Raw genomic sequence first — 72,089 nt, 5'->3', positions numbered from 1 at the left:
TTTCTTCCTAGAAGATACTTGGCATCCATTAGTTGATACCACATAGACTCTTTATATTGTTCAAGTCTCCAGCCAATTTTTGCAATCATAGAGCTGTTGAAGAATTCCATGTTCATGAATCCTAATCCACCCAGTTCCTTTGGTTTGCATAAAGCTGTCCAAGCCTTGGTAGCACCCTTTGGGGTTTTCCAGATTTCCCCCCCAAAAGAAGTCTCTTTGAAGCTTGTTTAAATCTTGACAAGTTTTTTTTGGAATTCTGAAGCAATTCATTTGGTAGATGCTAGATGTTGAAGTAACAGTTTTGATTAGAATTTCCCTTTCAGCAGGATTTAGAGGAACATTTTTCCAGTTGGATAATCTAAGCTTTATCTTATCAACTCCTGGTTTGAAGGACTTGATTTTACTTCTGTGAGTAAAGAGAGGAGATCCTAAGTATTTATCATCCAGAGGAAGAACTTGAACTCCCATAATGTTGTTGATGGTAGGTTTAAGAGATGGATCAGTGTTCTTGCTGAAAAACACTCCAGATTTGTTGAAGTTTATGAGTTGGCCAGATGTGTCACCAAATATGTTAAGAATGTCCATGAGATTCAGAGCTTCCACTATATTTTCTTTGCAGAAGACCGTGCAATCATCAACAAATATCAGATGGTTGATAGAAGGGGCACCTATGCATATCTTAACTCCAGAAATGAGCTTCCATACAGAAAAGAAAAAGGTAAGGGTATAGGGGATCCCCCTGTCTTAGTCCTCTAGAAGGTTTGCAGAAAGAATCAGGAGAGCCATTTATAAGAACAACAGAGGTGGTGGTAGAGACGCATTGAATGATTTTTTGGCACCATTGATTATTGAAACCCATTTTGGACATAATTGTATTGAGAAATTTCCAATAAACTCTATCAAAATCTTTTTCCATGTCAATTTTATACTCGTTCTTTCATTCTCACCTTTGGCACCTCTTTTGGATCTCATAGAGTAAATGAGTTCATGTGCAATGGCAATATTATCAGATATTTGCCTCCCAGGAATGAAAGCAGATTGATAGGGGGATATAATTTTGTTGAGATAGGGTTTCATTCTATGGGTTAAGAGTTTGGATATGATTTTATAAGTTGTGTTGCAGAGTCTTATGGGTCTATGAGGGTAGTTTCAGCAGTAGCCATACTGGAGAAGTGATGAGTGAAGCAGTTCTTCAGCTTTTGATAGTCAGTAATCCAGTTTCCTTTGTTTGTCTTGGATAATATCAATCTTGTTCCTTCTTGTTCTTTGTAGCTCTATAGAAGTAGCTTGTGTTTTGATAACCAAGCTTTATGAATTGATCCCTACTTTTAGTCTTCCAAAACTTTTCTTCAATATCTTGCCAATCTTTGAGATTCTTTCTGGCTAATTTGAAAGCTTGATTTCTGTCAGATTTGAAGTAATTGTTATGTAACCAAGAGAGGTGACGCTTGCATTCTTCAATGTTAGTCTTTATATTACCATAAACTTCCTTGTTCCAAATTCTAAGATGAAGTTTGACATCTTTTAGTTTCCTGGATATGAGAAAGGCACTGGAACCAGTGAGATTCTTTCGCCAACACTCAGCAATGATTTTCCTACAATCCTTATGGTCCATCCAAGTACCATAGTGTTAGAGCATTGCTCGGTCGAACTCGCATGCGTTGCTATCTCAAGCATGTTTGTCAATGTTAGTGATCAAAACTATACGTCTTGATTTCTAGTTATTATAGCTGAGTCTCGGACTAGGATAGAAAGTGTAGTTGAGCTCAAGGACTTCATGGCGATTCATCATACAAGAAGAAGAACTACTCAAGGAACCGGTGGAACTTCTCGACAAAAAGGTATGTGAATACTTGAACTTATCTGTCTCTCAAAAGTCTATCTACTCTATCTCCTACTCTTTGAGACAAGAAATCGTATGTTATATATATAGACTTGGATTATACACATTTGGTATTTCGAGCCGAGTATACCTCGCCTATCTATATCTCGAAATATATGTTGGTAAGATTTTCGCTTTGATCAAGTTTATATTTACCATGTGACGAAAGTCATAATATGTTTCAATCACTTTGAAAATTTCTTTGACGAGAAATGGTGTAACAACTATATAACGTCCTCTAAGAATATGTCAATGATTAAATGAGAGTTTAGATTACATAACCAATGTTGGACATAAACATTGTTGTGGAAACACATTTATGTATAAGTCATATTCCTTGAACCAAAGTTTGCGAACTTTGTTGATCAAGAGAAACCGGAAGAATGGCGTGAGCCAAGTCCGCGAACTGCCGAACTTCTCATCCCGAGAAATTATGCTGGAGTTGACAAACTAGACCAATCCGCGAACCCAGTCCGCGAATCGACGGAAGGTCTCTTGCCGAGATTTTCTGCTGGAGTTTGTAAACTCTTCCTGGTTGCTTAAGTCCGCGAACCTAGTCTGTGAACTTGAGAAGGTTATATATCTGAAAATGATTTCTGAACTTAAACTTATAAAGACTAAGGAATGCAGTTTGCAAACCGTGGCTATAAAAGTTCATGAACCGATTCGAGTGAATCAAATCATCTTTGCTTCAATTGTGTCTTGTGTAGTACATAAGATTTTCTTGCAATTGAATAACTCTCTAACTAGTTCATTTGAGTCATTTGAACTAGTTATGGTGAAGAAGAACATGGTTGATATGAAATGCTCTTATGGATAACCATTTGGTTAACTATTGTTGAACCAACAAGTGCATACGTTTGGGTACGGTTAACAAACCTAGAAACGTGCATTGTCAAGTGTGTATAACAAGCTAAGTTTTCGATCTAACGGTGGAGAAATATTAGCTTGAATCTAAATCAGGTTTTCATCTGACGGTGGATATTTTTTGCTTTTTGACCAAGGCGAAACCCTGATTTGAAAGACTATATAAGAGGACATCTAGCAACTCTGCAGAACTAATCCCCACACCTTACGTGTGTGTTGATGGTGGTTTTTAGCTTAGGGTTAAAACCGTAAAACCGCACATCTGACATGATGTCACTCTGACCGTTAGCACGTTTATTGAATCAATCAGCATGCCTACGTAAGAATTACCAGGGTACCTTTTTTATATATATGCATGTGTCATTTTCCACGGAAGAACCCTTGGCATTGAGCGACATCATCTATGACAATCCCTAATTCTCATGCGACATGTGCCAATGGCAAACCATGCCAACCACATCTCCGCGCCAAGGCATGCCAACCATGCCAGCCACGCCTCTGCGCCAAGGCATGCCAACCATGCCAGCTGCACCACCGCGCCAAGGCATGCCAACCATGCCAGCGACGTCTCCGCGCCAAGGCATGCCAACCATGCCAGCCGCACCACCGCGCAAAGGCATGCCAACCATGCCAGCCGCACCACCGTGCCAATGGAAAACCATGCCAGACACGTCTCCGCTCCAAGGCATGCAACATGCCAACCGCACCATCGTGCCAATGGCAAACCATCCCAGCCACGTCTCCGCACCAAAGGATGCCAACAATGCCAGCCGCACCACCATGCCAATGGAAAAGCATGCCATCCACGTCTCCGCGCCAAGGCATGCAAACCATGCCAGACGCACCTCCGCGCCAAGGAATGCCAACCATGCCAGCCGCACCACCGTGCCAATGGCAAACCATGCCAGTCACGTCTCCGCGCCAGGGCATGCAACACGCCAGCTGCACTACTGTGCCAATGGAAAATTATGCCAACCACGTCTCCGCGCCAAGGCACGCAACACGCCAGCCGCACCACCGTGCCAATGGAAAACCATGCCAGCCACGTCTCCGCGCCAAAGCATGCAACACGCCAGCCGCACCACCGTGCCAATGGCAAACCATGCCAGCCGCACCACATGTGCCAATGTCATGTCGTTCCTGCCGCATCTCCATGCCGAAGCATGCCGACCATGCTAGCCATCCCAACATGACATGTACGACGCTGGCTGCCAAAACGAAGGGTTGCAATAATCAACGGATGCCCTTCCTTCTGAGATGCGAATCTCAGCCACACAAGTTCGCCACCCAACGCTTGGAAACTTGCGTCCCAAAGCCAAACATCACGGTTTGTACCAAACCCTAATTTTGGCCGCGCCTAACACATGTCAAAGCCATGCACGACGCTGGTTGCCAAAACGAAGGGTTGTAATAATCAACGGCTTCCCTTCCTTCTGAGATACAAATCTCAGCCACACAAGTTCGCCACCCAACTCATGGGAACTTGTGTCCCAAATCCAAACATCACGGTTTATATCAAACTGTAATTTTGGCCACGCCTAACACATGCCAAAGCCATGCACGACGCTGGCTGCCAAAACGAAGGGTTGCAATAATCAACGGCTACCCTTCCATATGAGATGCAGATCTCAGTCGTCCAAGTTCGCCCCCAAGGTATGCTAACCATGCTACATGGTCCAATGATATGTCGTGCCAGCCACACCTCCATGCCAAGGCATGCCAACCATGCTACATGTGCCAATGGCATGCCGTGCCAGCCACACCTCCACGTCAAGGCATGCCAACCATGCCACATGTGTCAATGGCATGGCGTACCAGCCACACCTCCACGCCAAGGCACATGCCACATGTGCCAATGGCATGCCGTGCCAGCCACATCTCCGCGACAAGACATGCCAACCATGCCATCCTTTCCTTCACGACGTTGGATGCCAAAACAAAGGGTTGCAACAATCGACGGCCACCTTTCATCAAAGATGCAGATATTAGACGTCCAAGGTTACCAGCTAACGCATGGGAACCTTTAGACCGATGTCAAGCCTAAATTTTGGTCGCGCCCAAACAATGCCAAAACCCTAGTTTTTTGGCCGCGCCTAAACTATGCCAAAATCCTATCTCGGCCATTCCTAACCATGTTAAATCCATGCCGACCATGCTTTCATGCCACTGGTTACCAAAAGAAGGGTTGCAATAATCAACGTCTATCCTTCCTCTCAAGATGCAAAATCTCGACCGTCGAAGGTCACCGCTGAGCCGGCAAGTCTTCCAAGCTCAACTTTCCAAACAGCAGAACATGCTACATGTTTTCCACAAAAAAACTCGAGACATCAACACATGTCACAAACTGGGGGATGCTCATTGGGGTATTGGTTTGGCGGTTTACAGCGTGGCATACACTACGCCCGTTACAAGACAGTGTCATAACGATGAGGCGGTTAGTAAATAAAGGGAGTAATGGTGAAACGCTTTCCTTCATTATGGAACATCAATTCCAGGCGTTACCAGTTACCATCTCCTCCCATTTACTCACCCGTTTTCCATTTCTTACGAGACCAGAGTACGTTTCACTTTGACTTGTATAAATAGGTCTTACCTATTTCCACCAAACAATAAGTTCTGGTCAGGAGCATAGAACACTCAGAAAACATTTGCTAGATTCCCATCTGTTAGCTTTCCACTTTCTAATACAAGTCAAAAAAACTACTCTTCCAGAATCAACTATTCTGGTCTCAACACTCTCTTCGCTTCCCTTCCCAAAAGCAACCCTTCTCCTCCACTTTGTGATCGAACCAAGTCTGGAATGTCCATTTCTTGGTTTAGGACGGACTTGTACAGATTGATCTTTCGAATCTAAAGTACTCCCTTGCAGTACATTGTTTAGGGTTTAGATTTGTTTCTCACCCACATCACACGAAATTACCGAAACCAGCAGAAACTGTTTTCACCCTCAAACAATTGGCGCCCACAGTGGGAGGTTAACCTCTCGGTTGCAATACCAATTTTACAATACGCTTCTCTAACTCAGGAAGATGGTCAGTTTTAGGGTTAAATCCGTGTCCTCAAGTTCCACTCGGGCGAATGGCAATGTTTTATCTCCGAACACAACATCCAACAACGCAATCGACGAACGAATTCCAAGGCTCACTGACTTGGCGTGGATTCAGGAGATCCACACCAGGAACATGGATCTAAAGAAAGAAGCGATTAACATCATATTGGACTTCCTTATCAACTTAACGTCAGAGTTGATGATCCACCTGCCATGGAAACTCCAGGACTGGGGACTAACGTTCCAGACGATCACTCCCAAGTCAACAGCTTCACTATTAATCAGAAACCAGTAGGCCAGGAAGCGAACTCATTGGTGGAAAGTTTATGTGAACTCTTACATCTTTCAAAAGATCAACGGATGGAGACATTCACCGCCATCAATCGAATAACATTGAACACATCCCTGGTTCCTTCACGTTTGGAAACATCAAAAATGCCAGATATGTCCATCAACAATGTCACGTTTACCGACGACGACATGATGACAGAAGAAGGACATAATCGGGCCCTACACGTCACGGCCCGTATCAAGGATGTGGAATTCAAAAGGGCTCTCATCGACATGGGAGCATCCTCCAACGTTGTTACCCTTAGGATACTCAGAACGGACAGGGTACGACCGAACGGAGTCGTGCGACAGTCCACTACAATGACCAAGGCAACCAAACCAGCACGAGATACATCAACCTGAATCTATCAGTAGGACCAGTCCAGTCACCGGTGAGGTTCGAGGTAATCGAAAAGGAGCCAGATTACCACATGATACTGGGAAGACCATGGATCCATGACAACAGAATCATTCCTTCGACATATCACCAGTGCCTGAAAATGATGCTAAACGGAGAAGTCGTCCGCGTCGCTGCATCATTATCTCCCTACGCGCCAATCTGTGGCATGGAGATGTTTGAGCCAATAAAGAGCCCGCAGGCCACAACCAACAAAACTCACCACACTCCACTGCCAAAGTGGCCGTTAATTGAAGAAAGAGATAGGCTTGCACCACTTCGCGGAGAAACCCGATCTCATATCACCCCTTCGGAAGAGAGACACGCCAGCCTCCACCCTCCAAACCGGAGTTTGGCTCGCGCCCATACCAAGCGAGAACAGGCTTTTACCATGAGTCATGATGAAAAAAAGGAAAACCGTGTATCAGCGCCGCTGTTAGCAATTAACAGGAGAGACTACCACACAGTCTCTCCGCCCAATGGAATGCAAACACAGTAACGATCCGCAAGAGTAAGTACCTGATGCGCCAAGACAGCTACAAGACGGAACCGACTCTACCATGGACAAACTTGAGATTGTTAATGTCGAGAGTGAGGAATCTCCGTGACCCATCTCGATCAGCTCTACTTTGTGCTCAGACGAACGAGCAAAGCTGGTAGACCTTCTCAAGGAGTATCAAGACGTATTCGCATGGACATACGAGGAAATGCCTGGCCTGGACGAGAAGCTGGTCAGTCACCATCTTCACGTGATACCCGGATCCAAACCGATCAAGCAACCCCGAGACTATTCCGGCACGATGTGGAAGAACAGATTAAGATAGAGATTTAAAATCTATTGGCGGCTGGTTTCATCAAACGATTCACCACCCTACTTGGTTGGCCAACGTAGTTCCGGTAAAGAAGAAGAACGGCCAGATCAGGTGCTGCGTCGATTTTAGAGATCTGAACAAATGTTTCCCTAAAGATGACTTTCCACTTCCCAAGATTGAAATGCTGAAGACGCCACCAGTGGACATGGTATGTTCTCTTTCATGGATGGATACAACGGATATAATCAAATAAAGATGTCCGAACACGACACAAGTAAGACGGCTTTTCGAACTCCTCTCGGAAACTTTTACTACACTGTGATGCCCTTCGGTTTGAAAAATGCCAGCGCCACATACCAACGCGCCATGACCACCATTTTTCACGACATGATGCACAAGCAAGTCGAAGATTATGCAGATGACATAGTGGTTAAGTCAAAGACTCGGACGGCCCTTGCTGAGATTCTGTAGCAGGTGTTCGAAAGATGTCGCTAGTAAAAACTGAAGATGAACCCATTGAAGTGTGCCTTTGGTGTCTCTTCAGGCGAGTTCCTAGGTTTCCACGTAACCGCCGAGGGAATTAAGGTCGACCCAGTCAAAACCCAAGCCATCTTCACAATGCCACCACCGCAAACTGTGAAAGAACTCCAGAGTTTCATAGGTAAAATAAATTACATTCTCCGCTTTATACCAGGATTGGCTCAACTCGTTGCTTCGTTTACCCCCTTACTTACGAAAGGAGCGAGATTTATCTGGAACGCACTACAACAGGAGGCGTTTCGGAAGATTAAGAAAATATTTTCTTCCCCAGCCATCATGAGGTCTCCCATACAAGGAAAACCGTTGCACCTCTACACTGCTTTTAGTGACATTGCTGTCGGAACTCTCCTTGCCCAGGCAAATGACGAAGGGATTGAGCATCCCATATACTACTTCGGTCGAAATTTAAGAGGTTCCGAGCTCAGATGTCCCAAAGAAGAAAAGGCTTGCTTGGCTCTGATCCACTCCATTCATAAGTTCAGACATTACATGCTTTCCAACAAAGTGGTGCTGATATCTAATTTCGATCCTGTGAAGTTCCTCCTCTTAAAACCGGCCCTGATAGGGAGGCCAGACAAATGGCTCCTCCAAATGTCAGAATTCGTCATAACATACGCTTCCCCGAGAGCTATCAAAGGGCAAGCAGTTGCGGACTTGCTAGCAGCGTTCCCGGGAGAGAATACCACAACACTACACGAGGAGCTCCCTGGAGATTTTCCGAAAATCTCTTTCATTCAAGAAGAAACATGGCTAATATTTTTTGACGGCTCCGCCACCCCTAACAACGGTACCGGGGGAGCAGGTGTAGTTCTAGTATCTCCATCCGGTGAAGTCTCCTCGCACTCCTTCAAGCTATACTTCCCTTTCACCAACAATTCAGCAGAATATGAAGCCTTTCTCATCGGACTATCATTGGATAAACAAGATGTAGCCATGCATTTGGAAATAAGAGGGGACTCTAAATTACTTGTCAACCAGGTGAATGGAGTATACACACTGGAGAACACCGATTATTCAAGAACTTAATAGCTCGCTTTCCCAGGGAAAGGTCAGCCTCAAAACTTTACAAAATTTCTTCATGCTCCGAGGAGTGTTGTACCACCGACACCCAGACGGCTCCTTGTCAATATTCCTCGGAGAGGACGAAGGGAAACAACAACTCAACCGCTTCCATGGAGAATTTTGTGGGCTAACATTAGTGGTAACACTCTATTGCTGTTTGCAACGCCTTGGCTACTACTTGCCAGAAATGGAGGCTCAATCTCGGTTACTTCAAAAAACTTGTTCCAACTGTCAAGCGTCGCCGCATCAATTGGAAATCTTCAATATTGGTCACGTCGGGGAATGGAAGAAGCCATACATCAGTTACCTTCGCGACGGCATACTCCCCACCAACAAGAAATACGCAGACAAGGTAAAACAAAGGTCCAAGAGATTCGTATTCCATGAAGGAATCTTATATCGTAAAATACTTGGAGGAAGTTTTCTGCGGTGTTTGAACGAGATGGGAATCCCAATCATGCTGAAAGAAACGCAAGAAAGGCGAACACCAAGGAAAACGGAAGTTATTTCTTCAGATACACGAGAAATACTACTGGCCGACCATGGAGGATGATGCAACCATTTTTGTTCAGAGGTGCCAGAAATGCCAAATCCACGACAACCTTATTCATGTACCGTCGACTCCTCTGCATTAGATTAGCAGTCCCTGGCCCTTTTACAGCTGGGGATTCGACATCATTGGAAAGATAAACTCGCCGTCCTCAAAGCATCACGAGTACATGATAACGGAAACTGAATATTTCACCAAATGGGTCGAAGCCATACCTCTACGAGGAACTAACGGAGCCAAAATAGCGGCATTTATTAAGGAGTACAGCATCTGCCGATTTGGCGTGCCCAAACATATCATCACCGATAACAGTACTCCTTTCGCGAACAAGCAAGTGCGGGAATTACTTGAATAATATGGGATTAAGAAAGTATTCTCCACCGTATACTATCCCCAAGGAAACGGACAGGCTGAAAGCACTAACAAAACTTTGATCTGAATCCTCAGTCGGACAGTGTACGATAATCCTCGGACATGGCACGAACAATTGCCAATGGCATTCTGGGCGTATCGGACGTCACCGAGGAGTTCCACTGGCGCCTCTCCCTACTTCCTATTCTACGGAGTAGACGCCATCCTCCCAGCAGAGTTTAAAATCCCGTTAGCTAGGATTGCCGAAGCAGGCGGAGTTCGACGGAATGAAGCTGAAGCATTGAGTGTCAGGGTAGCAGAATTGGACACCGTGGATTCCAGAAGATCAAAAGCAGAAGATCATGCACAAGCGTACAAAAATAATGTTTCCAGAGCATATAACAAAACAGTGAAGCCTCGGGTTTTTCAAGTGAGATACTTAGTATTGAAGACTGCCAAACACATCCAGCAAGACGCGTCTGCACCAAAATTCTCCCCAAAGTGGGAAGGGCCTTATATAGTCACGAAAGCGTACAACAGTGGGTACTACAAGGTTATTAAAGAAGACGGAGGAAAACTGGAAGCGGTCATCAACAGAAAGTTGCTCAAGGCATACTACGCCTGACCACCACCTCGCACCTTGCCATATCATAAGAGCAGACATCCTTGCATCATTCCACTTTCTTTCCATATCTCAGTTATCAAGTTCCTTTCCTTTTGTTTAATTGAAGAAAATCAATAAAAATTCTCTTATTCTTTCAAAAAACCGATACAAAAAAAGAGAGGAAAATACACGCTCGAGACCTAGAAAGAAACCAAACACCTCGCAACTACCTAACTCAGAAAAGCCCATACAACAGATTGTAATTCCTCGAAAGCATCATCTTCAACCGATTTTGATACCTTTCGGTTCTACTCTTCAAGTTCCGGATTGACTCTTTCACCTTCTGTGACTCCATGGCCAGAGCCTTCTCCTCTTCCAAAATAACCTTTGTGGCAAGGACCACGTCAGCAAGAATACCGGCTCTGTCGACCTTCAAAATATCAAGAAGATGCCGCAACCAACTCACGTTGAAATTCAGAGATTCACAGGTAGACACCATGTTCTCCCACTTTTGAATAGTTGTTTCCAAGACGGCACGGATGGACATACTTTCCATTTCAGCGACCATGGGAAAGAGACAATTCACTGTAGAAACCAAGGTAGACGGGCAATATTGCACCACACTCCTGGTGGCGATGTGGCCATATCTCCTCCATATCTTTGTGTAAAGAGTCAAGAATTCCTTCCGCACCAGAAACCTACCAACGTTCCGGTAGTTGGAAGATAAGCACTTCATGCGGATTCCGAACGAAAAACCTGCATCGGGATACTCGTAACAAGAAATTCCTAAATCAGTGTTTTCCAGATCTGCAGCGGTTGGCAGGATCAGGCTCAAATAAAGGGGGGGTAACCAAGTCGTCCTCATCAACGACGGTGACACATGCTCCGACAGGATATCTCTTCCCAGAAGAAGAACTTTTATCATCCGTCAGCAAACAATGAAACATCTATTGATCAATGGAAGCATACCAGTATAATCTTCTTGACTCGGATGATCCGGGTAGGGTTATCGTTGCAAGAGTCAGGCCTCACACGCTTGACCGAAGAATCTAGCTGGCTCGAGGATGATTCACTTCTGATTGGCATGATAAAGAGATATGGACTCAAGAAGAGAAAATCTTTGTTTTGAAATGGGAAACACGATGCAGCTTCACCGGCATGAATACTGCGGAAAACCTAAGAGAAGAAAGAGAAACGCGGCCGAGTAGACAAAACATGACTACATCGCGGCCAGAAAATCATCCTTAAACGAAGCCTCTCGCCAAAACCCCAATGGAAGTTAAATAAAGGAAACACGAGGGCATGACGCCTTGGAATTCGAACCAGAAAAGGATTTCTTATCCAAGCTACGCAGGGAAATAGGCAACCGAGCCTTCCATGGCAAGCTTCACAGTATCAACAGTCCACGTCCACGCCAACGCCCAAGCCACGTCGTGCCAATACCCGCGCCAAATCTATGATAACGGCCTCATTCCAAGCCAATACTACACTGGAGGCTCCATTCCAAGCCGCACAATACCTACGGCTCCCATTCCGAGCCGAGCAACACCAGCAACACGCTAAGCCAGCACCTCTGTCTTCCCTAATCCATCCAAGATGACGCGTGACCAAGCCAAGCCGACAGTCTACACCTCGCCACTTCACGATCTGGACATCAACACTATTAGTAGAGTTTATGCAAGGCCGCCAACACGAGAATCACGAACTCTCCTTACCTCTCGAAAAAGGTTAGCCGGGTCTTCTTCACCATTTCTTTCACGACTTGAAATTTTTATTTTGTTCCTGCATGTCACCATCTGATGCTTACCTCGTAACAATGCTCTTGTTCCGAGCTAAGAAGGGGACTTAATGTTGATGGAGGTTTTTATCTTAGGGTTAAGACTGTAAAACCGCACATCTGACATGACATCACTATGACCATTAGCGCATTTATTGAATCAATCAACATGCCTACGTAATAATTATCAGGGTACCTTTTTTTGTATATATACATGTGTCATGTTCCACGGAAGAACCCTTAGCATTGAGCGACATCATCTATGACAAGCCCTAATTCTCATGCTACATGTGCCAATGGAAAACCATGCCAGCCACTTCTCCGCGCCAAGGAATTCCAACCATGCCAGCCGCACCACCGTGCCAATGGAAAACCATGACAGCCATGTCTCCGCGCCAAGGCATGCCAACCATGCCACAGCACCGTGCCAATGGCAAACCATGCCAGCCACGTCTCCGTGCCAAGGCATGCCAACCATGCCAGTCGCACCGCCATGCCAATGGCAAACCATGCCAGCCACGTCTCCGTGCCAAGGCATGTCAACCATGCCAGCCGCACCGTCGTGCCAATGTCAAACCATGCCAGCCACGTCTCCGCGCCAAGGCATCCAACATGCCAGCCGCACCACCGTTCCAATGGCAAAGCATGCCAGCCACGTCTCCGCGCTAAGGCATACCAACCATGCCATCCGCACCACCGTGCCAATGGAAAACCATGCCAGCCATGTCTCCGCGCCAAGGAATGCCAACCATGCCAGCGGCACCACCGTGCCAATGGCAAACCATGTCAGCCGCACTTCCGCGCCAATGCATGCCAACCATGCCAGCCGTACCACCGTTCCAATGGCAAACCATGCCAGTCGCACTTCCGCGCCAAGGCATGCCAACCATGCCAGCCGCACCGCCGTGCCAAGGGCAAACCATGCCAGCCACGTATCCGCGCCAAGGCATGCAACACGCCAGCCGCACCATCGTGCCAATGGAAAACCATTTCATCCACGTCTCCGTGCCAAAGCATGCAACACGCCAGCCGCACCACCGTGCCAATGGCAAACCATGCCAACCACGTCTCCGCGCCAAGGCATGCAACATGCTAGCCAAACTACCGTGCCAATGGAAAACCATGGCAGCCACGTCTTCGCGCCAAGGCATGCCAACCATGCCAGCCGCACCACCGCGCCAATGCATGCCAACCATGCCAGCCGCACCACATGTGCCAATGGCATGTCGTGCCAGTCACATCTCCACGCCGAAGCATGCCGACCATGCCAGCCGTCCCAACATGCCATGCACGAAGATGGCTGCCAAAACAAAGGGTTGCAATAATCAACGTATGCCCTTCCTTCTGAGATTTGTGAATCTCAGCCACACAAGTTCGCCACCGAACGCATGACAACTTGCGGCCCAAATCCAAACATCACGGTTTGTACCAAACCCTAATTTTGGCCGCGCCTAACACATGCCAAAGCCATGCACGACGTTGGCTGCCAAAACGAAGGGTTGCAATAATCAACGACTTCCCTTCCTTTTGAGATACAAATCTCAGCCACACAAGTTCGCCACCCAACGCATGGAAACTTGCGGCCCAAATCCAAACATTACGGTTTATACCAAACCCTAATTTTGGCCGCGCCTAACACATGCCAAAGCCATGCACGACGCTGGCTGCCAAAACGAAGGGTTGCAATAATCAACATCTAACCTTCCATCTGAGATGAAGATCTCAGCCGTCCAAGTTCGCCACCCATTCCACATGTGCCAATAGCATGTCGTTCCAGCCACACCTCCATGCCAAGGCATGCCAACCATGCCATATGTGCCAATGGCATGCCGTCTCAGCCAGACCTCCATGCCGAGGCATGCCAACCATGCCACATGTGCCAATGGCATGCCGTGCCATCCACACCTTCACGCCAAGGCATGCCAACCATGCCACATGTGCCAATGGCATGCCGTGCCAGCCACATTTCCGCGACAAGACATGCCAACCTTTCCTTTACGACGTTGGCTGCCAAAACGAAGGGTTACAACAATCGACGGCCACCTTTCCATCTAAGATGCAGATCTTACCCTTCCAAGGTTACCAGCTAACGCATGTCCACCTTTATACCGACGCCAAGCCTAAATTTTGGTCGCGCCCAAACAATGCCAAAACCTTAGTTTTTTTTCTGCGCCTAAACTATGCCAAAATCCTAGCTCGGCCATGCCTAACCATGTTAAAGCCATGCCAACCATGATTTCATGCCATTGGCTACCAAACGAAGGGTTGCAATAATCAACGGCTACCCTTCCTCTCAAGATGCAAAATCTCGACCGTCGAAGGTCACCACCGAGCCGGCAAGTCTCCCAAGATCAACTTGCCAAATAGAAGAAACATGCTACATGTTTTCCACAAAAACACTCGAGACATCAACATATGTCACAAACTGGGGGGTGCTCATTGGGGTATTGATTTAGCGTTTTACAGAGTGCGGCGTACACTACGACCGTTACAAGAAAGTGTTATAAGGATGAGGCGGTTAGTAAATACAGGGAGTAATGGTGAAACACTTTCCTTCATTATGGAACATCAATTCCAGGTGTTACCAGTTACCACCTCCTCCCATTTACTCACCCGTTTTTCATTTCTTACGAGACCAGAGTACGTTTCACTTTGACTTGTATAAATAAGTCTTACCTATTTCCACCGAACAACAAGTTCTGGTCAGGAGCATACAACACTCAGAAAACATTTGCTAGCTTCTCATCTGTTAGCTTTCCACTTTCTGATACAAGTCAAAACAACTACTCTTCCAGAATCAACTATTCTGGTCTCAACACTCTCTTCACTTACCTCCCCAAAACCAACCCTTCTCCTCCACTTTGTGACCGAAGAAAGTCTGGAATATCTTTTTTTGATTTAGGCCGGACTTGTACAGATTGATCTCTCGAATCTAAAGTACTCCCTTGCCGTACATTGTTTAGGTTTTAGATTTGTTTCTCACCCACATCACACGAAATTACCGAAACCAGCAGAAACTGTTTTCACCCTCAAACAGTGTGATACTAGTTTGCGTGCTAGAGTCGATTCTCCTTTAACCTCTGGTTTTCTTTTCTCAAACCGGGTTAACGACTTAAAGACTTCATTGGGATCGTGAAGCCAGACCGATACTACTTTTATCGTAGTTGTGTGATCTGATCTTGCATCGTCAATCGTACGAGTACAATCAGATTGATTGGCTTGAGATTGATATCTCCGATAGGAAAGATATAAAAAGTAATCACAAACGTCTTCGTCTCATCGTTTGTGATTCCGCAACATCTTTTTTCGCTACCATACGATTAAGATTGTTGTGAGGTGATTGATAACACTAGGCTGTTCTTCGGGAATATAAGACCGGATTATCAATTAGTTCTTGTTCACCTTGATTATTATCAAAAGACGGAACAAAAACTTTAGGGTTTATCTATGGGAAACAGATTGATCCTTTGATAAACTTGTCTGTATGAGACAAAAAAATTTATTGTTAAAGCCTGCTATTTTGGATCGTAGCAACTCTTAGTTGTGGGTGAAATCAGCTAAGGGAATCAAGTACGCGGTATCCTGCTGGGATCAGAGGCGTAGGAGCATAACTGTACCTTGGATCAGTGGGAGATTGATTAGGGTTCAACTACAATCCAGTCTGAAGTTAGCTTGGAGTAGGCTAGAGTCTGTAGCGGCTTAATACAGTATGTGTTCAATATGGACTGGGTCCCGGGCTTTTTCTGCATTTGCGGTTTCCTCGTTAACAAAATTTCTTGTGTCTGTGTTATTTTAATTTCCACATTATATTGTTTTATCTTTATAATTGAAATAATACAGGTTATGCGTTTGAATCAATCAATTGGATATTGGTCTTTGGTACCATCCAAGTTATTCCTTGTGTTTGATTAAAGAATCGTGGATTTCTATTAGCTCGAGTAAATCAAAACAAGAGAGAGATATTAACTCCTCGATATACTTTAATCTAGATTGAGTCTGACTGTCTAGTTGATTCTCTATTAAAGTATATTGGAGTTAGTCCATACAGATTTCTAAGTGAAATATTGGGTGGTGTTGTTAGACCCCCGCTTTTCAATTGGTATCAGAGCAGGCAAACACGTTCAAGACCTTACAAGTCTGTGTTTGTAGCGATCTGACTCTACGGACAGAGGTGCTATCTCTATTAACGTACCACCAGTCTTCGATGACTCTAATTACTTATGGTGGAAAATTGCTATGCGAGCTTTTCTTCAAGCACGTGATTTTCAATCATGGGTATATGTTGTTAATGGCTATGATGCTCCTATTGTGGCAGTTGGAGATGTAAACGTACCCAAGAATATTGGTGAATACAGTCCTGCCGAGATACTTGCTGAAAGCAAAATTTTGACGATTTGTATGCAATCATACATGTCATTACCTGGTGTGCCAATGGAAAACACACAGAAACTTGCAAGTATACAAGGCCAAGTTTATAGAATAGAAGGAAAGCAGGGGAAAGTCCACAGGGAGTGGGAGCACTATAAGAGAAACCTAAGCTAACAATGGAGACAGTGAGCAAGACAAAGCAATATGGCATACAAAGTGGCAGAAGTAAAGAACCAAAGCAGCAAGGAAAACAGCTAAGAACCAAGGCTTGGAAGCCAAGGGCAGAGGTGAGATTGTGCACTGATTTCAGTGCACAACAGCTACAAATTGCAAGGAAAACAGGCAAGAAAAACAGTAAATTTAGCAGGGAACAAAATAGAACTGAAATTAAGTGACTGCAAAGGGATTAGTGGTTAAGCTAAGGCTTAGGATCCACCTTGTGTCCTAATCAAACAACATGTTTCTAGGTTGAGTTAAAATTCCTATGCATACATCTAGAATGGGAGGAAGACTAATTTGCTCACTAGTTTGCCCCTAGCATTGACTGTCTTTTGACAGAACAATCAATCACAGGCACTATGAGCATTAACCTCTTCCCATTGCTCAATCAAAACATACATCAGGATAACTATCCTAGCAACCTGTCAATTGACAGTGCACAAGGCTTCAACTGAGCCTTATCTTAGTGCTACTTAACTCATGCTCAACATGTTACAAACACAAGCATTCATCATGCAAAATAATTCAAACATAACATACACACAACAATCAACTGTTAACTGCATAAGAAGACTGAAATTGGAATTGCATAATATTTTGGTTTAATTCTCTACTGGCTAGTCCAGAGATCATCCCCCTCTACCCCTCCTCACACATCCCCTATTTATACATATAAGAAAAATCCCCAAAAATCAGTGAAGTTAGGGTGTATCCAAAAATCCAAGATTCACTCACCTAACATACTGATTGCAACCCAATCAAACAACCCATGCTTCAATTAGACGTACAATTGATTTCCCCCAAAAAAATTCCCAAATCAGAAAAATTAGGGTTCTTATAAAAATTATTAAAATTTACCTAATCACTGTTGACACTGGTAGATGTCGACCCATGCCTCCAATTCTTCTCCTGATGCTTCTCTTGTTCTTCCCATGCCCTAATTGCTTTTATAGCTTCACTGATTCGTCAACCACTCACCTAGGGTTTCGGCAGGGGAGAAATTGACGAATTAATGGGCTACAAAGATGGGTAATAGTTGTAGGAAGGTAGGGGTGATGATAGTGGAGGTGTGGTGGTTGTGGAAGTGGAATAGGTGGTGGTACGGCAGGGTATGGTGGTTCTGTTGCAGAGAGGGGGAGAGGAAGAAGAAGGTGGAGGTCGATATGGGTTAGGGTAGGGAGCTGTTTGGCTAGGTCATAGGGTTCGAGTATTAGTGTGTTAGGCGGGTGTATCAAGATGTGTGTACCACGAGCTGAAGCCGCTGGATATGGAGATGGTAGGTGGATCGGACGGCTAAGAAAGAAGCAGCTTGTAGCGACTGTAGGATGTAAAATACAACGAAGTCTACGGTGCGAGATTAGGTTAGGTGTTGTAGTGTTTAGCGGAATCATCGGGATTTGATGCACAGGCATAGGAGCGACCGTAGGATGCTGAAATGCTTCGATCTGACGGCTGAAATCCGAGACGGGCTTGGATATAGAAAATGGGTTTGGGTGAGGGTTTTGGGCCTTGGGTATGCCAGGCCATATCTTCTTTAGAACAATTCTTCCTCTTCAGCCCACTTCTAGCCTTTTGGTCTTGTGCACGACATTCTTCGCGGCTTTCCTTGCGTATTCCTCCCTCTTTTCATACTTTTCTGCTCTTTCGCTCCGCAATTCAGAACTTTATTTATTACCTAAAAATGCAAAATTAAGTAAGAAAAATATTTATTCTTGAAAACAATGAAAACAGAATATGGGATAAATGTAGAATTAATGCACAAAAGATGAGTTAAAATGCCAACAAAAAGGGATAAATATATCAATTTGGCACTCATCAAATACCCCCAAACCTGAATTTTACTTGTCCTCAAGTAAAACAAAACTAAGGAAATCCTACTATACCACTGTCGCTGGTCTCTCGAATGCATTTAGCGTATGCACTAAGCCTTTTAAACACTAAGTGTCCCTAGTGGACGAGTTGAAGTCTCGTGAAGGTTTGCTTAGAACGTACCTACAAAGTTCTAGGTCAAAATATAAGCTCAGATTCCATCAAATGTGACATGTGCAAAACAGTTTAAGCTCACAGCAAAATGGAGATGTCAATCTAGCTATCGAAGGCACAATCCTAGCACTGATAACAAAAAGACATGTGATAAGAGTGTAAAGTATATCTACACATGTGTAAAGAAAGATCTGAAGTTATGACTACTAATCACCAAGAGATAGTTTCTCAGGCTAAGAACCAGGTCGAAATCTAGCTAGCTGTCCGGACTTTACGAGAATTGTGAATGAGTTGGAGGTATTTCACAATTACTCGCGTTGTACATCAATGGCATACACCCTCCTTGCTTATTACAATGAAACAACAAAATGACTATTTACATGACTCTTATTTACATTGACTATTCTCTTTTTATTTTTGGAACAAGATGATGGAATTGATAAATACTTGATTTGTTTTTTTTTTTTTTTTTTTTTTTTTTTTTGAATAAGGAACACTTTTGATACATAACAAAAGGAAACAAAAATTACATGACACTTTGCAAGAGGTAGCCCTTTTGATGCACCCAGTTAAATTCGATGGTTGTTTTCTTAATGTACCTCCACCTTCTATCCCAACCAACCAAAGAACAAGCTAGTCAAGTTTCGTTCAGTATTCTAAAGTGATTGGCAATCGTAACTTCCTATCAACACCTTGAAGATCGAGGCCATACATGTATTGGTAGATCGTGCGCGTGCAAATTTCTTATCACTATGTGAATTGTGCTAGAATCAGGGTGCCTAATATCTAGACTAAGACTCCTAATAATTAATATTTGCACAAGAGTCAACATTTCAAGGTAAATGAGCTCCATTTTTGATTTTTTCAATTTTTTTTAATTTTTTTTTTCAATTTTTTTTTTTTTTTTTTTCAAAAAGAAGGGAGTTCGTTTCAATTATGGCAATTATCGTGGTATCTACTCTATACCCCCAAACCTAAACTAAACATTGTCCTCAATGTTTCAAAATATGGAAAGAATTTAAAACAATATATGAAGAGGAACATGCTGAGTAGAGTAAAAGGAGAGAGAATACCCGATTGTACGGTGGCAAGCTCGATTAAACTCCGTTATTCAAGGCAAAATCCATCATATTAGGAGTCACAATGGATGAGCACAAAATATATACAAAAAGGAAATTTAACTAACACATTATCTACAAAAATTTGGTTTTTAATGGGATTGGACTTTTTGGGAAAAATTTGGTTTTGTGGGAAACATTTGGTTTTGAGGAAAACGAAAAATTTTGGTTTTTAGGGAAGATTTGGAAAACTTTTTGGTTATTAGGGAAGAGTGGACCAGTTAGTCCACATAGACTGGGTCCTCCAGGTTGGTTGTTTCAATGTCGGGGAAATGGCTCAAGGAATGGCTTTAATCTCTGCCCGTTGACTTTGAAAACGTTCTTGTTGGACATCCTCCACTCTACAGCTCCATGAGGAAAAACTGTGCGTACTAGGTACGGACCCTTCCATCTGGAACGCAGTTTTCCTGGAAAAAGATGTAATCGGGAGTCATACAGCAAGACTTTCTGACCAGGAGTGAAGGATTTGCGCAGAATACGCTTATCATGAAACATCTTCATCTTCTGCTTATATACTTGGCACTGTCATAAGCCTCATTTCTCAATTCTCCAACTCGTTGAGTTGAAGTTTCCTTGAATTCCAGCTTCGTCCAGAGAGAAAGTTCAGCTCTTTGATTGCCCAGTAGCACGATGTTCTAATCCACAGGTAGATGCACGGCTTTCCATACACTAGACGATAGGGGACATGCCAATTGGTGTCTTATAAGCTGTTCTATAGGCCCACAAAGCATCATTCAATCTCAATGACCAATCTTTCCTACGGGTTACCGTCTTCTCCAGAATGGCTTAATTTCCCTATTAGACACTTCCACTTGTCCACTAGTCTGAGGGTGGTACGGAGTAGCAACCTTGTGAGTTATGCCATACTTGCGTACTAAAGACTCAAAGTACTTGTTACGAAAATGTGAACCGCCGTCACTGATGATAGCTCTAGGGGTACCAAAACGTGCAAAATATGTTCCTTTAGAAATGAAAGTACCACCTTGTGGTCATTTGTTCTGGTTGCTATGGCTTCTACCCACTTAGAAACGTAATCAACTGCGACTAGGATGTACAACTTGCTGTCAGACATGGGAAATGGACCCATGAAGTCTCCCCCAAACATCAAAAATCTCCACAATCAAAATGGGGTTCAATGGCATCATGTTTCTCCTCGAAATGCTTCCTAGCTTTTGACAGCGTTCACAGCAACACAATAATCATGGCAATCCTTGAACAATGATGGCCAATAGAATCCACACTGCAAGATCTTTGCAGCGGTTTTCTTGGCACTGAAATGGCCTCCACATGCTTGGTCATGACAGAAAGATATCACATCTTTCTGTTCAGTGTTGGGGACACATCTCCTAATGATTTGGTCTGGCAGTACTTAAACAAATATGGGTCATCCCAAAGGAAATGTTTACTTCAGCCAGGAATTTAGAGCGGTCTTGTCTCGACCAACGTGAGGGCATCCTACCTGTAGCGAGGTAGTTAACAATATCAGCAAACCAAGGAAGGTCTGAGATAGACATCAGCTGTTCATCTGGGAATGATTCTCTAATCAGCTCAAATTCATCAATAGACTCTAAAGTTAATCTAGACAAATGATCAGCAACCACATTCTCACAACCTTTCTTATCACGGATTTCGAGATCGAATTCCTGTAATAAGAGTATCCATCGAATAAGGCGAGCTTTAGCATCCTTCTTGGAAAGAAGATACTTCAAAGCCGCATGGTCTGTGTATATGATGATCTTAGACCCTATCAGATAAGATCTAAACTTGTCTAATGCGAAACGACGGCAAGCAATTCCTTCTCGGTAGTTGAATAATTGAGTTGGGCATCATTAAGGGTTTTGCTAGCATAGTATATCACATATGGTAGTCTATCAACTCGCTGTCCTAAAACAGCACCAACAGCATAATCAGAGGCATCACACATAAGTTCGAACGGAAGCTTCCAATCGGGTGGTCGGACTATAGGAGCGTGGTGAGAAGGGTTTTTAATTCCCCCATGCCTTCACACAGCAGCATCGAAATTGAAGGCAACATCTTTGGAGAGAAGACTGCACAGAGGTCTGGAGATTTTGCTGAAATCTTTGATGAATCGCCGGTAAAAACCAGCATGACCTAGAATGATCTGATCTCCTTCACAGAGCAAGGTTGTGGTAGATGTTGAATGAGGTCAACTTTAGCTTTATCCACTTCAATTCCTTTTTCTGAGATGATGTGTCCTAGAACTATTCCTGAATTCACCATAAAATGGCATTTTTCCCAATTTAGAACAAGGTTCTTTTCTTTACATCTGGATATCACGAGGGCAAGATGCTTCAAACATTCGTCAAACGAGGAACCAAAACAGAGAAATCATCCATAAAGATCTCGAGAAAACTATCTATCATGTCAAAAAAATGCTCATCATGCAACGCTAAAAGTAGCAGGTGCATTACACAACCCGAAGGGCATACGTCTATAAGCAAACGTCCCAAATGACACGTGAATGTAGTTTTTTCCTGATCTTCTGGAGCAATGTGAATTTGGTTATAACCGGAAAAGCCATCTAGAAAACAGTAGTGACTGTGTCCAGACACACGTTCTAGCATTTGGTCAATGAAAGGGATCGGGAAGTGATCCTTCCTTGTTACTGTGTTCAACTTCCTGTAGTCGATGCATACTCGCCATCCTGTGGTTGTACGAGTAGGGACTAATTCATTCTTGTCGTTCTGAACTACAGTAATGCCTGACTTCTTAGGCACAACTTGAATGGGGCTAACCCATTTGCTATCAGGTATCGGGTATATGATACCCGCATCAAGTAGTTTCAGGATCTCTCCTTTGACTACATCTCTCATGTTAGGATTAAGTCTCCTTTGCATTTCCCTAGATGGTTTGGCATTCTCTTCAAGGTTAATGTGGTGCATGCAAATGGTGGGACTAATTCCTTTGAGATCTGAGATGGTCCATCCTAAGGCCTCTTTGTGTTCCTTGAGTACTTCTAAAAGCTTACTTTCCTGTTCCGTGTCTAAACATGATGAAATAATGACGGGTAAAGTATCAGAAGAACCTAGGAATGCGTACTTCAACGTACTAGGCAATGTTTTCAATTCAAGCTTGGGTGGCTCAACAATGGATGGAATAAGCTTGGAATCAGAGAGTAAGGGTGGTTCCACTTCATATTTCCTTTCAGTGATGTCTATTTGAGGTACAGATTCGAGCAGAGATAGGACGTCACTACAGTATGCATCATCATAGGAATCTGAGTTAAAGTTCTCCATACATGCTTGAAAGGGGTCGACGGATAGAATGTTAGTCAATGAATCTTGCATTAATCCTTCAATCATATTAACTTCATGCACATCATCATCATCAAGATTCACAGGTTGTTGACTAATATCGAACACATTCAATTCTACCGTCATGTTACCAAAAGACAGTTTCAACACTCCATTACGACAATTAATGATCGCGTTGGACGTAGCCAAGATAGGACGTCCTAAGATGACAGGAATGTGACAGTCTGGGTTTTGTACAGGTTGAGTGTCTAAGACAATGAAGTCTACGGGAAAATAGAATTTGTCAACCTTGATCAAAACGTCTTCGACCAATCCACGAGGAATCTTGACAGATCGGTCTGCCAGTTGTAGAGTGATAGATGTTGGTTTCAACTCCCCAAGACCTAACTGCTCATAAACAGAATATGGCAGTAGGTTAACACTTGCACCTAGGTCTAATAACGCTTTATTGACCGTGTGTTCTCCTATAGTGCAAGAAATTGTTGGACATCCTGGATCCCTAAACTTGGGTGGAGTTTTGTTCAGAATGATGGAACTCACCTGTTCAGCTAAGAAAGCACGTTTGTGCACATTGAGCTTGCGCTTTTGAGTACACAAGTCTTTGAGGAATTTCGCATAAGCAGGGATTTGCTTGATTGCTTCAAGAAAAGGAATGTTGATGTTGACTCTCTTGAACAGATCTAACATCTCATTATAATGGGTACTTTTCTGTTGATAGATCAATCTTTGAGGAAATGGGGCAACAGGAGAATGAGTTGGCAAAGGGACATTCACAGCAGTAGAATTGTCGGGCTTTCCAACTTGCTCAGATTCTTTGGTTTTCTGGGGTTGTGGAGACAGCGTGGAATTTGTATCAGATTCATTAGGTTCGCCCACTTTGTTCTCGATGACTTTACCACTTCGGAGGGTGGTAATGGCATGGACTTGATCGGGTGAGGTTTCAGTGCAGGATGTTGTGCCTGTTTGAAATATCCTCTTTGGATTTTGTTGGGGTTGGCTAGGAAGTTTACCCTTTTCTCTCTCACACATTTGATCCATCTTTTGATCTAGATTTTTCTGACTTTGCACCAAACTCTGGAACATTTCCTCTAGGGTGGATAATCTCTTGTCGGTATTGTGTTGAGGATATGATTGTTGTTGAGAGTTTGATTGTTGTTGAGGGTTTCTCGGGTGTTGACAACCTTGATTGTTCTGATATCCCTTATTGTTTTGATAGCTCTGATTGGGTTGAGATGGTCCTCCCTGAGTGGGTCCTTTTGACCATGAAAAGTTAGGGTGGTTTCTCCATCCTGGATTGTAGGTCTACGAATAGGGATTATGTTCTTGTTTTTGAAACATGGCATGTGCCTGTTCAAGCCTAGATTCCTGGACTGCAAGCAAATCGGGACAATTTTGGAATTGATGGTTGGGATCGTTACAAGCGGCACAAACAGACGAAGCGACATGTTCTCGGAGAGTAGTGGTGGAAGGTTTTGAATTTTTATGTAGTTCTAACTCTTCTAATCTCCTAACTATTGATGCCATGTTTGCTCTTCCCTCGAAATCCGCTTCAATCCTAAAAGCCTTTGCTTCGGATGTAGTCTTTCTGCGTTCACGGATGGATTCCCACTGTTGCGTCTTTTCAGCTACTTCAATCAAGAAGTCCCAAGACGCATCAGCAGTTTTGTCTACGAATAGACCATTACACATCGACTCAACCGTTGTTCGGGTGGACATATCTAGACCTTCATACAAAATTTGCACAAGTCTCCATTTTTCAAAACCATGATGGGGACATTGGAGCAATAATTCATTGAATCTCTCCAAGTATCTAGCTAAGGTCTCACCTTCTAATTGCACAAAGCTATTCAGACTTTGACGAATTGTCGCAGTCTTGTGATTCGGGAAAAACTTTTTGAAAAACTCCTTTATGAGGTCATTCCATGTCATGATGGATTGAGGCTGTAAAGCATAAAGCCAGGCCTTTGCTTTATCTTTCAGGGAGAAAGGAAAAAGCCTTAACTTTAGGGTTTCGTCGGACATTTGAGTGAAACGCAGAGTTCCACAAATTTCCTCGAATTCTCTCACGTGGTGGTACGGGTTTTCATTCTCAACACCTCTAAAAATAGGAAGCATCTGTATTGTGCTTGATTTCAGCTCATAATGGCCATTAGCCTCGGGTAGCACAATACAAGAAGGTTGACTGGCTCTAGTTGGGTACATATAATCCTTGAGGGTACGGGGTTCTCCCATTGTTTCTGGTTGATCTGGACTGTCTCCCTCAGAACTTAGAATTTCGATAGGTTCGTCTGGGTTAATTCTAACAAGTCTGTTTGTTTGGTCTCTGTAGGTCACAATCATGTCCTAGTAGGTACCTTAACTAACATGTTGGTCAGACAGAGCAATCGGAAACAATTGGCCCACAAGGGTTATGAAGATTTGGTTTTGAATGGGTGTTGAACTAACAAGGGATTTTGGTTTTTGGTTTAAAATTGGGCTTTGGAAAAATTTTTGAACTAAACCTAGCATAAATTAGCACAACTCATAAAAGAAAATAAAAACAATAATAATAATTAAGACAAGCCCATAAAAGAAAAAAAAAAAAAAAAACAAAACAAAAAAAAAAAAAAAAAAAAAATTAATTACAGTCCCAAATATAAAAAAAAGAAAAAGAAAATAAATAAAAATTATTACAATCCCAAATAAATAATTAAATTAATTATTACAAGCCCGATTTGAATTTAAATGAGGCCCAAGTGGGTTAACTCATGGGTTAGGCTTACTTGGTTTTTGGAGGGAAGCCCAAAAATAGGCTTTAGTCCCCTTTTAGTTGCACAGCCCAGTTGGGCTTTAGGATCGTCCTAAGCAGCACGTTCAAGCCCAGCAGCAATTGAAGTGACTCAGCAACACAGGCCCAGCAGAATCTGCAGCGAAGCCCAGCAGAAAACACACAGAAACTTGGTGTGCCAAAAACTTGGTGTGCCAATGGAAAACACACAGAAACTTGCAAGTATACAAGGCCAAGTTTATAGAATAGAAGGAAAGCAGGGAAAGTCCACAGGGAGTGGGAGCACTATAAGAGAAACCTAAGCTAACAATGGAGACAGTGAGCAAGACAAAGCAATATGGCATACAAAGTGGCAGAAGTAAAGAACCAAAGCAGCAAGGAAAACAGCTAAGAACCAAGGCTTGGAAGCCAAGGGCAGAGGTGAGATTGTGCACTGATTTCAGTGCACAACAGCTACAAATTTCAAGGAAAACAGGCAAAAAAACAGTAAATTTAGCAGGGAACAAATAGAACTGAAATTAAGTGACTGCAAAGGGATTAGTGGTTAAGCTAAGGCTTAGGATCCACCTTGTGTCCTAATCAAACAACATGTTTCTAGGTTGAGTTAAAATTCCTATGCATACATCTAGAATGGGAGGAAGACTAATTTGCTCACTAGTTTGCCCCTAGCATTGACTGTCTTTTGACAGAACAATCAATCACAGGCACTATGAGCATTAACCTCTTCCCATTGCTCAATCAAAACATACATCAGGATAACTCCTAGCAACCTGTCAATTGACAGTGCACAAGGCTTCAACTGAGCCTTAGCTTAGTGCTACTTAGCTCATGCTCAACATGTTACAAACACAAGCATTCATCATGCAAAATAATTCAAACATAACACACCAACAATCAACTGTTAACTGCATAAGAAGACTGAAATTGGAATTGCATAATATTTTGGTTTAATTCTCTACTGGCTAGTCCAGAGATCATCCCCCTCTACCCCTCCTCACACATCCCCTATTTATACATATAAGAAAATCCCCAAAAATCAGTGAAGTTAGGGTGTATCCAAAAATCCAAGATTCACTCACCTAACATACTGATTGCAACCCAATCAAACAACCCATGCTTCAATTAGACGTACAATTGATTTCCCCCAAAAAAATTCCCAAATCAGAAAAATTAGGGTTCTTATAAAAATTATTAAAATTTACCTAATCACTGTTGACACTGGTAGATGTCGACCCATGCCTCCAATTCTTCTCCTGATGCTTCTCTTGTTCTTCCCATGCCCTAATTGCTTTTATAGCTTCACTGATTCGTCAACCACTCACCTAGGGTTTCGGCAGGGGAGAAATTGACGAATTAATGGGCTACAAAGATGGGTAATAGCTGTAGGAAGGGGGGTGATGATAGTGGAGGTTGGTGGTTGTGGAAGTGGAATAGGTGGTGGTACGGCAGGGTATGGTGGTTCTGTTGCAGAGAGGGGGAGAGGAAGAAGAAGGTGGAGGTCGATATGGGTTAGGGTAGGGAGCTGTTTGGCTAGGTCATAGGGTTCGAGTATTAGTGTGTTAGGCGGGTGTATCAAGATGTGTGTACCACGAGCTGAAGCCGCTGGATATGGAGATGGTAGGTGGATCGGACGGCTAAGAAAGAAGCAGCTTGTAGCGACTAGGATGTAAAATACAACGAAGTCTACGGTGCGAGATTAGGTTAGGTGTTGTAGTGTTTAGCGGAATCATCGGGATTTGATGCACAGGCATAGGAGCGACCGTAGGATGCTGAAATGCTTCGATCTGACGGCTGAAATCCGAGACGGGCTTGGATATAGAAAATGGGTTTGGGTGAGGGTTTTGGGCCTTGGGTATGCCAGCCCATATCTTCTTTAAGAACAATTCTTCCTCTTCAAGCCCACTTCTAGCCTTTTGGTCTTGTGCACGACATTCTTCGCGGCTTCCTTGTGTAATTCCTCCCGTCTTTTCATACTTTTCTGCTCTTTCCTCTCCGCAATTCATCCAAACTTTATTTATTACCTAAAAATGCAATTAAGTAAGAAAAATATTTATTCTTGAAAACAATGAAAATACAGAATATGGGATAAAATGTAGAATTAATGCACAAAATGAGTTAAATGCCAACAAAAAGGGATAAATATATACAATATTTGGCACTCATCAAATACCCCCAAACCTGAATTTTACTTGTCCTCAAGTAAAACAAAACTAAGGAAATCCTACTATACCACTGTCGCTGGTCTCTCGAATGCATTTAGCGTATGCACTAAGCCTTTTAAACCACTAAGTGTCCCTAGTGGACGAGTTGAAGTCTCGTGAAGGTTTGCTTAGAACGTACCTACAAAGTTCTAGGTCAAAATATAAGCTCAGATTCCATCAAATGTGACATGTGCAAAACAGTTTAAGCTCACAGCAAAATGGAGATGTCAATCTAGCTATCGAAGGCACAATCCTAGCACTGATAACAAAAAAGACATGTGATAAGAGTGTAAAGTGTATCTACACATGTGTAAAGAAAGATCTGAAGTTATGACTACTAATCACCAAGAGATAGTTTCTCAGGCTAAGAACCAAGGTCGAAATCTAGCTAGCTGTCCGGACTTTACGAGAATTGTGAATGTTGGAGGTATTTCACAATTACTCGCGTTGTACATCAATGGCATACACCCTCCTTGCTTATTACAATGAAACAACAAAATGACTATTTACATGACTCTTATTTACATTGACTATCTCTTTTTTTTTGGAACAAGAGATGATGGAATTGATAAATACTTGATTTTTTTTTTTTTTATTTCTGATATATACATCGTTTTTTTTTTTTTTTTTTTTTTTTTTTTTTTTTTTTTTTTTTTTTTGAAGAAACACTTTTGATACATAACAAAAGGAAACAAAAGATTACATGACACTTTGCAAGAGGTAGCCCTTTTTGATGCACCCAGTTAAATTCGATGGTTGTCTTTCTTAATGTAACCTCCACCTTCTATCCCAACCAACCAAAGAACAAGCTAGTCAAGTTTCGTTCAGTATTCTAAAGTGATTGGCAATCGTAACTTCCTATCAAACACCTTGAAGATCGAGGCCATACATGTATTGGTAGATCGTGCGCGTGCAAATTTCTTATCACTATGTGAATTGTGCTAGAATCAGGGTGCCTAAATATCTAGACTAAGACTCCTAATAATTACATATTTGCACAAGAGTCAACATTTCAAGGTAAATGAGCTCCATTTTTATGATTTTTCATTTTTTAATTTTTTTTTAATTTTTTTTTTTTTTTTTCAAAAAAGAAGGAGTTCGTTTTCAATTATGGCATATTATCGTATCTACTCTATACCCCCAAACCTAAACTAAACATTGTCCTCAATGTTTCAAAATATGGAAAGAATTATAAAACAATATATGAAGAGGAACATGCTGAGTAGAGTAAAAGGAGAGAGAATACCCGATTGTACGGCGAAGCTCGATTAAAACTCCGTTATTCAAGGCAAAAATCCATCATATTAGGAGTCACAATGGATGAGCACAAAATATACAAAAGGAAATTTAACTAACACATTATCTACAAGAAAATTTGGTTTTTAATGGGATTGGACTTTTTGGAAAAATTTGGTTTTGTGGGAAACATTTGGTTTTGATGGGAAAACGAAAATTTTGGTTTTTAGGGAAAGATTTGGAAAACTTTTTGGTTATTTAGGGAAAGAGTGGACCAGTTTAGTCCACATAGACTGGGTCCTCCAGGTTGGTTGTTTCAATGTCGGGTGGAAATGGCTCAAGGAATGGCTTTAATCTCTGCCCGTTGACTTTGAAAACGTTCTTGTTGGAGACATCCTCCAGCTCTACAGCTCCATGAGGAAAAACTGTGCGTACTAGGTACGGACCCTTCCATCTGGAACGCAGTTTTCCTGGAAAAAGATGTAATCGGGAGTCATACAGCAAGACTTTCTGACCAGGAGTGAAGGATTTGCGTAGAATACGCTTGTCATGAAACATCTTCATCTTCTGCTTATATAACTTGGCACTGTCATAAGCCTCATTTCTCAATTCTTCCAACTCGTTGAGTTGAAGTTTCCTTTGAATTCCAGCTTCGTCCAGAGAGAAGTTCAGCTCTTTGATTGCCCAGTAGGCACGATGTTCTAATTCCACAGGTAGATGGCACGGCTTTCCATACACTAGACGATAGGGGGACATGCCAATTGGTGTCTTATAAGCTGTTCTATAGGCCCACAAAGCATCATTCAATCTCAATGACCAATCTTTCCTGACGGGTTACCGTCTTCTCTAGAATGTGCTTAATTTCCCTATTAGACACTTCCACTTGTCCACTAGTCTGAGGGTGGTACGGAGTAGCAACCTTGTGAGTTATGCCATACTTGCGTACTAAAGACTCAAAGTACTTGTTACGAAAATGTGAACCGCCGTCACTGATGATAGCTCTAGGGGTACCAAAACGTGCAAATATGTTTTCCTTTAGAAATGAAAGTACCACCTTGTGGTCATTTGTTCTGGTTGCTATGGCTTCTACCCACTTAGAAACGTAATCAACTGCGACTAGGATGTACAACTTGCTGTCAGACATGGGAAATGGACCCATGAAGTCTATCCCCCAAACATCAAAAATCTCCACAATCAAAATGGGGTTCAATGGCATCATGTTTCTCCTCGAAATGCTTCCTAGCTTTTGACAGCGTTCACAAGCAACACAATAATCATGGCAATCCTTGAACAATGATGGCCAATAGAATCCACACTGCAAGATCTTTGCAGCGGTTTCTTGGCACTGAAATGGCCTCCACATGCTTGGTCATGACAGAAAGATATCACATCTTTCTGTTCAGTGTTGGGGACACATCTCCTAATGATTTGGTCTGGGCAGTACTTAAACAAATATGGGTCATCCCAAAGGAAATGTTTAACTTCAGCCAGAATTTAGAGCGGTCTTGTCTCGACCAACGTGAGGGCATCCTACCTGTAGCGAGGTAGTTAACAATATCAGCAAACCAAGGAAGGTCTGAGATAGACATCAGCTGTTCATCTGGGAATGATTCTCTAATCAGCTCAATTCATCAATAGACTCTAAAGTTAATCTAGACAAATGATCAGCAACCACATTCTCACAACCTTTCTTATCACGGATTTCGAGATCGAATTCCTGTAATAAGAGTATCCATCGAATAAGGCGAGCTTTAGCATCCTTCTTGGAAAGAAGATACTTCAAAGCCGCATGGTCTGTGTATATGATGATCTTAGACCCTATCAGATAAGATCTAAACTTGTCTAATGCGAAAACGACGGCAAGCAATTCCTTCTCGGTAGTTGAATAATTGAGTTGGGCATCATTAAGGGTTTTGCTAGCATAGTATATCACATATGGTAGTCTATCAACTCGCTGTCCTAAAACAGCACCAACAGCATAATCAGAGGCATCACACATAAGTTCGAACGGAAGCTTCCAATCGGGTGGTCGGACTATAGGAGCGGTGGTGAGAAGGGTTTTTAATTCCTCCCATGCCTTCACACAAGCAGCATCGAAATTGAAGGCAACATCTTTGGAGAGAAGACTGCACAGAGGTCTGGAGATTTTGCTGAAATCTTTGATGAATCGCCGGTAAAAACCAGCATGACCTAGAAATGATCTGATCTCCTTCACAGAGCAGGTTGTGGTAGATGTTGAATGAGGTCAACTTTAGCTTTATCCACTTCAATTCCTTTTTCTGAGATGATGTGTCCTAGAACTATTCCTGAATTCACCATAAAATGGCATTTTTCCCAATTTAGAACAAGGTTCTTTTCTTTACATCTGGATATCACGAGGGCAAGATGCTTCAAACATTCGTCAAACGAGGAACCAAAAACAGAGAAATCATCCATAAAGATCTCGAGAAAACTATCTATCATGTCAGAAAAAATGCTCATCATGCAACGCTGAAAAGTAGCAGGTGCATTACACAACCCGAAGGGCATACGTCTATAAGCAAACGTCCCAAATGGACACGTGAATGTAGTTTTTTCCTGATCTTCTGGAGCAATGTGAATTTGGTTATAACCGGAAAAGCCATCTAGAAAACAGTAGTGACTGTGTCCAGACACACGTTCTAGCATTTGGTCAATGAAAGGGAGCGGGAAGTGATCCTTCCTTGTTACTGTGTTCAACTTCCTGTAGTCGATGCATACTCGCCATCCTGTGGTTGTACGAGTAGGGACTAATTCATTCTTGTCGTTCTGAACTACAGTAATGCCTGACTTCTTAGGCACAACTTGAATGGGACTAACCCATTTGCTATCGGGAATTGGGTATATGATACCCGCATCAAGTAGTTTCAGGATCTCTCCTTTGACTACATCTCTCATGTTAGGATTAAGTCTCCTTTGCATTTCCCTATGGTTTGGCATTCTCTTCAAGGTTAATGTGGTGCATGCAAATGGTGGGACTAATTCCTTTGAGATCTGAGATGGTCCATCCTAAGGCCTCTTTGTTTCCTTGAGTACTTCTAAAAGCTTACTTTCCTGTTCCGTGTCTAAACATGATGAAATAATGACGGGTAAAGTATCAGAAGAACCTAGGAATGCGTACTTCAACGTACTAGGCAATGTTTTCAATTCAAGCTTGGGTGGCTCAACAATGGATGGAATAAGCTTGGAATCAGAGAGTAAGGGTGGTTCCACTTCATATTTCCTTTCAGTGATGTCCATTTGAGGTACAGATTCGAGCAGAGATAGGACGTCACTACAGTATGCATCATCATAGGAATCTGAGTTAAAGTTCTCCATACATGCTTGAAAGGGGTCGACGGATAGAATGTTAGTCAAAATCTTGCATTAATCCTTCAATCATATTAACTTCATGCACATCATCATCATCAAGATTCACAGGTTGTTGACTAATATCGAACACATTCAATTCTACCGTCATGTTACCAAAAGACAGTTTCAACACTCCATTACGACAATTAATGATCGCGTTGGACGTAGCCAAGAAAGGACGTCCTAAGATGACAGGAATGTGACAGTCTGGGTTTTGTACAGGTTGAGTGTCTAAGACAATGAAGTCTACGGGAAAATAGAATTTGTCAACCTTGATCAAAACGTCTTCGACCACTCCACGAGGAATCTTGACAGATCGGTCTGCCAGTTGTAGAGTGATAGATGTTGGTTTCAACTCCCCAAGACCTAACTGCTCATAAACAGAATATGGCAGTAGGTTAACACTTGCACCTAGGTCTAATAACGCTTTATTGACCGTGTGTTCTCCTATAGTGCAAGAAATTGTTGGACATCCTGGATCCCTAAACTTGGGTGGAGTTTTGTTCAGAATGATGGAACTCACCTGTCAGCTAAGAAAGCACGTTTTGCACATTGAGCTTGCGCTTTTGAGTACACAAGTCTTTGAGGAATTTGGCATAAGCAGGGATTTGCTTGATTGCTTCAAGAAAAGGAATGTTGATGTTGACTCTCTTGAACAGATCTAACATCTCATTATAATGGGTACTTTTCTGTTGATAGATCAATCTTTGAGGAAATGGGGCAACAGGAGAATGAGTTGGCAAAGGGACATTCACAGCAGTAGAATTGTCAGATTTCCAACTTGCTCAGATTCTTTGGTTTTCTGGGGTTGTGGAGACAGCGTGGAATTTGTATCAGATTCATTAGGTTCGCCCACGTTGTTCTCGATGACTTTACCACTTCGGAGGGTGGTAATGGCATGGACTTGATCGGGTGAGGTTTCAGTGCAGGATGTTGTGCCTGTTTGAAATATCCTCTTTGGATTTTGTTGGGGTTGGCTAGGAAGTTTACCCTTTTCTCTCTCACACATTTGATCCATCTTTTGATCTAGATTTTTCTGACTTTGCATCAAACTCTGGAACATTTCCTCTAGGGTGGATAATCTCTTGTCGGTATTGTGTTGAGGATATGATTGTTGTTGAGAGTTTGATTGTTGTTGAGGGTTTCTCGGGTGTTGATAACCTTGATTGTTCTGATATCCCTGATTGTTTTGATAGCTCTGATTGGGTTGAGATGGTCCTCCCTGAGTGGGTCCTTTTGACCATGAAAAGTTAGGGTGGTTTCTCCATCCTGGATTGTAGGTCTGTGAATAGGGTTATGTCTGGTTTTTGAAACATGGCATGTGCCTGTTCAAGCCTAGATTCCTGGACTGCAAGCAAATCGGGACAATTTTGGAATTGATGGTTGGGATCGTTACAAGCGGCACAAACAGACGAAGCGACATGTTCTCGGAGAGTAGTGGTGGAAGGTTTTGAATTTTTATGTAGTTCTAACTCTTCTAATCTCCTAACTATTGATGCCATGTTTGCTCTTCCCTCGAAATCCGCTTCAATCCTAAAAGCCTTTGCTTCGGATGTAGTCTTTCTGGTTCACGGATGGATTCCCACTGTTGCGTCTTTTCAGCTACTTCAATCAAGAAGTCCCAAGACGCATCAGCAGTTTTGTCTACGAATAGACCATTACACATCGACTCAACCGTTGTTCGGGTGGACATCTAGACCTTCATACAAAATTTGCACAAGTCTCCATTTTTCAAAACCATGATGGGGACATTGGAGCAATAATTCATTGAATCTCTCCAAGTATCTAGCTAAGGTCTCACCTTCTAATTGCACAAAGCTATTCAGACTTTGACGAATTGTCGCAGTCTTGTGGTTCGGGAAAAACTTTTTGAAAAACTCCTTTATGAGGTCATCCCATGTCATGATGGATTGAGGCTGTAAAGCATAAGCCAGGCCTTTGCCTTATCTTTCAGGGAGAAAGGAAAAAGCCTTAACTTTAGGGTTTCGTCGGACATTTGAGTGAAACGCAGAGTTCCACAAATTTCCTCGAATTCTCTCACGTGGTGGTACGGGTTTTCATTCTCAACACCTCTAAAAATAGGAAGCATCTGTATTGTGCTTGATTTCAGCTCATAATGGCCATTAGCCTCGGGTAGCACAATACAAGAAGGTTGACTGGCTCTAGTTGGGTACATATAATCCTTGAGGGTACGGGGTTCTCCCATTGTTTCTGGTTGATCTGGACTGTCTCCCTCAGAACTTAGAATTTCGATAGGTTCGTCTGGGTTAATTCTAACAAGTCTGTTTGTTTGGTCTCTGTAGGTCACAATCATGTCCTAGTAGGTACCTTAACTAACATGTTGGTCAGACAGAGCAATCGGAAACAATTTGGCCCACAAGGGTTATGAAGATTTGGTTTTGAATGGGTGTTGGACTAACAAGGGATTTTGGTTTTTGGTTTAAAATTGGGCTTTGGAAAATTTTTGAACTAAACCTAGCATAAATTAGCACAACTCATAAAAGAAAATAAAAAATAATAATAATTAAGACAAGCCCATAAAAGAAAAAAGAAAAATAAAAAAAAAAAAAAAAAAAAAAAAAAAATTAATTACAGTCCCAAATATAAAAAAAAAAAGAAAAAGAAAATAAATAAAAATTATTACAATCCCAAATAAATAATTAAATTAATTATTACAAGCCCGAATTTGAATTTAAATGAGGCCCAAGTGGGTTAACTCATGGGTTAGGCTTACTTGGTTTTTGGAGGGAAGCCCAAAAATAGGCTTTTAGTCCCCTTTTAGTTGCACAGCCCAGTTGGGCTTTAGGATCGTCCTAAGCAGCTCACGTTCAAGCCCAGCAGCAATTGAAGTGACTCAGCAACACAGGCCCAGGAGAATCTGCAGCGAAGCCCAGCAGAAAACACACAGAAACTTGGTGTGCCAAAAACTTGGTGTGCCAATGGAAAACACACAGAAACTTGCAAGTATACAAGGCCAAGTTTATAGAATAGAAGGAAAGCAGGGGAAAGTCCACAGGGAGTGGGAGCACTATAAGAGAAACCTAAGCTAACAATGGAGACAGTAAGCAAGACAAAGCAATATGGCATACAAAGTGGCAGAAGTAAAGAACCAAAGCAGCAAGGAAAACAGCTAAGAACCAAGGCTTGGAAGCCAAGGGCAGAGGTGAGATTGTGCACTGATTTCAGTGCACAACAGCTACAAATTGCAAGGAAAACAGGCAAGAAAAACAGTAAATTTAGCAGGGAAGAAAATAGAACTGAAATTAAGTGACTGCAAAGGGATTAGTGGTTAAGATAAGGCTTAGGATCCACCTTGTGTCCTAATCAAACAACATGTTTCTAGGTTGAGTTAAAATTCCTATGCATACATCTAGAATGGGAGGAAGACTAATTTGCTCACTAGTTTGCCCCTAGCATTGACTGTCTTTTGACAGAACAATCAATCACAGGCACTATGAGCATTAACCTCTTCCCATTGCTCAATCAAAACATACATCAGGATAACTATCCTAGCAACCTGTCAATTGACAGTGCACAAGGCTTCAACTGAGCCTTAGCTTAGTGCTACTTAGCTCATGCTCAACATGTTACAAACACAAGCATTCATCATGCAAAATAATTCAAACATAACATACACACAACAATCAACTGTTAACTGCATAAGAAGACTGAAATTGGAATTGCATAATATTTTGGTTTAATTCTCTACTGGCTAGTCCAGAGATCATCCCCCTCTACCCCTCCTCACACATCCCCTATTTATACATATAAGAAAAATCCCCAAAAATCAGTGAAGTTAGGGTGTATCCAAAAATCCAAGATTCACTCACCTGACATACTGATTGCAACCCAATCAAACAACCCATGCTTCAATTAGACGTACAATTGATTTCCCCCAAAAAAATTCCCAAATCAGAAAAATTAGGTTTCTTATAAAAATTATTAAAATTTACCTAATCACTGTTGACACTGGTAGATGTCGACCCATGCCTCCAATTCTTCTCCTGATGCTTCTCTTGTTCTTCCCATCCCCTAATTGCTTTTATAGCTTCACTGATTCGTCAACCACTCACCTAGGGTTTCGGCAGGGGAGAAATTGACGAATTAATGGGCTACAAAGATGGGTAATAGCTGTAGGAAGGTAGGGGTGATGATAGTGGAGGTGTGGTGGTTGTGGAAGTGGAATAGGTGGTGGTACGGCAGGGTATGGTGGTTCTGTTGCAGAGAGGGGGAGAGGAAGAAGAAGGTGGAGGTCGATATGGGTTAGGGTAGGGAGCTGTTTGGCTAGGTCATAGGGTTCGAGTATTAGTGTGTTAGGCGGGTGTATCAAGATGTGTGTACCACGAGCTGAAGCCGCTGGATATGGAGATGGTAGGTGGATCGGACGGCTAAGAAAGAAGCAGCTTGTAGCGACTGTAGGATGTAAAATACAACGAAGTCTACGGTGCGAGATTAGGTTAGGTGTTGTAGTGTTTAGCGGAATCATCGGGATTTGATGCACAGGCATAGGAGCGACCGTAGGATGCTGAAATGCTTCGATCTGACGGCTGAAATCCGAGACGGGCTTGGATATAGAAAATGGGTTTGGGTGAGGGTTTTGGGCCTTGGGTATGCCAGACCCATATCTTCTTTAAGAACAATTCTTCCTCTTAAAGCCCACTTCTAGCCTTTTGGTCTTGTGCACGACATTCTTCGCGGCTTCCTTGTGTAATTCCTCCCGACTTTTCATTACTTTTCTGCTCTATTCCGCTCCGCAATTCATCCAAACTTTATTTATTACCTAAAAATATAAAATTAAGTAAGAAAAATATTTATTCTTGAAAACAATGAAAATACAGAATATGGGATAAAATGTAGAATTAATGCACAAAAGATGAGTTAAATGCCAACAAAAAGGGATAAATATATGCAATATTTGGCACTCATCATTACCCCACACCTTCTGTACCATGTGTAAAATTATACTAGGTCTAAAGATGCGTGGGATATATTAGAAAACGTATTCGAAGGAAATACCAGTGAAAGGGAAGCCAGACTTCGAAATCTGAATTCCAAATGGGAAAATCTTCGGATGGCAGATAATGAATCAATTGATGACTTTTACCACAAAGTGTCTGAAATTGTTAATGTATCATTTGCATTGGGTAAGACCATTCCTGAAAAGGACATTGTGATGAAAATCCTCAGATCGCTGCCGTCAAAATACGATTCTAAGAAGCATGCCATCATTGTGGGAAATAACCCTAATACACTTTCCAAGACTTCACTTATTGGAAAGTTAAGGATTCTTGATCAAGAGACAGGCAGGACGTTCGCACTCAACGCTGTGAACAAAACTGAGATGTCTTCCTCTCACCTGCCATGGGATGATGAACGTGATCATTCACTAATAGTCAAAGAGGTCAAGAATCTAATGAAAAGGAAGAATAGATTTGCAGGCTTTCCATCCTCTCTGTGTGTTGAAGATAATTCAACTAAAGACATTCCTTCTCAAAGCAACTCAAAAGAGTCTAACTGGTGCAATGGATTTACTGCCCTTACTTCAGATTCTATTTCAACTTCAACCTTTGATTCGGAACTTGAAGTTGACACTGAGTTGGTTGATCTCCTGAATAAAGAGATTCTTCAAGAGAACCTTCATCTTAAAGCCTCCTTGAGAAATGTTGAATCATCACTACAGACAAGAAATATTGAGATAGAGCATCTTAATATCAAATTTGTCAAAACCATGTCTCTAAAGGAAGAAGAGATTAATTCTCTCAGAGATGACCTGCAAAGGCTGTCTGGAAGCTTTGACAAAATTGCAGCAATTTGTTTGGACAGAGATCCTTTGGAAACAACCATGGTTTAGGGTTCAAAAGCAAAAAAGCAAAAGTGATGAACTCTGCAAGTCAGGAAACGTTGGTTGGGTGCTGTGTCAAACAGGAAAAATTACATGGAGAAGAAAAATCCACATTGATCTGCTCCTTCTGTGGACACTCAAGGCATGATAAAGATAACTGTTGGAGATTCAAGAAAAGCAACAAAAGAGTCACCAAACTTCAAAGGAACATGCAAAGAGTGAGTCTGGATAAAGATAATAAAGGTAAATACTCCAGAAGAAGTAAGACGTCTATTAGCACAACCAACAGTGACACACCACGAAAAAACAAGGGAAGTGGGCGTTTGGCCTGTCCGGTCACCAACTGAAGGGTGACGTTTGCCTTCTCATCTTTAACTTGGGAAATATGAGAAGTGTCTTAGAAGTGTCTCAAGTCAATGTTCGTAAAATTCCTTCTACTTGCAGGTTCTACCAAAAGAGATGCAGTAGAAGGAGTCAGTATACACCTGTGCAAAGAAATCACTTCCTCGAGAATGATAAAGAAGAAGTCAACAATCAATGGAGAAGGTTTTCCTCTAACTATCTCTTTTCTGTTTGTCGTGATGATAATCATTTTAGAGATATGGTGAAAGGTTTCATCAACAAGCGAAATGATTTAAAATCTCAAATCGTTTCCTCTTTGGAAGAGATAACTCACTATGAACAAATGTTGTCTCTGACCAAGAATACCTTGAGTGATCTAAAAAGAGAACTTGGTGAGTTAACTGATATTTCTGAAGATCTAGAGGAATTGAACGATCCCATAATCAATGGGTTTTTCAATAATAAGAAGGAATTTTTGGAAGATGCTCTGAGAAAGATCTACTATGCCTAGTAAGTCTTCTTTTTGATTTAGTTGGAAGAATAACTAGTGCTTGAATAGCAATGATTTTGACTACACATAGCTATTATGTTTCATCTTCTTGTTCTTTTTTTTAGGTTTATTTGGTTTAAATTCTAAAAATATTTGGAGGATGATGGGTTGCAGTATTTAATATTTTTGGTTTGATATATTGCAATGTGTTATGGGATATGTATGTTTGCGTCCGTGAACTTGAAGGTCCCATATATTTTCAACAGTAAAGTCGTTCATGATCGGTATTCATGTATTGATTTAAGGATGAATAGACTTTTGACAATTACAAAAGTTAAGCCTATATTGTCAAACATTTGATGGAAGATAGATTAAAATCTTTTGTTTTCAAGGATTATGTCTATTAATGTCGTTATGCAAATAGTGATTGAAGATATAATGAATCCTTTTGTATTCCGTAATATTGATCATCCCTGATCCATATTCTTATGTATTACTGTGAGGCTCCGTAATGTGTCTTATGTTGAGCACGATACAACCAAGTTGATTAATTTTTGATTATCTTTGTTGGTTGTTCTGTAAGGTACTTTATGTTGAGCATTTTGAACTAAATTAATCATCTTGTTTGGTTATTTAGTTATTTCTCCGTAAGATTTCTTATTTCGAGCAAAACAAATGACAATTAAATTGATTAATTTTGTGATTAGTTTGGTTGTGTATTCCAATTAGATTAACTATGGGTTCTCTTGTAATTAATATAGTTGAGTATTTTTGTGTCTCCATAAGTTCTCTTATGTTAAGCACAATCAATTAAATTGATTACCTCATGTGTTTAATTTGATTGCCTTTCCAATTAAATTAATCATGAGTTTACTTGTGATTAATTTTATTGAGTTTTTTGGATATAGAAAATCATTCTCATGGTTTTTGGTGTCCAATAGAATCCTTCTTTTCTTTTGAAATTAAGGTCGCTCTTGTTGTTATTTCGGGAATGACATCAAATAGGGGAAAGTTCTTTTGAACTTGTGCTTAATGGTAATATCTTGAGGGGATTGCGGCTGTGGAATATTAGAGGGGTTATCTTGTATCTTTAAACACCTTGATGAATGCATTTAGCTTCGGCTTTATGATTGCATCTAAATTAGTTGGTATATATTTTTTCTTTTGGTCATGAAATGTCTCTTTCGGAAATTTCATTATGATCCCGTTCTTGTACCTTTGCCAATTTTATTGACAAAAAGGGGGATAATTAATATATAGTTAATACTACATATACATATGGTTTACGGATCATTATGTAAGGGGGAGTGGTTTCCATGTGAGATGGAGTATTGACTAAGGGGGAGTGATACATATCACCATATCATTATTGTTGAAGTTGTGATACAATTGAACTTTGACGCTGTGTAATAATATTATGACACTGTATAACAATGATCGAGACCGATGCTTTCTCATTGTTATAGCTACGGATCTTCAACAACGGTGATGCTAAACTTACAACCTTTGGGATCATTGGAGTACTTGGAAGTGACAAAGATTTCGAGGAATGTTGAAGATTAGACATGTGGAATAGGAGCTACTAAAGTTTCTTTATCTTTTTTGTATTCCATATATATTGACAATTTTGTCACTAAAATTGACAAAGGGGGAGATTGTTAGAGCATTGCTCGGTCGAACTCGCATGCGTTGCTATCTCAAGCATGTTTGTCAATGTTAGTGATCAAAACTATAAGTCTTGATTTCTAGTCTATTATAGCTAAGTATCGGACTAGGATAGAAAGTGTAGTTGAGCTCAAGGACTTCATGGTGATTCATCATGCAAGAAGAAGAACTACTCAAGGAACCGGTGGAACTTCTCGACAAAAAGGTATGTGAAGGCTTGAACTTATCTATCACTCAAAAGTCTATCTACTCTATCTCATACTCTTTGAGACAAGAAGTCGTGTGCTATATATATAGTCTTGGATTATACACATTTGGTATTTCGAACCGAGTATACCTCGCCTATCTATATCTCGAAATATGTGTTGGTAAACTTTTCGCTTCGATCAAGTTTATCTTTACAATGTGACGAAAGTCACAATATGTTTCAATCACTTTAAAAAAAATTTTGACGAGAAATGGTGTAACAACTATATAACGTCCTCTAAGAATGTTTCAATGATTGAAATGAGAGTTTAGATTACATAACCAATGGTGGACATAAACATTGTTGTGGAAACACATTTATGTATAAGTCTTATTTCTTGAACCAAAGTTTGCGAACTTTGTTGATCAAGAGAAACCGGAAGAATGGCGTGAGCCAAGTCCGCGAACTGCCGAACTTCTCATCCCGAGAAATTTTGCTGGAGTTGACAAACTAGACCAGTCCGCGAACCGGCGGAAGGTCTCTTGCCGAAATTTTCTGCTGGAGTTTGTAAACTCTGCCCGGTTGCTTAAGTCCGCGAACCTAGTCTGCGAACTTGAGAAAGTTATATATTTGAAGATGATTTCTGAACTTAAACTTATAAAGACTAAGGAATGCAGTTTGCAAACCGTGGTTATAAAAGTTCATGAACTGATTCGAGTGAATCAACTCATCTTTGCTTCAATTGTGTTTTGTGTAGTACATAAGATTTCCTTGCAATTGAAAAACTCTCTAACTAGTTCATTTGAGTCATTTGAACTAGTTATGGTGAAGAAGAACATGGTTGATATGAAATGCTCATATGGCTAACCATTTGGTTAACTATTGTTGAACCAACAAGTGCATACGTTTGGGTACGGTTAACAAACCTAGAAACGAGCATTGTCAAGTGTGTATAACAAGCTAAGTTTTCGATCTAACGGTTGAGAAATATTAGCTTGAATCTAAATCAGGTTTTCATATAACTGTGGATATTGTTTGCTTTGTGACCAAGGCGAAACCCTGATTTGAAAGACTATATAAGGGGACATCTAGCAACCCTGCAAAACTAATCCCCACACCTTACATGTGATACTAGTTTGCGTGCTAGAGTCGATTCTCCTTTAACCTCTGGTTTTATTTTCTCGAACCGGGTTAACGACTTAAAGACTTCATTGGGATTGTGAAGCCAGACCGATACTACTTTTATCGTAGTTGTATGATCCGATTTTGCATCCTCTATCGTACGACTACAATCAGATTGATTGGATTGATATTGATATCACTGATAGGCAAGATATAAAAAGTAATCACAAACGTCTTCGTCTCATCGTTTGTTATTCCGCAACATCTTGTTTCACTACCATACGATTAAGATTGTTGTGAGGTGATTGATAACTCTAGGTTGTTCTTCGGGAATATAAGACCGGATTATAAATTGGTTCATGTTCACCTTGATTATTATCAAAAGACGGAACAAAACCTTTAAGTTTTATCTGTGGGAGACAGATTGATCTTTTGATAGACTTGTCTATGTGAGACAGATTTTTTTATTGTTAAAGCCTGCGATTTTGGATCTTAGCAACTTTTAGTTGTGGGTGAGATCATATAAGGGAATCAAGTGCGCAGTACCCTACTGGGATCAGAGGCGTAGGAGCATAACTGTACCTTGCATCAGTGGGAGATTGATTTGGGTTCAACTACAGTCCAGTCCAAAGTTAGCTTGGAGTAGGCTAGAGTCTGTAGCGACTTTGTACAGTGTGTGTTCAATCTGGACTAGGTCCCGGGGTTTTCTGCATTTGCGGTTTCCTCGTTAACAAAATTTCTGGTGTCTGTGTTATTTCAATTTCTGCATTATATTGTTTTATCTTTATAATTGAAATAATACAGGTTGTGCGTTTGAATCAATCAATTGGAAATCCGACCTTTGGTTGGCGATTGATATTGATTGATCCTTGGATATTGGTCTTTGGTACCATCCAAGTTATTCCTTGCATTTGATTAAAGACTCGCTGATTTATATTAGCTTGAGTAAATCAAAACAAGAGAGAGATATTAACTCCTCGATATACTTTAATCCAGATTGAGTCTGACTTTCTAGTTGATTCTCTATTAAAGTATATTGTAGTTAGTCCATACAGATTGCTAAGCAAAATATTGGGTGGTGTTGTTATACCCCTGCTTTTTCACAAAGAATTTAAATGCAATGTTACCAGTTTTCCAAGAAGGGTTAGAGGTAAGAAGAATTGGGTGGTGATCAGATCCAGTAGTTAGCATATTAGATATGGTAGTATTGGGATGTAAAAGGAGCCAACTTTCTGTTGCTAGACCTCTATCCAATCTTTGTTCAGTGAGAGCATGGCCACTTCTTTTGTTGGACCAAGTGAAAGGACAACCAGTGGTACCCAGATCAACTAAATCCAGATCAAGGATTTTGTTACTAAACATAGTAACTTCATTAACATCAATAGATTGGGCACTGAATTTTTCAGTGTCATGAAGAATGAAGTTGAAGTCTCCAATAACCAACCATGGTAATTGGTTATTAGCAGCGGAGTTTTATAACATTTTCCAAGTATCAAGTTTACTAGTGGTATCATAAGGACTACCATAGTAACCAGTGTAAATCCAAGGAGTACCACTGGTAGGCTTGACTATAGCATTGATATGGTTTAAAGAGAATCAATAATCTCAATATCAAGGTTGTTCTTCCATATCAAAACTGGCCACCAACAGTGCCACTAGCTCCTCCTGGGTTCACAAACCAGTAGTTTTGGACATTAACCTCATTCATAGTTTTATTGAGTTTTTCTTATTTTTGTTTGGTTTCAGAAATAAAAATGATATCAGGGTTTAGCTTATTTAACATATCATTGAGTTATTTTTTAGCATCCTTTGTTCACATCCCTTGACAATTCCATGCCAAAGTGGTAAAGAATTGCCAAAAGTAACACATTGGGATACTTAGAGGATGGTCTTCTAGCAATGGTGTCATAGTAGGTAATGAGTCTTAGATGGATTATTAATCCTATCATAATTAACAGCAAAAGTAAAAGTTGGTATGGGGTATATAAGTGTACCATAGATTCAGATGAAGAGCTGCCTAAATCCCCATTAGCCATCAAGCAGTTGTCGGAGTCCAAAGGTTCAGCAGAAAGGTCATCTTGGTCTTTGAACCTTTTGAGACTGTCAGAGTCAGTTGAGTTGATGTCAATTTCATCCTCAGCTTGGAGAGGTTTCTTCCTTTTGGATTCCATCATTGTAAGCATGAGAGTAGGTGGAGAAGTTTTCTCAAAGACATGTGCTTTCTTTTTTTCCTTCCAGGCTTCCTTCTTCTTCTTTGCTATTTCAGCCTTCATTCTTTCCTTAATTTGAGCTAGAGTTGGAAGGGTGTTGAAAGTGAATGGTTTTGGAGGGAGCGAAGTTGGGAAGATGCCATCAGGATCCACAACTTGATGTTGATCATTTTTAGAGGTACTTGCATTCTTGGTTCTTGCAGCAGTCTTCATTTTTGGGATGTTTTTCGTGTAATTTCCAACAATTTTCTTGGATAGCTCCAATTTCTTGTTTCTGATCTGGAAGGCTAAGACATCTAGATGAGGGGTATCAGATTCCTCCTTAGATGATGATTGTTCTCCAAAGGTGATTGGATCTTTTGAGGTAGAGGCAATATTTGCATTTGGTTTTTCTAGTTCCAACTTCTTTGCAACTTTCATTTTGATCTCAAATTAAGCTGCAGCATCAACATCTGAATATGGCGTGTAAATAACATCCTTCCCAGCTTGAACAATTTTTTGTTGTGGTGTTCTTGGGAAATGAGATGGTTGAGGGGTTGGGAGGTTAGTTTACTGAGAATGAGAGTGATTTGGTGGTATGGGACAAGGGGGTATTGGGTGATCCAGAACTCTACAAACTTTGCAAAATTTTATTTCATTGAGAGCATAAGCAAATTCAAGCCAGTATGAAATAGTTGTAGTTTCAAAAGCTTCAATACCAAATTTAAGAGGACTAGTAACATCAATAGTAAGCTTTACCTCCAGATTTTTCTCAAATTTGTCTCTCCCATAAGCCTTTTTAGCAGCTTGGTAAACTCCAGTTGGTTTGAGAATGCCTTGAATGTCAGGGATGATGTGTGCTGGTATTTTTTTGATAAGTAACCAGATTATCACCTTTTTGAATTGTTCTTCATCAATCAATTCAGGGCCTCCTGCAGGAACACCTACCAGAATCATGAGTTTGTCAAAAACTCCTCTTGTTCCTCCATTTCTCAAGGTGGAATAATCTTCTTCATGAGTGAGTGTGAGAATGTAGTAGTTTCTTCTCCTATTTCAGATCTCCACTTGAATTCTACTTTGAAGTTCCCAGTGAGCATTGATGAAATTTCTTAATCCAGAGGTCTGGAAACATATGTTGCTGCACAATTTTCCAATGAAGCACCATTTCCAGTCTAGAGGTTGTTTGGTTCTAATATTTTCAGAGTTGATGAAGACTTTAGAGAAAAGGTCCTCAGGGATAGTAAGAGCAGTATTCATTTTGTTTATTAGGTTGTCAATACTTGGTGAAGGTGTGTTTGACGATGAAGCCATAGTGAAAAATAGTTCAGGGCTGGAATGGAAGATGAAAGTCAGGTGATGTTCACTAAATGAAAAAGGGTGATTAAGAGAGGTGGTTAAAAGGTGGGAAACTTTGCAGGCTTTAGTTTGAAAATGAGTCACGGGTTCATAGTTTAGTTTGTTGTTGCTATCCGCTCTTGTGTGACTGATTAAGTCTTTGGGCACTGTGTATTTTTGTTGGTACTTGAGGATGACGACATAGAAGTGGCAAGAGCAATCTCTTGAAGTTGATTAGGGCCGTAAAACTTTCCTATGTGAGGATGTGGACTTCTGCTTGGTAAGGGGTTTGATGGATAACGGTACTTGGGAGCTTACTCTGTGATAGCAAATAAAGTTAATATTAAGAAACAAGATTTTCTTTTTACCTTTGTCATTTTTTATGTTGTTCAGATGTGGTATGGCATTCCTTTGACTAGATTAATGATGGCATGGACCAGAAACGTATTGGTATCCTATTATAGTGTAGGCTTGTGGTTTTTATCTCTGGAGTCCCCACAAAGTCTTAGTATCTAGATACGAGTCCTCGTACGGGTCATCTTGAGAACCCAGCTGTGAGTGATTCGTAACTGGATCCATATCCGAGTCCGTGAGGCTTTTGCATTTTCCAAGTGTTCGGAACCGCTCTTCATGAGCCAATGAGGATATATTATAGGTATAATTCCAATTCATAGAGTCAATAAACTTGACAGAACACGGTTGCGTATGATCAAAGTGTCTAGTGCAGTGGTTCTTAATAAAAAAATAGAGGGATAATTCAATCAACGACTGCGATGAAAAGTCAGTTGCTCTTCCATACCATAAAATATTCAGAAAAGAGAGAAACCTTTTCATTTTCTCATTGTGTTTCTTCTATGAAGAAACACATAGGAGAGCAGTTTCCAAAATCAGAGAAAGGAACAAAACATGCCTCGAGTGTTGTATTGTGAAGGAGATATCATAGAGGAGACACCAGAGATACTGATGGAGCATACTTTGGATTGGTACAATCCTAATATCCCCATCACCAGTTTTTCATATGGTATTGCCTTCCCAAATGGCAGGGAAGCAGTGAACTACACCTGCAACTTCAATTGGCATTGGGCAAATTTGCTCCATAATCGAAGGGTGAAGTTGGAACAACTGTATGATCAGATCCCTCTAGGGTATGGGAAGGTTGTGAAGAGGCCAAGGTTTAATCTTCCTTATTCCAATTAGGTAAATAGCTTTAACATGCAAGATTTTGATAATCCTTAAATTTTTTTGATTATAGTTATTGAAATAAGAGATAGGTTCAACCATGATTAGGTATGTGTTGATGATGCCACCATTCCACCAATTGGCCACAGTGTTGCTGGTAGTGAAGATAGGGGTGATCCTGAGAAAGGTGGAGGAAGGCATGTGTTTCAAAATAGTGTTCATGAAGTTGGGGTGGAAGTGGGAGTGGAAGTGGGTCTAATGTCGAGGATGGGACAATTCCTACTAGTGGAGGCCAAGAGGAACAAAAACCTTCTCCAGTTCCAATTGCTGATAGAGTATGGGGTGTGAATGATGGTTGGGTTGTGTTTTCTACTCATCCCAGGCGTGGTCCATTTGTGGTGAATGAAGGTGTTGTACTGGTGGGTGATCGATTTCTGGTGTGCGGTGGGGTGCGGCAGGGCTTCTTTGCAGTTACAATGCCTGAACCTGTCAGAGCAGCAATTCAAGAAAATGCAGTAATTCTCATTCCTCCTCATTCTGTGATATTCCTCCAGCTGGATATGCTTAGCCATATGGTTGGTCTAATTGCTACTAAGGTGGCTGCCATTGCAAATGCAGGTAATGGGGAAGTTAATCCTCCTCATGATGGACCAGAACCAGCACCAGAGCCATAGCCTACACATCTTAATCTAACAGAGGAGAGTGCAGGAAATACATCTGCCCATGTCCCTGCAAGTGAAACTACAAAAGCAACTGGACAGACTAGCTCTATCTAAATTGGAAAATATAGCAACAAACTGCAGAGCAGTGTGAGGATTTTCCAAATTGCACATTAAGTTACATCCTCTTTGAATATTTCTTGATAGACAGAAGACTTTGTTTATTCTAGTAGTAATGTTTTCATGCTTATGGTGATGCAAGATAGATATAGACAAGTAAACCATAGCAAGGATAAAGGATATGTTTGTGGATGTTATTTTGAAATTAGTATTGCAGCTTAGCCATGTGTTTATTTTATGCTTGTTAGAAAGGCTAAAATTTCCTTGATTGCACAACCAAGAAATTATAATGATATCTATTAAATCATGCTTCATGGAATTAGAAATAGAATGTGGGTTGTTAGACTTCAGTCTATTGATGGAGAAGTAAGGATGGGGGATGAAAGATTGAAAAACATATAAATTGGTATGCAGTAAGTCCTCATATTAGTAACACATAGAGAAATAGAGAGACTTATGAGAAGGGCATACCAGTTCAAACCTGTTTAGATGCTTCCAGTGGTACTGTAGGAGGTAGGGGAGATTGTGCAGTTTCCAGATGCCATTGATAGGATAAAAGTAGAGAGACTTTCCAAATATACCATCCAGAGATGCTTATGGTGTTTGAGATTTCTGCATAGGTACTGATGCAGGGTACTGAGGTGATGTAGTTTGCATTCTTCAGTTCCAGTATTTGCATTTCTTTTTAATGAATGCAAATACTGCTGAACCATTTTTTCCAGTTCCAGATGTTTGCTAATAATTCCCAATTAGTTATTTTTTTTGCTCCAAGTAAACCTCTCACTTTTTTCTCCTTGTTAGTATCCATGGATCATCCAAACCTAATGTTTTAAGTTTTTCTATTGTTTATACTTTGCTAAGTTATTTAGTGGGTGATGTTCATTTTCATTTTTTGTGTAGCCAATTCCCATTGCTTTTCGCATAAAGTAGTTAGCTAAGAGAATGTAAAAAAGATGAAGAAGCAACATTTGAGAAGTACTGTGAAATCTTGGACTGAGAAGCTAAAAGAGTGTTCATCATTTGAAGACGGATGTGAAGTTATGAAGCACTGAGCAATGACTCCCTGATGATAGAAAGTAGCAAGAGAGATCCTGAGGATGAAATTAATAAGAAATTGAACCTGAAGATGCGAAAGATCGTTGAGAAGTAACAAAGTGTATCATCGTCATAGAAACTCACAGATTCATTAAGAGAATGGTTAATCATCTTACAGAAAGACAACTCACTAAACACATACTTATAGTATGACTAACCGTCTAAACCTGACAGTTAAAACAATAAAAACACAAGTAGAGAATACTCGTGTGAGAGTAACTAGATGACTGCTTCAGCAATGAAGGGACGACCAAAGTAGGGGTAGTTTTTGTGACGCAAGTTGTAACAGATTTTGCAACAAACTTTGTGACAGTTATTTATTAACATTTATAAGTGAAAAAGAGGGGGTCTAACAACACCACCCAATATTTCGCTTAGAAATCTGTATGGACTTACTCCAATATACTTTACTAGAGAATCAACTAGACAGTCAGACTCAATCTAGATTAAAGTATATCGAGAAGTTAATATCTCTTTCTTGATTTGATTTACTCAAGCTAATAGAATCAGTGAGTCTTTAATCAAATACAAGGAATAACTTGGATGGTACCAAAGACCAATATCCAAGGATCAATCAATGTAAATCAACAACCAAAGGTTGGATATTCTAATTGATGATCTACAACGCACAACCTGTATTATTTCAATAATAAAGATAAATAATATAATTCGGAAAAAAAATAACACAGACACCAGAATTTTGTTAACGAGGAAACCGCAAATTCAGAAAAACCCCGGGACCTAGTCCAGATTAAACATACACTGTATTAAGCCGCTAAAGACACTATCCTACTCCCAATTAACTTCGGTCTGGACTGTAGTTGAACCCCAACCAATCTCACACTGATCCAAGGTACAGTTATGCTCCTACGTCTCTGATCCCAGCAGGATGCTACGTACTTGATTCCCTTAGCTGATCTCACCCACAACTAAGAGTTGCTACGACCCAAAGTCGAAGACTTTAATAAAGAAATTTGTATCACATAGAAAAGTCTACGGTAATAGATAAATCCGTCTCCCACGAATATACCTACGAGTTTTTTCCCGTCTTTTTATAGATCAAGGTGAACAGGAACCAATTGATAATCTGGACTTATATTACCGAAGTACAACCTATTATTATCAATCACCTCACAATAGTCTTAATCGACGCAGCGAAAAAAGATATTGTGGAATCACAAACGATGAGACGAGGATGTTTGTGATTACTTTTTATCTTACCTATCGGAGATAGAAATCTCAAGCCAATTAATATAATTGTACTTGTACGATAGAAACAACAAGATCAGATCACACAACTACAAGAAACGTAGTATCGGTCTGGCTTCCCAATCCCAATGAAGTCTTTAAGTCGTTAACCCGGTTTGAGAAAATAAAACCAGAGGTTAAAGTAGAATCGACTCTATCTTAACATAACTAGTATCACACAGAATGTGTGGGGATTAGTTTTCCCAGTTGCTAGAGTTCTCCCTTATATAGTCTTTCAAATCAGAGTTTGCAATCAATGTTAGCATAGTAACAAAGCATTCAGTATTCACCTCTAGATGAAAACCTGATTTAGATTCAAGCTAATATTTATCAACCGTTAGATCGAAAACATAGCTTTTATACACAAATAAAATGCACGTTCCTGGGCTTGTATAACCGTACCCAAACTTGTACATTAGTTGGTTCAACAATAATTAACCAAATGGTTATCCATATGATCACTTTCATACCAGCCATATTCTTCTTCATCATAACTAGTTCAAATGACTTAAATGAACTAGTTAGAGAGTTATTCAATTGCTTAGATCTTATGTAACTTCACAAGACACAATCGAAACAAAAACGATTTGATTCACTCGAATCGGCTCATGAACTTTATAGCCACGGTTTGCAAAAGCATTCCTTAATCAATAAAGATGAGTTCAAGAACAATCGTTTTTAGATATAACCTACTCAAGTTCGCGGAATGGGTTCGCGGATTTAAGTTCTCGGATGGAGTACACAAACTCCAGCAGAAATTCTCGGGTTAGAGAACTTCGCCAGTTCGCGGACTGAGCTTGCCGAGTGAGTTTTCAAACACCAGCAGATATTCTCGGATGAGAACTTTCGCCAGTTCGCGGACTGAGTTCGCAAACTGTGCAAACAATTCGGTTCTCTTGATCAACAAAGTTCGCAAGCTTTGGTTCAAGGAATAGGACTTATACATATATGTGTTTCCACAACAATGCTTATATCCATCAATGGTTATACAATCTAAACTCTCATTTCAATCATTGAAATATTCTCATAGGATGTTATATAGTTGTTATTCACAAACCATTTTTCGTCAGAGCAATTTTCAAGGTGATTGAAACATAACATGACTTTTGTCACTAGGTAAAGATGAACTTGGCTAAAGCGAAAGCTTTACCAACACATATTTCAAGAAATAGATAGGCGAGGTAAACTCGGCTCGAAATACCAAATGTGTATAATCTAAGTCTATATAGCAAAACGAATTTTGTCTCGAGATAGAGTAGATAGACTTTTGAGTGATATATAAGTTCAACTCTCCACATACCTTTTAGTCGATGAAGATCCACCGGTTCCTTGAGTATTCCTTCGTCTTGTATGATGATTTCCATGGAGTTCTTGAGCTCAACTACACTTTCTATCTTAGTCCGAAACCTTAGCTATAGTAGACTAGAAATCAAGACTTATAGTTTTGATCACTAACATTGAAAAACATGCTTGATATAGAAACACATGCGAGTTCGACCGAATAATGCTCTAACAATCTCCCCCTTTATCAATTTTAGTGACAAAACTATCAATACATATGGAATACAGAAAATATATAAATAAACTTTTGTAGCTCCTATTCGAAATGCCTAATCTTCAACACTATTTGAAATCTTCGTCACTCCCAAGTACTCCAATGATCCCAAAGGTTGTAAGTTTAGCATCATCGTTGTTGAAAATTCGTAGCTATAACAATGAGAAAACAAGAGTTCTCAATCATTGTTATACAGTGTCATAGTATCATTACACATCGTCAAAGTTTAATTGTATCACAACTTTAACAACAATACTATGGTGATATATCACTCCCCCTTAGTCAATACTCCATCTCACATGGAAACCACTCCCCCTTACATAATGATCCGTAAACCATATGTATTGGTAGTGTGAACTACATATTAATTCTCCCCCTTTTTGTCAATAAAATTGACAAAGGTACAAGAACATATCCTAATGAAATTTCCAAAAAAGATATTTCATGACCAAAAGAAAGCATATATCATCTTATTTAGATGCAATCATAAAGCCGAAGCTAAATACATTCATCAAGGAGTTTATTAAGATACAAGATAACCCCTAAAATATTCCGCAGCCGCACTCCCCACAAAAATTTGGCAATTAAGCACAAGTTCAAAAGAACTTTCCTTCATTAAATGTCATTCCCGAAAGAACAACAAGAGCGACCTTAATTTCAAAAAAGAAAAGAAGGATTTTTGTTGGACACCAAAAACTATAAGAATGATTTTCTATATACAAAATCTCAATCAAGTTAATCACAAGTAAGCCCATGACTAATTTAATCGAAATACACAATCAAACTAATCACAAAAGTAATCAATTTAATTGGTCATGCTCGACACAAAGTATCTCATGTAACAACAACCATGCCAAAACAATGACTCAGTCGATACATCTCAACATAAGACAACTTATGGAACAACACAGTATGTACACAAATTGTGGATCGGAGATCGGCCTAATACCGTGGAATAATCAAGTACTCATTCTATTTTCATTTGCACAATGACATCCAATAGACATAATCCTTGAACATAAAATATTTTAACCTATCTTCCATCAAAAATTGACATAATAGGCTTAAATTTTGTATTTGTCAAAAGTCAGTTCATTCTGTCATCAATACATACATATCAACTCACGAACCACTTTAATTTTGACAAAGTATGGGACAAACAAGTTCACGGACGTAAACACACATATCCCATAACACTATTGCAATATATAAAACCATAAAGATTAATACTGCAAAAATCATCTTCCAAACAAATTTAGAATTTAAACCAATAAATCTAAGAACATGAAGATGAAAACGTTGGACATAGCTATGTGTAATCACAATAATGGCTATTCCAAACTCTAGTTATTCTTCTAAGTAAAACATGAAAATAGAAGATTTAATAGGCAAAAAAAATCAAAACACACTAAACCAAAAACACTTCAACGCCAATGTCGAACACGAACTGAGTCATATAGACAGTTCCGGACCTTCTTGAGTCTTGAGGTCCTGGAGCTTGTGAACGACAACATCCTCTGCAACTTTGGAGAGGATATCCTTATTGGGAAGTTATTTAACACGGGTTTTTATGAGAACAAGGTCAGACTTAACCTTTTTCAACTCAGTTCTTACCACATCAAGACACTTCATAGTATCAACAAGTTGCTGCTTTGCCTCCTCAAAGTTCTTTAGGAAGTCGAGAACTACATATGACGAGATCTCTTCAACTTCCTCCATATCCGAATAGGAATCAGAAGATTGAGGAAAAGAACCTTCGACTCCAACAAAAGTTCCCTTCTCTTTATCGAATTCGAAATATACCGCATTATCAACGAAATATTTAAGTAAATCCCATGAGCAGGAAGAAAAAGCCATTGATAATAAGAAACCTAGAGTAAAGAGTTCAACTCAATAGGATAGGTATATAAATAAAATTAGAGAGACTTAGGGTTTTGAAGATAGGTTTATGAGACCCCGAAATGTACGTGTACTCATAAGAAGAGGGTTCACAAGGCACTACACGAAACGGTCCATGCTTTTACTTTTCAAGAAGTATACTGGAAAGGAATAAAAACTAATAACAAGAAAGGATAAATAAATACTCATGTAAAGTGTTTGACCAACTATCCATCTAAGAACAATAATAAATTAGCTAGATAATTAGAGTCACTTTGTCAAGAGCATACCTACTCAATTCTCTCACAACTAGGTTTTTTGATGTGAGATATCAACCTTGTGATTAATTAGCACAAGTAAATGAACATTGTTTTTGTATATCCTTCTTTCTTTGACAATTGCTTATCCCAGAGTAGTAAGAGACTGCTTATTTAGCATATCTATCAGAAGACATTCTCTGAGGACTAAATCCAGGACCTCTGGCGATTGGCACAAGAGGATCAGAATAGATAGGGATCCATTCTATAGACTTAGATTTACCAGAAACATTATTATAAACACAGGGAATGTTTTTATCAGCAGCACAGGAATTTATACCACTAGAATGTACTTGAGCCTTATGATGACTTCTAGAAAGGAGATCATTTTTATAAGGTTTCTGGTTTTCTGTGGGCATGCGGTTCACTGCAGTAGTCGACTGACTATTTATTCCATTGACAGTGGAAAGAAGCAAACTATGAAGCTTAGAAATTTATTTCCTTCTGGCAAAACAATGGATAACATAGTGATTCTTTTTCCCACAGAAAGTACAGGTTCGTGGAGGAGAAGCAGTAATAGGCACCTGTTTTAACTTCATAGCTATATGAGAAGATTGTAAGTTATGTAAACTTTTCTTCACACAATCTTCTTCTGGAGAATGTTTCGTCATGTACTGTAACTCATGGGAATTAGTTTGTACAGATGAATTTCCCCTTAAGACAGAGTTTTCCTTTTCCAAGGATTTGCACTGTTCATGGGACAGAGTAAGAGATGCACTTAGTTTATCTTTCTCGACACGAAGTATGTTAAGATTTGATGAATGCGTCTCGATCAAACGTTTTTCTCTAATTGAGTCATCCTTGACAACATTCTCAAGATTACTAGTCTTTTGACGCTGTAGAGTAGTTTCTTTGAGAAGTTTATCAATATTCTTAGAGAAGGACTCAATGATGTTATAGAGTTCACGTTCTCTATCAAGAGACTTTTCAAATTCATCAATAAGCTGATCATGATTCTGAAAATCAATAAAATCAGCAGAGTTTTTTGAGATTCTGGTGAGCTCCTTTTCAGCCTTTGCCAGAGTGTGACATGCCTCATGAGAAGAAGACATGTCAATAGATGGAACAATCTTTCTACCTCGGGATTCATAAGAATCAACTAAGGAGTAACCCATTGAGGTGTTTCCAAGACACTTGGCGTAATCGAAAGCTTCAGAAGACATCTGATTATGCGTAAGAGAGACTTTGTCCTCAGACTCATATTGCCACAAACACAGACTTATCAGGTCTTAAACATGTTTGCCCGCTCTGATACCAGTTGAAAAAGCGGGGGTCTAACAACACCACCTAATATTTCGCTTAGTAATCTGTATGGACTTACTCCAATATACTTTACTAGAGAATCAACTAGACAGTCAGAATCAATCTAAATTAAAGCATATTGAGGAGTTAATATCTCTCTCTTGATTTGATTTACTCAAGCTAATAGAATCAGTGAGTCTTTAATCAAATACAAGGAATAACTTGGATGGTACCAAAGACCAATATCAAAGGATCAATCAATGTAAATCAACAACCAAAGGTTGGATATTCTAATTGATGATCTACAACGCACAACCTGTATTATTTCAATTATAAAGATAAACAATATAATGCGGAAAAGAAATAACACAGACACCAGAATTTTGTTAAAGAGAAAACCACAAATGCAGAAAAACCCCGGGACCTAGTCTAGATTAAACATACACTGTATTAAGCCGCTACAGACACTCGCCTACTCCCAATTAACTTCGGTCTTGACTGTAGTTGAACCCCAACAAATCTTACACTGATCCAAGGTACATTTATGCTCATACGTCTCTGATCTCAGAAGGATGCTACGTACTTGATTTCCTTAGGTGATCTCACCCACAACTAAGAGTTGCTACGACCCAAAGTCGAAGACTTTAATAAATAAATCTGTATCACACAGAAAATTTTATGGTAATAGATAAATCCGTCTCCCACTAATATACCTACAAGTTTTTTCCCGTCTTTTGATAAATCAAGGTGATCAGGAACCAATTGATAATCCGGACTTATATTCCCTAAGAAGAGCCTAGTATTATCAATCACCTCACAATAGTCTTAATCGAAGCAGTGAAAAAAGATATTGTGGAATCACAAACGATGAGACGAAGATGTTTGTGATTACTTTTTATCTTGCCTATCGGAGATATAAATCTCAAGCCAATTATTACAATTGTACTCGTACGATAAAAACAGCAAGATCAGATCTCACAACTACAAGAAAAGTAGTATCGGTCTGGCTTCACAATCCCAATGAAGTCTTTAAGTCGTTAACCCGGTTTGAGAAAAGAAAACCAGAGGTTAAAGAAGAATCTACTCTAGATTAGCACAACTAGTATCACACAGAATGTGTGGGGATTAGTTTTCCTAGTTGCTAGAGTTCTCCCTTATATAGTCTTTCAAATCATGGTTTGCAATCAATGTTATCTTAGTAACAAAGCATTCATTATTCACCGTTAGATGAAAACCTGATTTAGATTCAAGCTAATATTTATCAACCGTTAGATCGAAAACATAGCTTGTTATACAAAAATGAAATGCACGTTCCTGGGCTTGTATAACCGTACCCAAACTTGTACATTAGTTGGTTCAACAAAAGTTAACCAAACGGTTAGCCATATGATCACTTTCATATCAACCATATTCTTCTTCACCATAACTAGTTCAAATGACTCAAATGAACTAGTTAGAGAGTTGTTCAATTGCTTAAATCTTATGTAACTTCACAAGATACAATCTAAACAAAAACGATTTATTCACTCGAATCGGTTCATGAAATTTATAGCCACGATTTTCAAAAGCATTCCTTAATCAATAAAAATGAGTTCAAGAACAATTGTTTATTAGATATAACCTACTCAAGTTCGCGGACTTAAGTTCCCAGATGGAGTTCACAAATTCCAGCAGAAATTCTCGGGTTTGAGAACTTCGCCAGTTCGTGGACTGAGCTTGCGGACTGAGTTTTCAAACTCCAGCAGATATTCTCGGATGAGAACTTTCCCCAGTTCGCGGACTGAGTTCGCAAACTGTGCAAACAATTCCGGTTCTCTTGATCAACAAAGTTCGCAAACTTTGGTTCAAGGAATCGGACTTACACATATATGTATTTCCAAAACAATGCTTATATCCATCAATGGTTATACAATCTAAACTCTCATTTCAATCATTGAAACATTCTCAGAGGACGTTATATAGTTGTTATTCACAAACTATTTTTCGTCGGAGCAATTTTCAAAGTGATTGAAACATAATATGACTTTCGTCACTAAGTAAAGATGAACTTGGCTAAAGCGAAAGCTTTACCAACACATATTTCGAGAAATAGATAGGCGAGGTAAACTCGGATCGAAATACCAAATGTGTATAATCTAAGTCTATATACCAAAACGACTTTTATCTCAAGATAGGAGATAGAGTAGATATACTTTTGAGTGATAGATAAGTTCAAGTCTCCACATACCTTTTAGTCGATGAAGATCCACCGGTTCCTTGAGTAGTCCTTCGTCTTGTATGATGATTGCCATGGAGTTATTGACCTCAACTACACTTTCTATCCTAGTCCGAGACCTTATCTATAGTAGACTAGAAATCAAGACTTATAGTTTTGATCACTAACATTGACAAACATGCTTGAGATAGCAATGCATGCGAGTTCGACCGAGAAATGCTCTAATAATAAGCTTAGTATTTGTGTAACACTTATATTGTATCACTTTTGTAACATTATTTTGTAACAGTTTCTGTAATACCAACAACAACTTTCGATCGGGTGGCTGAATTTTGTTCATAATCAACGGCCACGATTAAAATTGGAAGTATAGGTGACGGTTTTTTTGCCATTTTTGGGACGACATCCCCGTCAATCGATTTGACTTTCAATCGTTTTGATTGCGCCTAACCATAGTAGAAGATTAGGCTTTCCAATTGTCGATCCAATTTCGGAAAAAAAATACCAATTGCCTTCCAATTTTGGCAATGAAAATCTAAAAAAAAAAGTTACAAAGAAATACACTTTGGCTCCCCTGCTGAGCGTATAAAGGGACTCCCTCCGGTCATCCCAATAAAGGCACATGAACTTTCATGCATGGTACGTGAAAATGACAGCTTATCCTTCATCGGTGTTAGCTTATTCTGCACCACTCTCATATTGTGTCAATAAGAAGGTGGTTATTAAGAAGAAGAAAAAGAATCGGTGAAGAAGATTCACATTCTGATGATGAACTTGTGGTTCCTGTTGCAAACCAGGTAACAACTAAGAAAGTAGGACCACCAGAATTTAACAGCTTTGAATCAGATTCTGATAATGATTCTGCGGAATAAGTTGAACCTAAGGCAGCTGCTCCTGCCAAAAAAGGCTGCAGCTGCTCCAATTAAGAAGGGAAATTCCAAGTAGGAGAAATCAAGTAATGATAATACAAAGCCTTGTATTTCTTAAGTTTTTTCTGTTTTTGTTTTTGAATGGCCTAGAAAACGAAAGGCAGAAAAGAACAGCAGTAATAGCCCACCGTCAAACCTACGTCAGCAGTAATTCAGACAAAAGAGATTGAATTATCGCTAAACTTGTACTGCCACGTGTCTCTTAAGGTTAACCAACGTTAGAGTGAACTGAAGGTTTTTAAGGGGATGCAGTCAAAATTGCCGTAAGATCCGATTTATGGCACACGAAAAGGGGTGAGCCGGCGGATACACAGATTAATGTAGTCAAAGCTATATCTACGCCTGTCAATGGAAGAATATCCGCCGGATATTTAGAAATCCGATATCCGACATGTTAAGCACTACCGGATATTCGATATCCGATAATATCCTATAGGATATCAAAATCAGATATCGATTCCGATAGGCTAAGCTGTCGGATATCCGATAAATATCCGATAGTATCCGGTTATAACAAAAAAGTTTAAAAACCCTTGTAAAACATTTTCATAATTGACACTTATGGGATATTTATCCGATAATATCCGATACTAGACTCGAAATTAGGATAAATTACAAATAAGTTCCTATACTATCGGATATCGGATATTAACATTTCGGATGGGGTCTAATCCGTTTCCGATATGTTAAGGAAGAAATATCCGATAAAATATCCGATCCGATATTCGATAAAACGGATAAAATCCTATAGGATCTCGAATACTGGGAAACGGATACCGGATATCGGACAAATATTGACAGGCCTAGCTATATCTTTATAAGGACTGCCTCTATTATTTATTTTTTCATTTTTTTATTTTTTGAAGCATGCCTCTATTAACTGGCATTAGGTTTGGAGAGTTATTTACGCGTTGGAGAGTAATTGTAACAGGAAATTGTAATCCTTTTCCTAAAAGAAAAAACAAAATCCGATTTCTACAAGGTTATAATTTCTAAGTCTACCCGTATATATAAGCATACAGCCCACTAGCTAACACACCAGAAATTTCTACAAAGTTTAACTCAGCTGCTTCTACATATCTCTTTTTTCTGTCCATAAAGAATTTGGTGCACACCGGCTGCTTCTACATATCCTTATGGAGAATTCCTTTGGCGTTAGTCAACGTTTGAGCAAAAAACCAAGAATAAGTGATGGTCGACATGAACCTACAAGGTATGTTCGTTCGTTATATAAGCATCAAATTATTTTAATCTGATCAACATATAAGCATCACCAGGTCACCTTTTAGCGTACTTGTTAGCATGGAACTTTTAGTATTTGCCAGAAGTAACCTATTTTTTGAATGCAGGGACGTTATTGCTGCAAAATACCTTTCTGATCATCTCATCTATGAAATACTGTTAAGAACTCCTGCCGAGTCTTTACTAAAATTCAAGAGTGTATGCAAGACTTGGTGTGCATTGATCAAGGATCATACTTTCGCCACACAACATTGTTATTATCATAAAACAGGGAATCAATCTATTGTAATTGCTTTTATCTCTGTAACAGACTACTCGGATAAATATGATTTGACAATCCTCAAAAATTCTGAAAATATTTCTTGTAATCTTGAGAGGCAGGAGTTAGAATTAGCGGTACCTACGCATCAGCGGCTCCAGTTGAATTCCTGCAATGGTTTGGTATTTTTCTACGCCGAATATCCTGTGCTTCTGTGGCAATTACTAAGGAATGTATAGCCTTCCCCGAGCCCAAGATTGAAGAAGAAAAAGATATGGCTGTCGCATGCGGATTTGGATCCGATGCAACAAGTAATGAATACAAAGTGGTAAAATTATTTGAACGCTTTCCTGATTCCCCGTTGGAGTTGGAGTGTGAGGTCTTAGTTTTAGGAACCACCATGTCATGGAAACGAATTCAATGCCAAGACGGCTTACGTCTCAAGTGCCCACACTTTAATCCGGATTCGGTATTTGTGGAAGGATCAATTTATTGGTGCAATGGCACACACATCTTGTGTTTCGATGTTGCAGCCGAGAGGTTTAAATTGATTCCGACCCCTGATATGAAGCCACTGCGCCTAAAGTTTCCGACCGGATGTTGTGCGGACTTTTTGGTAGAACTGGATAGCAGTCTTTGCTATATGGAGCATGTGTCTGGTGGAGGGGTGGGTATATGGAAGATGCAAAAGGACAAGGAAAATCCATGGATCAGGCAGTATATCATTGATGTGGGTTGTATTAATATTCCTGAAGTTGATATTAAATCAGTATGCATTCAAAATAAGAAGACTTATCTCAAGTACGGGAAAGGGTTGGCTTGTTACGATACAGAAAGTCAAGAATTGATTGCACCAATTTTCACTAAAAAAAGTTGAAGACGGTCTTCATTTCGACTCCATAGCCTTTACAAAGAGCATCGTTTTTGTCTGAAAGATATAGTTGGCTCTTCGGACTCTCTTTCTTTTGTCACTAGAATCTAATATGTTAACAAGCTAGTTTGAATGTGGGTATCTGTAGATGTCATTATCTTACAACTTTTTTATTTTGATCTTTGGTAAAATGAATATGGGAATGCTTGGAGTATAACAATTCTCCGTTCCTTGCTTACCATATTAGATGAAATATAGAGATTATTAATCAGAAGTCCATAATCTTTGCCATTTTTATCACTCACATTGTGGTATCTTAATTTTTATACTCCGCCAGTCGTTCATTTGGAGCCAACATTGATAAATGCACTTGTAGTCAGTTAATGAGCGGTCTTATTAGCCAACTTTTCTTTCTGAAGGTTTATTAGCCAAGTTATTACACGTTCCGCTCCAATTTTAAGGAGTTCGGAAGCAATTTTAGGGACCACTAGTCTGGGATTCTGGGCATTAAAAAAAATTGCATGTTTTTTTTTTTTTTGCTCTCAAAGAGAATAAAAGCCGTGGACTATAACTTATGGCTAAATATCCTAGCTAAATTGGGACATGTACCACTTAATTGGGGCTTATAGCTTTTTCCTTCTCACACCCCCAAATTATTCTAGGCACCCAAACCTTATAAAAAATACTAATTTACCTCCACGTTAATTTCTAATAAAACTCACTCATATAAATTCTAATCTTTCTATTTTCAGTAAATCTAAAATCAAAAAAACCTAAACCTAAAAAATCTTTCGATTTTTATCATAAACTTTCCAAATTCTCAAAACCCTAATCAATTTTCTACCATCCTCTACTCCGACGATCTTCGATCAAACCAAGAAGAAGGTAAATCTCCATCAACCCATCTTCTTATCTTATTGATTTACATCTTTAAATCATCGTTTTTGACAAATCAAAATTCTGATTACACCCAGAATCGGTTTTTATTGACCTATCGAATAAACCGATTCTGGGTTTTGTTTTCGACATAAAGAGCATGCACAGTAATCGGTTTACATAAAGATTAACATCAACCGATTCTGGCTTAGAAATGAAATATGAAAATACATTGCCAGAATCGGTTTATATATGTAATATGTATAATCCGACTAATATAGTCTTTTCATCTTTCTTTCATAATCGGGTTACATAGTTTTCTTTATGTACCGATTTTTAACTTGATTTTTGTTTATTTTTGTGTAGAATGGACTTCGGACACCTACCATTCTACAATCGCGATTTAACCGTGGAGGATATCCTGAGGCAACCACAAAGAGTGCCACTAAGGAGCCTATACAAGTTTGCATTCGGAGCTGAAACCCGTCTTGAACAAGCCCTCACATTGATTGATAAGATTTCACTTGAAGAGCTTATTGAGGTCATCACCTTCGCCAGGATGAGGAGAAACCTGATTTCATCTGGGAGGGAGCTCCATGGAGAAACGGAAGGTATGTGAGAACTAATGGCTGAAGCACAAGATGTTGCTCCTGATGGTGGTGATGCTGGTGTTGGTGCTCCTGATGATGGTGGTGCTGAAAATGCTCCCGGTGGTGCTGTTGTTACTGATGCTGGTGCTCCTGCTGTTTAAGTTCTTATGTTTAAGTTTTAGATATTATAAGTTTAGGTTTATAAGACTTGTGGTTATTTTAAGTTATTAACACTCTTTTAAGGTTTTTATTTTGGATGATATCTGTGTTGAAGTTGATGAACTTGAAGCTTTAATTATAATTATGTGTTGTTATAATATTCTATCCTGACATGCCAAGAATAGGTTTAATCGATATGTCATTATAAACCGATTGTGCAAGCCAATTTTTCTGGATGTTTTAGAATTATATCACATTTGGAAATATATAAACCGATTAGTGTCGGTGAAAATTCAAAATTTAAAATGACTTTAATCAGTTTACTTTTGTCGCAAGAAAGACCGATTCTTGTGGCATATAAACACAATATGTTTTTATTGTCCTTCTAAAAGACCGATTGTTTCAAATTATTTCACATTTTTCAAAAAAAATAGTCGTTTGGGACTTTCTCTATAAATAGAGACCTCATCCTTGGACCCCATTTTCCCCAAAATTGATCATTTTATTCCCCTCACTCCATGTACTCCACAACTACTCATTTCATACATATACATACAAGAAATGGCATCATTCGACTCCGCGGAAGATTTGGCACTCAAGGAAGCATGGTATGCGGAAAATCGGCTTAGACGTCAATCCTCCGAAAGGGAGGATTCAACAACCTTTTGGGTTAAAGTACACAACAAATTTATCCAAGAATTTGGAAATCCTAAAGCAAAAAATGTTCAAGCCATCCATGAAAGGCACATCGAAAATGCGATACTTTCTTTTTTAGCTCTCCAACCTCCGATTTTTAATACTCGCCCCTTCACCTTGTCCATTGCACAATTTGTAAGTAATTTTGTGGTTTTTTTTTACGTACCCCATGTTGTTTTATCTTCCAACGAAACACCACTAACAAATGTAAGCTTGTTTTTGTGTTTTTGTAGCACGAAGTCGTGAAAGCGCGCTACTTGGAAGTAAAGGGGGAAGCATTCGCCTTTGATGCAAGTTATCACTTCTTGGCAGATTGAATTCCGGAGGATAACCCGGACTACTTGGATGCGGTATCGTCTTCGTCGAAAGAATATTGATGACTTTAGAAGTTTTTGTAAAGGTTTTGTGGGTAGACCTCTATGTAAACCCTCATGGGACTATAACTCGTCCACTAGGGTCGTCTAGGGGTTTAAAGGCTGGATGCATGTGCTAAATGCATCCTACAATAATAATGCAATGAATGAAAATTGGTAATGAAAGGAAACATTATATATGTCACAAGTAAAATCCTATTTTCATAATCGGATTATAAAACATGTCAGTGTTAACCGATTCTGGATGTCCTCTGGTAATTCTAAACACCAATTCAGAATCGGTTTACAAGTGAATGAATGTAAACGGATTCTGAGTAATTTTTACGAAAAAAAATCAAAATGTTGATGTTTTGATGAACTCTCTAACATTAGTTAATCTCACATCCAAAACAATATTAACCCCTAATACGATTAATTAGTGCTAATTAATCAGGGGTAAAATAGGTAGTTTGGTAATTATTTTGATAAGGGGTTGTGTGAAGTGATTTCTAGTGACCTTTTTTTGTCATCTAGCTATAGGCCCCAATTAAGTGGTATAGTCCCCAATTTAGCCAGGATAAATATGTTTGGAGGAAAATGGGCTCAGATGGGCTTAGTGTACCTTGGCCATTCTTAACTTGAAACTAGGTTTTCTTCTGGAATATATGTTTGAGATAGAGCTGGCGATCCGAGCCAAAACCCGCGGGTTGGCCCGTCCCATCCCGTGCAAACCCGTGCCCGTCCCGGATCGTAACTAAACAAGACGGGCGCGGGTTGTATAATTAGTGGCTTGTGAATAAACGGGTTAACCCGTCCCGTCCCGTGCAACCCGCGAGTAACCCGGCTCAGTCCCCACCCACATCCACTTAGGATGCGTGTCACACAATGAAACAATTAGCTGTTACGTGTCATGTTCTTTCTTCCTCATATAAAAACGAAAAAACCCTAGGCCGCCTTCATCTTGTTTCTTCCTCTTTTTTTCTTCCTCCCTGGCCTGTTGAGTCTCCTGACGGACAGAACTTCACAGATTCACAGAACAACAAATCGAAAAATTATTAGATCTAAAGATCAAAGGCAGGTAATCAGATTTTCCTATTTGTTTTCTTCTTTATATAAATTTTTTGATTAGCTTGAATAACAAATTGTTTGAAGTCTTGAAGAGAAAAACAAGAGCGAATTGATTTTCTGGGTTCGTGAAGATCAGAGGAGAAAATTGATTGAATTTTTTTGGCCGTCTGTTCGATTAATAATATGTAAGATGTTTTTTTTTCATTCGATTTGAGTTCAATCTTCAGTTTGACTTGTAATTTGACTTGTTCTTAGTAGATCTAGTTGGTTTGATTAAGGTTTTGAGATGTAATTTGGTGGATTTGTTTGAATTTCACATGTTTTAGTTTATTGTATGATTGTAATTGGTGATGATTATATACACAAGTTCTGTTTGATTTGGTCATGTTGTTCAGTTTTTAGTTCAGATCCATGATTTACTTGTTCCAGGTATTCGTATTCAACAGTTTTGCTTGTGAAATTGAAATAATAGTAATGGTATGGCTTGGAATTGAATGAGCAGTTTAGAGTTTGCTTGTGAAATTGAGATGGCCTGAATGTGGCCGGAAATAGCCCAGAAATCGGTTTTTGGCGAGTTGACTCAACAAAAACCAGTTAACCCGTGAGCACCCGTGAACCCGCGAGTTTTACCCGGGACAGGCGCGGGAGGGATAAATGACCACCCGTGAAGAATTTCAACCCGCGAGCTCAGGCTTGTATTAACCCGTAACCCGCGGGTTGGTCACAAGCCAGACCCGTCCCACCCATTTTCCAGCTCTAGTTTGAGAGCTCTGGTAGGGGTGAGCATGGGCCGGTATGGACCGGTTTTGCCTCATCCGCATCCAATCCATTGCACTACGGATTTCAAATTTGGCATCCGCATCCAATCCATATCCAACGGATTTACGTCCAATTGATGCACGGATGGACGGATTGGATGCGGATAATCCAATGGATTTGTTTTAGTTAAAATTTATAGTAAAGAAAATAAAGCTAACACAAATGACTCCTTATAAAACCTACATATCATATACATGTATAGGAATATAAAAATGCCATGTACAAGACCCCAAGCAAACATCTTAAAAATTTCTAAATGATCCATAGTATTTTCTAAAACTATATAAATGCCCTTCATTTAACGGATATGGATTTCTAACGGATTTTCAAGGTTGCATCCGGACCCGATCCGTTATCCGTTGGATTTCAAAAATTCCATCCGCATCCAACCCATTAACGAACGGTCCGTACATCCATCCGCAAATGAACGGTTGGTCCCGGTTAAATCTGCGGATTACGGGTCAAATGCTCACCCCTAAGCTCTGGTGGTCGGGATGTAGGGCAGAGTTTGTTTTCTTTTTATCAGCAAAAAATTTGCAGCTAACAACGGGGGAGGAGCCAAAATTTCTAGGTTGCGGGTGCAATAACTTGCTTACCCACTGAGTCAGCTGGGCTAAGGGTGCAAAGAAGCAAAAATGAGTTGAGAAAATTAGGCGCAGGCCCAGAAGTTTTTTTTTCTTACCGTCAGGCCCACAATTAATTTTAGATCCAGTCGCACCCAGATTTATTTAATAATATTTAAAACGCGCAGAGTTACTCTAATACCCTTCGGCGGTTTCGAGCAATTTCAATAACTCCCTGAAACGGTCACTCACCACATTTATTTCTTTTTCACCCGTTACTTTCTTCTTCTCCAGTTTCTTCCCTCCTCCTCCATTAACTCCGTAACGGATCTGCAGAGAAATTATTTCCCCATCGTTCGAAGAAATTGATCATTTAAACCGATGATTGAAGTTGATTAAACCCTAGTGTTGATGGTGGTTTTTAGCTTAGGGTCAAAATTGTAAAACCTTACATCTGACATGACATCACTACGACCACTAGCGCATTTATTAAATCAATCAACATGCCTACGTAAGAATTACCAGGGTACCATTTTTTTATACATGTGTCATGTAACACGGCAGAACCCTTAGTATTGGCCGACATCATCTTCGTACAGACCAAACCATAATTATCACGCCACCGTGCCAATGGCAAACCATGCCAGCCGCACTACCATGCCAGCCACGTCTCCGCGCCAAGGCATGCCAACCATGCCAGCCACGTCTCCGCGCCAAGGAATGCCAACCATGCCAGCCACGTCTCCGCGCCAAGGTATGCCAACCATGCCAGTCGCACCACCGTGCCAATGCTAAACCATGCCAGCCACTTCTCCGTGCCAAGGCATGCCAACCATGCCAGACGCACCACATGTGCCAATGGCATGCCATGAAACCTTTCCACGCCAAGGCATGCCAACCGTGCCACATGTGCCAATGGCATGCCGTGCCAGCCGCATCTCCGCGCCGAGGCATGTCGACTGTGTCAGCCGTCCCAACATACCATGCACGACGCTGGCTGCCAAAACGAAGGGTTGCAATAATCAACGGCTGCCCTTCCTTCTGAGATGCAAATATCATCCACACAAGTTCGCCACCTAACGCATGGAAACTTGTGGCCCAAATCCAAACATCACGGTTCATGCAAACCCTAATATTGGCCGCGCCTAACACATGCCAAAGCCATGCACGACGCTGACTGCCAAAACGAAGGGTTGCAATAATCAACGGCTGCCCTTCCATCTGAGATGCAGATCTCAATCGTCCAAGTTTTCCACCTAACGCATGACAACTTCCGGCCCAAGGCCAAACATCACGGTTTGTACTAAACCCTAATTTTGGTCGCGCCTAACACATGCTAAATCCATGCACGACGCTGGCTGCCAAAACAAAGAGTTGCAATAGTCAACGGATACCCTTCCATCTGAGATGCGGATCTCCACCGTCCAAGTTTGCCACCTAACGCATGGAAACTTCCGGCCCAAGGCCAAATATCACGGTTTATACTAAACCCTGGCCGCGCCTAAATTATGCCAAAGCCATGTCGGCCCTACCACATGCCGCTGGCTGCCAAAACGGAGGGTTGGAACAATCAACGGCTACAATTCCATCTGAGATGCAGATCTCAACCGTCCAAGTTTGCCACCTAACGCATGGCAACTTACGGCCCAAGTCCAAACATCACGGTTTGTACTAAACCCTAATTTTGGACGCGCCTAACACATGCCAAAGCCATGCACGATGCTGGCTGCCAAAACGAAGGGTTGCAATAATCAACGACTACCCTTTCATCTGAGATGCAGATCTCAATCGTCCAAGTTTGCCACCTTACGCATGGTAACTTCCGGCCCAAGGCCAAACATCACAGTTTATACTAAACCCTAATTTTTGCCGCGCCTAAACTATGGCAAAGCCATGCCGTCCCTACCACATGTCGCTGGCTGCCAACACGAAGGGTTGCAACAATCAACGGCTACCCTTCCATCTGAGATGCAGATCTCAACTGTCCAAGTTCGCCACCCAAGGCATGCCAACCATGCCAGCCGCACCGCATGTGCAAATGGCATGCCATGCCAGCCGTATCTCCGTGCCAAGGCATGCTAACCATGTCGCATATGCCAATGGCATGCCGTGCCACATCTCCACGCCAAGGCATGCCAACCATGTCGCGTGTGGCAATGGCATGCCGTTCCAGCCACATCTCCGCGCCAAGGCATGCCAACCATGCCGCATGTGCCAATGGCATGCTGATGAGTGCTAAATAATGTATATATTTATCCCTTTTTGTTGGCATTTAACTCATCTTTTGTGCAGTAATTCTACATTTTATCCCATATTCTGTATTTTCATTGTTTTCAAGAATAAATATTTTTCTTACTTAATTTTGCATTTTTAGGTAATAAATAAAGTTTGGATGAATAGCAGAGTGGAAAAGAGCAGAAAAGTAGTGAAAAGCCGGAAGAAATTACGCAAGGAAGACGCAAAGAATGGAGCGCACGTCCAAAAAGCTAGGAATGGGCTCAAGAAGGAAGAATTGTTCTTAAAGAAGATATGGGGTGGGCATACCCAAGGCCCAAAACCCTTACCCAAACCCATTTTCTATATCCATACCCGCCTCCATTCTCAGCCGTTAGATCGGATCCATCTCATCATCCAATGGTCGCTTCTTCATCGTTCATCAAAATCTGAAGTCCCTGCAAAACACCATAGTACCTAAATTCCAAGCCTTCAGATTAGATCACATTAAGATCCTACGGTCGCTTCTTTGCCTGCGCATCAAACCTCGATATTTCCGCTTAACACTACAACACCTAACTCCATCTGGTGTCGTCAATTTTGTTGTATCTCATAATCCAACGGTCGCCACATACCTCTCCATCGTAGCCGTTCGATTCAATCTATATGGGATCATCCAACGCTCTTTACTCGATGTTCATCAAAGTTCTCTATCCCTGCTTCACACCCTAGTCACCGAACCCTATTACCCAACCAAACGGACCCTTCTTCTCCATCGGGTTCTTCCTCTCTTCTTCCCAAACAACAGAGAGCTGCTCTGCAACTCCATCACCTCCACCATATCTTCCATCTCCACCTCGAACACCACCACTACCACCTTCCCCCGACAAACTCAGGATTCAATCACCACCCTTGTCTCTTCCTTTCTCGTCTGTAGCATCGAGTCCTGATGCTACAAACTCGACAGTGAGAGAAGCTAGGGTTCACAGACGTCTAGGGCTAGGCCAACAGCGCAACAAGAGCTAGAGGAGGAGCAGTAGAACATCAACAGGGCATGGGTCGAGCAGAATTCACACATGGGTATGTCGAATTTGATTTTCCCCAAAAGTTAGGGTTTGCAATTTAGGGTTTGGTGGAATTTTGTAATTTGTTGTAAGCTATAAAAGGGAAGTGATGTAGGATGTTAAAGGGTGTTCTTGGTTAGCCGAGATACCCCCAAATTTGGGTTAATCACTGTTTAATTTTAGTTTTAATTTCTGTTCATGTTCTGTTTTGTGTAATGTTCATGTTCTGTTTTGTGTAATGTTCATGTGTTTAATTCCTTTCCCTGTTTTGATATCCTGTTGTTGTTGTTGTTAATGTGATGTTTTGGGAGAACTGGATTAGCCAGTCTCTCCAATTTATGTGTTGTTCCATCTGTTCTCTCATGTTCTCACTGCTGAGGCTCAGATGATGCTTTAGTGGACTGTTAGGTAGTGGAATGCTAGGTTAGAGCCTTAGTGCAGTGTTTTGCTTGTGCAATGGGAAGAAATTAGTGCTCTGGTATGCCTGTGATTGACTGTGCTGTCAAAAGACAGTCAATACTAGGGGCATATCAGTGAGCAAGCTGATTTTCCTCCCATTCTAGATGTATGCATAGGATTTTCAACTCAACCTAGGATCACATTGTTTGGCTAGGACACAAGGGTGGATTCAAAGCCTTAGTTTAACCCACATTTTGTTTTCATAGTCACTTGCAACTTAACTGTTTTGTTACTTCTTCTCCTCCCTGCCCTTGGCTAACAGCCTTGGTTTATTTGGTTTTGTTTCCTGTTAACTGCCACTGTTACCATTTGTTTCATTGCTGCTCCCTTGCCTTAGGCTAACTGCCTTTGTGCCTCATTGCCACTGATTTTTGCTTCTTTCCCATGATCATTGTTAGTTTGTTTCACTACCATCTTCATTGCTTTGTAAATATCACAGTTTCACTGCCACTATTTGCTCTTTCTTCTCTTTTGTTTCTCCTGTTCTTGTTACTGCATTCACTGCCTAGTGCTCTGCTGCCTTGTTCTCCCCCTGCTGCTACTACTTGCTGTTGATGTTGCTGCTGCTGTGCACTTGCCCTTTGCACTGCTGCTGCTCTCCCTTTCCCTGCTGAGCATCTGCTGCATGTGCTACAGCCACTGCTGCTGCTGCAACTGAGCTTGGCTCACAGCACAAGCCCAGTCCAGTCATTACAAAAGCCCACTGTTCTTCTGTTCAAGCCTAAGGCCCATCCAACTAAACCCAGTTCACTCTTAAGGTTCAAAAGCCAAAGGCCCAGTTCATTCCCAAAGAACTCAAAGGCCCAAAGCAATTCATCAAAGCCAACTGAATCCAAGACCATTCCAAAACCAAAGCCAAGCCCACTGTGCCTAGAAGTTACCAAAGCCCAATAGCAAATTAAAGCCCAAAATAGCTAAACACTACAAAACACACCCAGTCTCTGTGGATCGACCCGTACTTGCACGAGCTACAACCGACGACCGTGCACTTGCGGTATTACTGTAGGCCCGTTTCATTTCGCTTCAATTTTATACGCTTTCCCGGGCCCACCACATGCCATGACACATCTCCGCGCCAAGGCTTTCCAACCATGCCGCATGTTCCGATGGCATGTCGTGCCAGACGCATCTCTGCGCCAAGGCTTGCCAACCATGCCGCATGTGCCAATGGCATGCCGTGCCACATCTCCGCGCCAAGGCATGATAACCATGCCACATGTGCCAATGGCATGCCGTGCCAGCCACATCTCTGCGCCAAGGCATGCCAACCATGCCAAATGTACCAATGTCATGTCGTGCCATCCACATCTCCGCGCCAAGGCATGCCAACCATGCCAGCCGCACCTCCCTGCCAAAACCATGCCATCCTTTCCTTCACGTCGTTGGCTACCAAAATGAAGGGTTGCAACAATCAACGACCACCCTTCCATCTAAGATGCAAATCTTAGCCGTCCAAGGTCACCAGCTAACGCGTGGAAACCACTGTCCCAACGCCAAGCTCTAATTTTGGTCGTGCCCAAACTATGCCAAAACCCTAGTTCTTGGTCGCGCCTAAACTATGCCAAAATCCTAGCTTGGCCACGCCTAACCATGTAAAATCCATGTCGGCCATGCTTTCATACCGTTGGCTACCAAACGAAGGGTTACAATAATCAACGGCTACCCTTCCTCTCGAGATGCAAAATCTCGACCGTCGAGGGTCACTACCGAGCCGGCAAGTCTCCCAAGCTCAACTTTCCAAACAGCAGCAACATGCTACATGTTTTCCACGAAAACATTCGAGACATCAACACATGTCACAAACTGGGAGATGCTCATTAGGTTATTGGTTTGGCGGTTTACAGCGTGCGGCGTACATTACGACCGTTACTAGAAAATGTCATAAGAATGAGGTGATTAGTAAATACAAGGAGTAATAGTGAAACGTTTCCTTCATTATAGAACATCAATTCCAGGAGTTAACCATTACCGTTTCCTTCCATTTACTCAAACCGTTTCCAATTCTTACGAGACCAGGGTACGTTTCGTTACGACTTGTATAAATAGGTCTCACATATTTCCACCAAACAACAAGTTTTGGTCAGGAACATACAACACTCAAAAATCATCTATTAGCTTTCCCATATGTTAGCTTTCACTTTCTGATACAAGTCGTCGAACAACTACTCTTCCAAAATCAACTATTCTGGTCTCAACACTCTCTTCGCTTCCCTCCCCAAAACCAACCCTTCTCCTTCACTTTGTAACCGAAGCAAGTCTGGAACGACCATTTCTTGGTTTAGGCCGGATTTGTACAGATTGATCTCTCGAATCTAGATTACTCCCGTGTAGTACATTGTTTAGGGTTTAGACTCGTTTCTCACCCACACACACGAAATTACCGAAATCAGCAGAAATCGTTTTCACCCTCAAACAATTGGCGACCACAGTGGGAGATTAATATCTCGGTTACAATATCAACTTTCAATTCCTGATTTCGTCTTTCAAACG

The 72,089-nt window shown here is 40.7% G+C and overlaps 1 protein-coding gene across 1 annotated transcript; it reads left to right on the top strand.

Annotated features, from left to right (window-relative positions):
• Window positions 1-60,141: 60,141 nt before the first annotated feature.
• Window positions 60,142-62,233, top strand: LOC113279839. The gene is made up of 2 exons (XM_026528491.1): window positions 60,142-60,680; window positions 61,981-62,233. Exons 1-2 carry the CDS (start codon window positions 60,142-60,144, stop codon window positions 62,231-62,233), a joined length of 792 nt encoding a protein of 263 aa, XP_026384276.1.
• Window positions 62,234-72,089: the final 9,856 nt, after the last annotated feature.

This window comes from Papaver somniferum, chromosome 5, assembly GCF_003573695.1.
Source record: "Papaver somniferum cultivar HN1 chromosome 5, ASM357369v1, whole genome shotgun sequence".
NCBI classification, from domain to species: Eukaryota; Viridiplantae; Streptophyta; class Magnoliopsida; order Ranunculales; family Papaveraceae; genus Papaver; species Papaver somniferum.
Note: the sequence above shows the minus strand (reverse complement) of the source record. Positions and strands in the feature narration are given on the sequence as shown.

What these genes read in the sequence shown, in the direction of transcription:
- LOC113279839 (XM_026528491.1), top strand. Translation starts at nt 60,142, where the DNA reads ATGGCTGTCGCATGCGGATTTGGATCCGATGCAACAAGTAATGAATAC. An exon ending in TATCTCAAGTACGGGAAAGG is followed by an intron (nt 60,681 to 61,980) that starts GTTGGCTTGTTA and finishes ATTTTTGTGTAG; the next exon opens with AATGGACTTCGGACACCTAC.